At 61.4% G+C, this 68429-nt stretch overlaps 2 protein-coding genes across 5 annotated transcripts in view; one reads left to right on the forward strand and one right to left on the reverse strand.

Moving 5' to 3' along the window:
• Positions 1-21130: 21130 nt before the first annotated feature.
• Positions 21131-57874, forward strand: SLC9A3 (solute carrier family 9 member A3). 2 transcript variants are annotated; one of them, XM_060007122.1, is made up of 16 exons: positions 21131-21344; positions 45807-46109; positions 48094-48254; positions 49645-49723; positions 50360-50537; positions 51144-51364; positions 52199-52401; positions 52853-52942; positions 53041-53111; positions 54074-54203; positions 55365-55480; positions 55972-56101; positions 56339-56515; positions 56647-56719; positions 57222-57335; positions 57630-57874. In XM_060007122.1, exons 1-16 carry the CDS (start codon positions 21131-21133, stop codon positions 57872-57874), a joined length of 2505 nt encoding a protein of 834 aa, XP_059863105.1. The 2 variants fall into 2 exon arrangements, with proteins under 2 accessions (XP_059863105.1, XP_059863106.1); XM_060007123.1 differs by having other exon boundaries at positions 52880-52942.
• A 4615-nt stretch (positions 57875-62489) lies between these two features.
• Positions 62490-68429, reverse strand: part of EXOC3 (exocyst complex component 3) — a 23229-nt gene continuing 17289 nt past the window's right edge. For all 3 annotated transcript variants that reach the window (XM_060009714.1, XM_060009715.1, XM_060009716.1), the window contains exons 8-12: positions 67719-67829; positions 67459-67609; positions 66235-66357; positions 63960-64249; positions 62490-63474 (exon numbers count right to left, since the gene is read on the reverse strand). In XM_060009714.1, the coding sequence (XP_059865697.1) occupies positions 63303-63474; positions 63960-64249; positions 66235-66357; positions 67459-67609; positions 67719-67829 (847 nt within the window). In that variant the 3' untranslated portion in view covers positions 62490-63302. The remainder of the gene's footprint in view (positions 63475-63959; positions 64250-66234; positions 66358-67458; positions 67610-67718; positions 67830-68429) is intronic.

Genomic DNA, 68429 nt, shown 5'->3' on the forward strand with positions numbered 1-68429 from the left:
CTGCCGGGGTCAGGGTGGCAGGAGGGAGACCCCGGTCTGACGAGGCGCTCCTGGTCCCTCAGAGCCCCCGGAGCACACCCTCTGCCTCCTGGGCCCCCGGCTGGGCCTCCCTTCTGCCGGGGGTCCTGGGTGCCTTCCTGCTGGGTGTGAGCGGGCAGGAGATAGCAGCGGGGGGGACCCACGTTTCTGACCATCTAGAGGTTCCAGGCCCCCGGGGTGAGCTGTGGAGACAGCGCTCCTGCCTTGGCTCCCTAGCAGCAGGCCTAGCGCAGGAATAATGGGGTATCACGAGGTCCACGCCTGTAACTCTGGGGACTTTACTGGCAGGAGGGGCCATCTCCCAGGCCCACTCACCTGTCTTCTAACAGTACCAGGTACGTGGTGCCCCAGCGCAGAGCAAGGCCACAGTGAGGTGAAGGGCAGAGGACGGTCCAAGGCCCCCCAGAGACCTGCAGGCCGGCTCCAGGGCAGGGCACTGGCAGGGTCTCAGCCTGGGCAGGCGCTGCCATGAGGTCCGGCAGCCACCGTCGTGGAAAAGCCGCGCGTGGGTTCCCCGGGGTCAGGGTCACGGTCACGTCATGGCGGGCAGGACCGCAGGGCCGCCTTTCCCGATAAGCTGCGAACCTGGAGGGACAAAGTCACTTTCCTGCACGGCCTTCCCGGCACCTGCCCGGTACCTGCCCGAAGCTGCCAGAGGCCACAGAGGCCGAGCCTGCCGGGAACCCAGGAATCCACCGTGGGGTTGTGGGGACGTCCCCACCCTGCGCCCCTTGGGGTCCAGGGCCGATTCTCTGGGCTCTGTGGTGGGTGGCCCTCATGGCCTTGAGGTGGTGGGGAGGCGGGCCTTCAACCGGTTGGGGGCCGCACGGGCCCGGGGGCAGGAAGGAGGCCCGCTCATGTCCGGGGGCTGCCACGCCTTCCCGAGGAAGGGCCAGGCCTGCTCTTCATCAGCTAAGATAAGCGGCTTACCCTTGGGGAGTGGCCGGCATGGCCGTGCCAGCCTCTGCCTCCTGGAAGCCCCGTATCTGATGGCTGAGCTGCAGGCGTCACCACCCTCCCGCTGCTCGCACAGTTATGAAGCATCGAAGTCACACGGGGTGAAGACGTCCCGGGCGCCGGCCCCTCCCGCCGCAGCCGCTGAGCCTCGAGCCTGCGCGTGGCGGAGCGAGCTTGGCTAGAGGTGACTTGATCATAAAACGATTGGCAGATCCTCAGCCCGAGCGTCCAGGCAGGAGCCCCACCCGCTATCGGGAGCCCTCGGGGCGGTGGGGGCAGGCCTCTGCTCTGAGCTCCCTTCTCCTTTACTGCTGAGGGCGTCGTAAACCACCACGAGAGGCTAACAGCTGGGCGTGGGCAGGGCAGAGACTCCGGGGGGGGGGGGCCCCGAGTGGGCGTGCGGCCCGGCTCCCAGCCCTCGGGAACAGCCTCCACCCCACGAGCGCGGCCCTGACCACACTCGCTCTCTCATCCAGTGGTGACGTGGCCCCAGGGAGTGTCCCCAGAGGAGGCCTTGAGGCCTGCGGAGCAAAGCCTCCCGGGACCCAGAGCCGGTGGGTGTCCAGCTGCGGCTCCCTAAAGCCCCGGCCGCCCCACTGCCGTCCAGTGCCCCATCCAGGGTGCGTGTGCAGAAACCCCAGAGGCATTACCGCCTGGGCGAGCTGAACTTGGGCACCGGTGCCTTCCTAGTAAACAACACGTGAAACAACCCTAGATGATCTCTCTTCACAACTTTAAGGTAAAAGACACCTGCTTCTGACTGAAGCAGCTCTGCTGGCTCTGCTTCAGAGCCTGCTTCTGACACGCGCTGTTCACACAGATTGCACAGACGGGGGCTGCCGGCGGGGCTGCAGCTGCAGGCTGGGGCTGCGTCTTCCCTGCGCGGCCTTTCCCGACCACCCCCGCCCTCATCCCTCATTCGCAGGTTCATCCTGCACACGCGGGCACCAGGGGACCAGCACTGACTCGGGCAGAGAAACCCCGGCACCCAGCTCTGCGTCAGGGGGGACAGACGCTACAGAAACAGAAGGGGTGCGCTGGGGGTCGCGGTCTTCAAGGCTGGAGGTCAGGGGAGGGGGCGGTGCTGCTCAGCACGGTGTGAGGACGGGCCTGCAGGGGGGCGGGCAGCACAGGCTTTGAGGGGAGGCCAGAGGCGGGGGAGAGGTCAAGAAGAGGTGTGGGCGCAGGGGCCAGGTCTCAGGCGGGCTTTGATTTCTCCAGGGGGCATCAGCAGGAGGCTGACGGCCCGCCCACCTTTTAAAAGGACGGCCTCACCTCCTACAGGTCAAGGGCCTGGACCAGACCAGGGAGCTGTCACCAGCCAGGTGTCACGACCCCGCACGGCCTGTGGCCATCGCCACGTTCTGCTCAGCCTGGGGAACTGACTGAACGCACTGTCCTGTCCAGACACACTCTGTTTTCTTTTCCTACTTTTTAAGACTTAATTTTCCTAGAGCAGTTTTAGGTTCAGAGCAAAACGGAATGGAAGGTACAGAGAGTTCCCACATACCCGCTCCCTGCCCCCCACACAGCCTCCCCCATCATCGACGTCCCCCCCAGAAGGGACATTCGTTCCGACTGATGAACCTACACCGGCTCCTCGTCTTCACCCGAAGTCCAGCTTACACTGGGGCTCACTCTGGGTACTGTACGTTCTATGTACAGTACGTGTGTCTGCCTTTACGGCATCACACAGAGTAGCTTCCCCGCCCTAAAACCTGCCTGTGCTCCCCCTGTTCTGCCCTCCCACCAAACCCCTGGCAACCACTGATCCTTTTAACGCCTCCACAGTCTTGCCTTTTCCAGAATGTTCTAGAGTTGGAATCCTACAGGATGCAGCCTTTTCAGATCAGCTTCTCTCACTCAGTCACATGCATCTAAGTTTCCTCCACGGCGTTTCATGACTCTGATGCCTCGTTTATTTTAAGAGCTGAAAAATATTCCAGGGTCTGAAGGACACCTTGGTTGCGTCCGAGTTTTGGCAATGATGGATACAGCTGCTATAAACATCTGTGTGCAGGGTTTTGTGTGGACATAAGTTTGCTACTCCTCTGGATAAATCCCGAGTAGTGGCGTGATAATGGATCAGATGCTGAGAGAATGTTTAGTTTTGTAAGAAACCACCAAACTGTTTTCCAAAGTGGCTGCACCAGTTTGCATTGCCACCAGCAACGAGTGGGAATTCCTGTTGCTCATCGCCTGTGTCCCAGATTGTGGCTATTCTGATTGGTGTGTAGTGGTCTCTCGTGGTTCTAATTTACACTTCCCTGATGACATATGAGCGGAGCATCTTTACATAGGCTTACGTGCAGTGTGTTTCTCTTCTTTAGTGAGAGGTCTATTAACGTCTTTGGCCCATTTTCTAATTGGGTTGTTTGTTTTCTAAATGTTGAGTTTTTAAGAACTCTTTGTATAATTTGGATAATAGGCCTTTATCAGATGTGTCTTTTTTTTTTTTTTTTTTTTGGCTGCGTTGGGTCTTCGTCGCTGCACACAGGCTTTTCTCTAGTTTTGGCGAGCGGGGGCTACTCTTCGTTGTGGTGCCCGGGCTTCTCGTTGCAACGGCTCCTCTTGTTGCGAAGCACGGGCTCCAGGCTCTCAGGCTTCATAGTTGTGGCGCAAGGGCTTAGTGGCTCCGTGGCATGTGGGATCATCCGGGACCAGGGCTCGAACCCGTGTCCCCTGCATTGGCAGGTGGATCCTTAACCACTGTGCCACCAGGGAAGCCCTATCAGATGTGTCTTTTGCAAGCATTTCCTCCAGTCTGTGGCTTATCTTCTCATTTTCTTGAAACTATCTTTTGCACAGCAGAAGTTTTTAATTTTAATGAAGGCCAGCTTATCAATTATTTCTTTCACGGGTCATATCTCACTGTTGCATCTAAAAACTCATCTCCAAACCTGAGGTCATCTAGGTCTCTCCCATCTTGTTTCTGGGAGCTTCAGAGTTTTGAGTTTTCCACTTAGATCCCTGATTCATTTTGAGGTGCTTTTTGTGAAGGGTGTGAGATCTGTGTCTCAATTCATCTCCTCTGTGGACATCCGTTTTTCCAGCACCATTTGCACCCTGGCTGATATAATGCCCCTGAGGCTGCCACCTCCCGGAGCCACTCTCCCTCAGAGTACGAGCTGGAAAAAGCGAATCTATCTGAATATTTCCTTGAGCACATCAGTGACTGGCAGGGATTTCTTAGGGAATGAATACAAATTTTGCTTTGAAGCCAAATATGACTGTTGGATTGTCTGCTGCCCCAGGCCCCGTTTCCCGAGGGTGGGTCGCTGGGCGAGTGTAGAAGCAGGTCTCAGGACTGGAGCCCAGGGCCACAGGGCACAGGTCCTGCTCCGAGGGGCTCTTGCCTGGAACCAGCGCCTGCCGCCACGGAGGCACCTCTGCAGCGGCATCGCAGGCCGCGCTTTGGGGCTTAGCTGCTCCCTCCTCCTGCTCTGGGTCCTGGAGCCTCAGTCTGAGGAGACGAATGTGACTTCAGGGCTCTAGGGGATGCTCCACCCTTAGGCCTGAGGGTCCAGCAAAGTTTCTCATTTCCTTGCTGAAATTCTCCCCAGGGAAGACGAAGTGGGTGACGTGGTGCAGCTCAAAACTGCAGCGGGACCCCGGGCTGGAACCCACACTGGCCTCGGTCCACCCGCAGGGCATTCCACCACCCCCAAGAGCGCCTGCGGCAGCACTCGGGGGACGCCTGCTCTCGGGTGGGCAGGGCCAAGAGGCAGGGCCCCAAACTGTCCTTGGTGAGACTCGTGCTGGGCATTTCAAGAAAAGCTTCCGTGGTCATGGTGAGAAAGCCACAGAATTGTGGGTGCCGGCCTTACCCTCTGCATGGCCAGGTGGGACCTCCCTTGGAGACACGGCCTGAGCACCTGGCCTGGCCACAGTGGGTGTGCAGATCTGGAGCTCCCAGGCGCCACCTGAGCTAACAACTGCCTCCTCTTAGAAGGGGGCTCGGCCAGCTGGCACCCCCTGCAACGCAAAAGAGGGGAACGGGGCTAGCGCCTGGTCCTCTCCTGGGACGTGGGGAGCCAGGGCGGTGTGATGGGCCCAGCACACTGCTTTTTCGCTTGAACCCCAAATAAGACGTGGCGGCGACTCCACCAATGCAGTCAAATTGTAACAACGCACCATGATTCCCCACAACTCACCCACAATTTCAGTCTGCCTACAGGCCAGAGGGATGGCCTTCAGGGAGACCCGGTATCAGCTCGGCTCAGCCCCGGCCCGGCCCCCGCCCCAAGCCCCGCCCCCAAGGCCCTTCCCGGCCCCGCCCTCTCCTGCGGCTCTAAGGGGGAGGGGAGCTGAGAGCAGCCAGACCGAAGGACGAGGGCACAGAGGGTCAAACGGCCTGCACAGCAGCGCGGTGGGCAGATTGAGGGCACCGTGCAGCCCCGTGCCTGGCCTTGACACTCACCCTGCTTGTGAGGACGGCCTGCTTGTGACGGGGCTGGTCCAGATGCCGCCGCTGCCCCTTCTCCAGTCCCAGACCCTGCGGTCTCGCTGACCCACTGATTCTCAGGCGGGGACGCCCCACCTCCACGCCTCCGCTCCCCCAGCTCCCACTGTCCCCACCCCAGCTGGCCCTCCCTCCACTGCTGGGCTGGCTGGAGCCCGCCTCCTCGTCTGACCCCACTGCCAGGGGGCCCGCCCCCCCCCCCCCGCCCCCCGGGGCCGCAGGACAGACCCCCAGGTGGGGCTGGTCCACTCGTGCCTGCCGCCGGTGGGCACATTCTCAGGCTGGGGGCCAGAGCCCTCCTCTGGGCAGACTGTCTCCAGGCCTGAGGCCTTTGCCGGAGCCGCTCGTGGACACCGTCGTCGTGGTCACTGTGGATGGGCCCTGTCTGGACTGGCTTCCCGACAGGCAGTGGGAGGGGCAGGGGGAGGTAACCCGGGCTGAGCCCGCTCAGGACAAGGAGAAAATGGACGGTGTGCAGGTCGAGCCTGGCCTCTGGAGATCCCCGTGAGGAGGCACGAGGGAGGGGGTCTGCAGCTGGCCTGGGGGCGACAGGGGAGGGCCCGAGGCAGGAAAGAAGGCTCCGGGGCTCGAGGGAGGAGCCAGAGCCCAGGGGAGCCTCAGAGAGAGGCAGGGGCGGCTTCTCCAGCCACCAGGCAGAAGAGACAGGCCTGGGGGCTCAGAGCGGGCGTCCTCCCCGCACTCCTGTTGCCGTAGAGGCCCGGGGGTGGCCAGGACAGCTCCCTGCATCCAGGGAGGGGGCTCTGATGGGGCCTTCGGGGAGGCTCTTTCGCCTGAGGCTGGACCAGGGGCCACCTCTCCTTGGAAGCCGCTGTCCTGAGGCACCCTCTGCCGTCAGCGTGAATTAGCAGGAGTTAATATGTAATTCTGCAGCCCGTGGGTATCTTGCCAGAACCAGGCTATTGTCTGATAAGGATTGAATGAGAAGAAGGAGGGAAAACACCTGATAAGAGCCTTCTCCCATTGTGAGGCGCACCAAGGTCAGGAGGGGGTCCGGGGGAGGGCACAGACCTGCCCCTCCACCACCCAGGTGGGGCCGCACCTCCGGGACCCCTGGTGTTCCACCGATGTCTGCACCGCCCTTGGGGGACTTTGCGGTGACAGCTCAGCGCTGGTCTATACTGAAAGTTCCGAGTTATTCTGTTCTCACTACTTTGTGCTAACGGCTACGCCGGGCCACAGCCTTGATGAGGGGCTGGTCACTCAGGTCACCCTGGGAGCCCCGGCCTTTCCATCTCCATGGGCTTTTCCCTCCTGGCTCACAGACAGCAACCCTGAGAGGCAGGGTCAGGGCGAGTGGCTGTAAGGTCACCCATCGCACGTACAGGCAGTTCCCTTCCTGCTGGCAGGTTCCAGTGGCAGGTCGGGCAGAGCACAAGCTCTTGGGGTTAAAGTAAGAACGTGGTGCGTCATAAACTGGGCTCATGTCCCACCCAGCCCGAGCCCAGGGCCCTCACGCCACCTGTTTATGGGCCCGGCTGCCAGCGGAAGTAGGGCTGGTGGCTAAGGGCCCGTGCCTTCTGCTCCCCAGAACGATTCTGCCAGGGCGGGGTACTGGCCTCTGGGCCACCTCCGGCTCTGCTCAATGCCCCCGCGTGCAGGTCACACCGCCACCCTCCTTCCTGGGGTGATGGGCACCCTTGGGCACGGCCCCCTCTCAGACGAGCAAACCTGGGAAGGAAAGGGGGGCACCGTGCATGTTAGAGAAGAGCTCCCGTGGACTATGACTGGGAGGCGCCCCCCACAAGCTGCTCAGAGGTGTGGACTCACAGGAATCACCATCCGCAGTCTCAGGACACACGCGCTCACACACGGCTTTGCTGTCGGCGTCCGGTCCTGGTCGAGGACAGCCTTCCTGCCCTTGGTCTCCCGTGCTGCCAGCAGGTGGAGGGTGTCTGCCTGGGAGACGCCATGGGGCCGGGCGCGGGATGCTGCTGCGGTGCTGGCAGCCTCGCCTCCGCCAGCTGATGGGGCCAGGCCCACGGCTGGCAGAGCTGGGCCCCCCCGAGAAAGCCTGTGGGCGCGTGCAACCTCCCCCAGCCGCCTGCACCGCGACCATCACGCACGCGACACAAGGGCCACGCTCTGCGGCTTTGTGGTGTCAATGAAAACACTGCTGTGTTGGTCAGCAAATGTCTGGTGGTCACCTGGCCGGCCCGCTGGAGACGCCATCTCCCCCGGTGAAGCCGTCCTCTTGCCCGAGCACACGTGTGCAGACACACTCTGGGGCGGCCGCGGCCACACTGTCCGCAGGTGGACAAGGCTGAGAGGCGGTCCAGCCGAGGTTCTCGGCATGTCTCCTGAAACCTGCTGGCCAGGGACTCATCAGGGTTCCCGGTCACCCCAGGCCAGCTGCTCCCCACCGCCAGGCCTCCCCCTCAGCCCTCATGCTTCTCCCACCGTGGACTCTGGGACGGCGGTGCTGGGAGGTGAGTGGCGGGGGGCTTCAGGCCGAGGTGTGTGGGTGCGCACCAGGGAGGGGCGACTGCCACAGTCGGCGGCAGGCAGCCCGTGAGCAGAGTGCCTGTTGCCCAGGGCCGTCTGGGCAAGTTCATAGACCAGCTGCTGTTGTCACCGTCACTCTCCTTCAGGCGAGCCAGCCCAGCTCAGCGGGGCACATTCACTGTGGCTAAGCTCTGTGCCGGCCCCATGCCCAGGCAGTGGCTTCACTGGGACCATCACAAGTGGCCTTGGGTGCCTGCAGAGAGCCCCTTCCTCCTGCACGGGTGGACAGTCGCCCACTCCTCTCACTCACTGAGCCCAGACACTGGACCCTCACGTGGAGCCCTCGGGCTGGGCGCTGTTGCCATCACCCCATCTGACAGATGAGGTATTAAGTCACTCCCCAAAGGCAATACAGCCAGCCAGAGCAGGGGCAGGATTCCCCCAGGCCCTGGGGCCGGCGCAGGCCCACCCTCCACACTGCTGCCCCTCAGGGAGAACGTCCACGGCCAGGGCAGCCGTGGAGGCTCTGGGGGCCTGGCTCCAGGGCCACGTGATGCGTGGTGGTTCACCAAAGCCTTCAGCTTCCTCGCTTTATGGTGGGATTAGGAGGCGTGGACGGGGCTCATGGGGCTCACTGTGCATGGGGTTCCCATGGGTATCGAGTGAGATCAGGCACGCAGTGGGGCTTAGCGGCTGCTTTTATTTCTCTGTGTATGTAACTCCCGATCTCTAAATAGGGAAGTCCGAGGCAGAACGATGAGCATATTCATTTGCAGGCAAGCACGAAGGCCCATCCGTGTCCTGAGCCAGGAGCCCAGGGGGCAGGCAGCAGTATGGCCGGGGAACCGTGTGGCTGGCTCACAGACATGCACACGTGTGAGCAGGCCACAGATTCTTCCTGGTACCTTTTCTTAAATGCCAAAGGTGTGTTAAATAAAGGACACCTTGGCCCCAACACAAAGGAAAACTCCACAGACTCAGGAATTCCCCACCACAGTCTGCGCCGTGAGCTGGTTGTGGGCAGACGATATGCATTTGATAAGGTGTCAGAGTTGCAGAATTACTGAGAAAATATTTTCACGTGAGGGAAGTGGTGAGCAAGCATCCACTTGCCTCTTGCTCTTCAGTCGGTTTCGGCCGACTGCGGCCCGGCGAGCCAGCCGGGAGGGGGCCCAGCCTGGCTGCTCTGCGGGGGGACCCCGAGCAAGCGTCCAAGAAAAACACCCTTGTTTTCACACGCTGAAATGCAGGAGCAGGGGGGATTGATTTTTGAAAATATTATTCCTGAAATCTAAACCTGCCGCTGGTATTTCCCGGCAGCCTGGCTCTTTGGGCATCTCCCATTCGGGATGACAGCATTCACCCTGGGCTTCGCTGGAGCCGCTCAAGGAAGCACATTTGAACTGGGGAGGAAAAACTTGAATTTCCATATTGTCTCCCCCGCCTCGCCCCACATCTCCACAGTGACCTTTGCTCCTGGCTGGCCTGGCCGGGGGTGGCGGGGGGGTGGGGTGGGGGGGGTGACTGCTGCAGGAGGGGTAGGGAGCGGCCCTTCCACACCCTTTCTGGGGCCACTAAACGGTGACTCAGATGGTGTTTCTTTCCCAATTCTTCCTCAGAATTACACTCAATAAACCTGGCGACTCTATTTCTGGAAAGAAGTCCAGTTTATGTCCCACACGGCCGTGTCTCCTTTACAACCCCCAATTGACCTCGGTCCAGCCAGGGCCAGCCCAGGACAGCCTGTCCTCACCGGTGCCTTTGCTGCCTGGCCCGGGCGGTGCTCGGGCCAAGCTCCAGCTCAGGAGTGGCAAGTGAGGATGGACTGCATCCAGGATGGGGCAAGTCCTCCCCGGCGGTGGGGTGGGAACGGAGGCCAGAGGGCATGCAGCTGGACTCGGGAGGGGTCCCCTGGGCTGAGTCTGAGCCACCAGAAGCTGGTAGGGGCCAGAAGCTCCACAGCCCAACACCCGAGCTGCGGATGGGAGGCCCGCTCAGGCCACTCCTCAGGGAGACGGGCTCAGCGTCCCTTCCCTCTCCAGACTGGACCTTGGCCCGTGAGACTCTCAGCCTAGGGGTGTTGGCTCCTGCCCACGGGGTCCCCCCAGACAGGCCACCCTCACGCGCAGCCTAGGGCTGTCTCTCTGCGCAGGTTTCCCAGTCCCTCAGCCTCCCTCGATCTGCTTTCACCCTCATTTTACAGATGGGAAAACCGAGGCACAGAAAGGCCATGTACCCAACAGTGCTCCACAATCCCCATGAAAGCACCAGTGTCCTGGGAGCCTGGTGTGCAGTGGCGCCTGGCAAACCTCATGCCACGAGCAGGTTGCCGGACATAGGCAGGATGCACTGGGGACGGGGCAGCAACCTGCAGAACGCTTCCAACAGGCCTGTGATGATGTCCACTGCGGGACCGGGAGACAGACTCGCCCCCCTCGGGGACAAGAGCTGGTCTCGACAAAGCATGGCTCAAGGCCCAGTCCTGGAGTCCCCGGCCGTGGGGCCGGCGAGAGGCGTCCCTGGAGAGGTCCTGGTGGGGGTGCGGGAGTGGCAAGGGTCAGCGGTCTCAGCCGTCTCAGGCCCCAGGGGGTGGAGCAGGGGAGCGCTCGGCCGACGCGGAGTGTCCCCGCACGCAGTACAGTCCTGTGGGAAGTGCGCTGAGGACAAGAGCAGGTGCGCTGAGCCCGGCTGACCGCGGGGCCTGGTGGCCTCCCGTCTTGGCTTCTGCGTCCCCGGGAATCCAGCACACACCCTGAGAGGGCAAGTCCCTGCTGGGGCCAAGGCCGGGGCATCTGGGAGCCTGGGGACAAGCATGTGGGGTCGCCCTGTCCTCTGGCTCCACCCCGTCACCAAGGAGGCCAGCAGCCCCGCTCCCCCGGCCGCTCCTGGCCCCGTGGCCCCGTGGCCCCTGTGCCCTACAGGGGAATGCCAGGGTCTTCAGGGACCAGGCGGCCCTACCTTGGGTCCCCTTCCTCCAGTGGGGACGGGCTCCTCCAGAGCCCTTATTTCTGTTTGGGGGTGTTTCTCAGGGGAGTCTGAACAAACAGCTGGGCCCAGGCAAGTCTGGGCCAGCAGGGGCGGCCCCTCATCGGCATGCTGCCCATGTCAGCAGGGCAGGCGGAAGGGACCCCCAGACCCTGGGACAGGGGACACGCCCGTGCCCTGCAGCGTCCAGGCAGAGGGCCTCCCACGGCTGGGAGGAACGGCCTGGGTGCACAGTGGGTGCCTGGGCTGGGGTCGGCCTCCTGCCCGGACACCGATGGGTGCCCTGCACCGAGCCGGCCCCGCCTGCAGCCAGGCCGAGGACTCCGCGAGGGCCACTCGGGACGGTGCAGGGACAGTGTGTCTGGGACCCTCGCTGGCAGGGAGCGGTGCCGTTTTCACAAAAGCACCAGCAGAGGCGTCAGGCCAGAGGGAGCAGGGCCGTCCTGACCGACCTCGCAGACAGAGCCCTTTGTCCTCCCTGTGGCCCTTCTGACGAAGGCAGGCAGCCCTCGCCTGGGGGCCTTGAGGGAAGAGGCTGTTGGGGGCGGGCGGACCTTGGCTGTGCCCTGGACGCCGAGTCCCCCAGAAGCCGCCCTGTGCCAGGCAGTCTTGCATGAGCGGCGTCGCCATCTGAAAGGCTAATGTGTGCAAATGAGTGTCCTGCTCACCGCAGCCCTGCCTAGGAATGTGCCTCCCGCCACACATCCCACACGCTCCTCCCGTGAAAACTTTCCATCGTCAGCTGGTCCCGCCGCGCGCTGTCCTCGGGGAAGCCTCCAGCTTCAGGCAACACCGGAGCTGGTCAGAGAGCTTGAAGGGAGGCTGGGGGCAGCTGCTCCGAGGCTCAGGGGGACAGGGGTCGGCGGCTGCGCGCTCACCGTCGGCTGGTTTCAGGACTGAGACTCTGGTCGTCGATTCCGCCCGTGAGTCCCCATGGGTACCCCGGCCCGAGCCAGTGTGAAGCTCCCCAAACAGGAGCCTGTGGCATTCGTGGTGCTTCCTAAATGGGGACAGTCCTGCTGGTGACAATGACAGGCCCCCAGAGGCAGCCAGAGCGCCAGCCTGAGTCACGACAGAGGCAGCCGGGGGTCCAGCCCCGCGGCCTCCCGCCACCCCAGGGCCCCGCCTCTCCAGGTTCTGCAGCTGCCCAGGCCTCCCGGCCCCTCTAGGGTGTGTGAGCCCAGGGCTCCCAGAAGGCTCCTGGCTCTCTGAATCCGCAGCCGGCCAACCAGACACGGCTCACACTTAAGAATGAGGGTAAAAGGACAGACGCATGAATCTGCTCACGGCCAATTTCATACATGTTAGTAGGAGTTCTAAAGTCACTCCTGGAGAAATCTCTCTGGATTCTTTTGGGGGGGGGGAAGGGGCGTGGTCGGGGGAGCCATGCTGCACGGCTTGCGGGATCTTAGTTCCCCGACCAGGCACCGAACCCAGGCTGCCGCGGTGAAAGCACCAAGTCCTAACCACTGGACCGCCAGGGAATTCCCACTGTGGATTCGTGTAAAAGAACTGCTGTCAGGGGTGAATGTGTTAAGAAAGCTGGCGCGTCCCCGGCGAGTGGGGCTCGTCCCGGAGGACAGCAGCCCCTGCGGGAACACAGTGTTCGCTGGGCGGCACCCAGCTCCGAGGTCCGGAGCCTCCTAAGCCCTCTGCACACACCGTGCTGGCCCCAGACAAAGCCCAGCTGCCCTGCTCTCCCTGTCTGGCTATTGTCACCTGGCCTTTTAGGCGAGTGTTTGCTCTGGGCCTGGCCTGATACTATCGATCGTCAGGTGAAGTGGGGCTGCGGGTGAGGCGGCAGAGGTTTTCAGTCCCAAGGGGACCCACCATGGTGCACATCGTGGGGTGCAGATGAGGCCACCGAGCCGTCCACATCTGTGCTCCGTGGTGGGCGGCCACCCGGGAGAACTCGGGCTCGTCAACATAGAGGAGACCTGGCCCGAAGCAGGTGGGCGTCTGGGAGCGGGTGTGGGCCCATCGGCTTCCCGTGTCGGCGGCTCCAGGCCCTTCTGGTTTCAGGGGAAGCACAGAAAGTAAAGGCATCGGAGAGTCTGAATGCCCCCCTGGAGGGAGGATGCGTGTGGGGAGAGTGTTAGGGCTGGGACGCAGCTGCCCGACGAGTCAATTCCTTTCTTCTTCAGTAACGTCCAGCAGCCGGAGCGACGTGGCGCTGGAGGGCAGACCCGACGGCGACTGGGGCCCCCCCAGCCCCTTCTGAATGCCCCTTCGCTCATGTGGGTACAGCCCTGCGGCCCCAGGACTCAGCGCCCCACCCTTCCTGGGCGGGCACTGCGAGTCCCCAGCCAGCACGCAGCCTGGGGGTCTGTCTGCATGGGCTGCAGCCTTTACTTTGGGAGTGAACGGGCCCTCCCAGAGGGTGGGCCTGGTAGGACTGGGCCGGGCCCAGGACAAATCCAGCGATGAGGCTGACCCAAAGGCTCAGCCCAGCAAGACCACTGCATCTGGCGGGACACACCCCAGAGTCCGCGGGGGCTACTGGGCCTGGGAGGAGGCCAGAGGACGTGGCCCGGATGACCACTCACCTGTGAGAAGCCCCAGGAACTCCAACGACAGCCAAATTCTGTGTGAACGGTGACTTGGAACGCCGCAGGGCAGAGGCAAGCAAGACGGGACCACAGGAACTTGGGGTGGTGGTGAAGTGGTCCCCATGTGGCCGCTGCCACTTGGACTGGCCCTGCTCTGTGTCTCCAGGGCTCATTCGTGCCGTTCTGACATTTAGGCACGAGGGTCCACTTCCCATGGGTCGGCTGGGCAGCCGGGGCGTCGTTGCTACATGCAGAGCCTAGTGGGCCAAGCAAATCTCTGCTGAAGGGAAGTGAATATAAAAGGGGAACTCCTGGGGAAATTAACTGGGCCCAACAAGCCGAAGAAAACATTCGCGCACATGGAGACACTGGAGCTAAGTCTGAGCAAGTGATAGAGCAGAGGGGAGCTGTGGCCCCGGCGGGGTGTTGTGGGTGACAGGAAAGACAGACACGGCAAGAAGCCCACGGCAACGCCCAGGTCCTGAACCCGGCGATCGCCATGCGCACGTGACTAGTTACGAGCAGATGCGTGAACGTAAACCTTGTCAGACTTGATGAGAAAACAAAAAATGCACTTTAAATATAAAGACGGACGGAAAGCAAAATGCACTTTTAATATAAAGATGGCTGGAAAGCAAAACAAAGGACAATGGTTCTCCATACACACATTAACCAGAAGAAAACTGGTGTGGCTGCACGAGCATCAGAGGAGACTTCAGGCAAGAAGTATTAGGAGAGAGGAAGAAGGACCGTCCATGATGACACAGAGCCAATTCAACCTGAAGACACAGCAGTCCTCAAACACAGCTTAAACCATGGAAAGCAAAAGCTAATAGAACTAAAACGAGACAAAGCCATCGCCAGAGAGGAAGGTTTTAACGTATCTCTCTCAGTTACTGAAATTAGTAACAATATAGATTTGAACAACACAATTAACCAATTTGACTAAACAGACTAATATCAATAATAGAACCCTACGTCCTTCAACTGCAGAATGTACACTCTTGTCAAGGGTGCATGGAATATTTACCAAAATAGCCCAGGTTCTAAATCACAAAGCAAGTTTTAACAAATGTAGAAGGATTGAAATCACACAGTGTACGTTCTCTGGTCATGGTGGAATTCTATTAGATCTCAACTACAGAAAGATAACAGGAAACACGCCCAAATATTTGGAAATTAAGCAACTGTCATAAGCGAAACACTTATAAGTAACTTTTGTCAAAGAAGAAATTACAATGGAAATCGGAAAATATTTTGAACTGATAAGAAAATGCACCATATTAAATCCACCAGAATATCAGAGGGGGCTTTATAGTTTTTTTTTTTAATTGAAAAAGTCACATACTAAAAAAAAAAAAAAAAAAAAAAAAAAGGGAGAGGGCTTCCCTGGAGGCGCAGTGGTTGAGTCCGCCTGCCAATGCAGGGGACGCGGGTTCGTGCCCCGGTCCGGGAAGATCCCGCATGCCGTGGAGCGGCTGGGCCCGTGAGCCATGGCCGCTGAGCCTGCGCGTCTGGAGACTGTGCTCCTCAACGGGAGAGGTCACAGCAGTGAGAGGCCCACATACCGCAAAAAAAAAAAAAAAAAAAAGGAGAAACACTGAAAATCAAAGACCTAAGCTTCCAGTTCAAAAAACTAGAAATAGAATATCAAATAAAAGCAAAGAAAGAAGGAAAGAGACAATGATGACTATGAAACAGAAGATGGAACTACAATAAAGTCAGCAGGACCAGAATCCAGTTCCATGAGAAGATTCATGATGTTGAGAAACCTCCGGTAGGACAGATCCCTAACAAGGAAGAAAACAAGAATGACCAACATGAGGAACGGAAAGCGAAACATCACAGCAGAGTCTTGCAGACACAAAAAGGATCTTAAAACACTATGAGGAACTTTGTGTCAATAAACATGATATTTTTGATGAAAAGGGCAAAAATCCTTGAAAATTCAATTTACCAAAATGGACACAAACAGAAACAAAAAGTCTGAATAGTCTGAGATTTATTAAAGAAATTAAATCTATAATTTAAAGCTTTTCCACCTAGAAAAGTCCAGGCCCGGATGCTCCCCTGGAGAATTCTCCAACAGCATCTTGCACATTTCGTGATAGATTTTTTCCTAGGTATTTCGTATTTTTGATGTTGTGTAAATAGTCTTTTTTTTTTTTTCTTTGCAGTATGCGGGCCTCTCACCGCTGCGGCCTCTCCCGTTGCGGAGCAGAGGCTCCGGACGCGCAGGCTCAGCGGCCATGGCTCACGGGCCCAGCCGCTCCGCGGCATGTGGGATCTTCCCAGACCGGGGCACGAACCCGTGTCCCCTGCATCGGCAGGCGGACTCTCAACCACTGCGCCACCAGGGAAGCCCCTAAATAGTACTTTTAAATTAACGTTTGGACTTCCCTGGTGGTGCAGTGGTTAAGAATCTGCCTTCCAACGCAGGGCACAAGGGTTCGAGCCCCGGTCCGGGAAGATCCCACATGCCGTGGAGCAGCTAAGCCCATGCGCCACAACTGCTGAGCCTGCGCTCTAGAGCCTGAGAGCCACAACTACTGAGCTTGTGCTCTAGAGTCCGTGAGCCACAACAAGAGAAGCCACCACAATGAGAAGCCTGCGCACCACAACGAAGAGTAGCCCCAGCTTGCCGCAACTAGAGAAAAGCCCGTGTGCAGCAACAAAGACCCAATGCAGCCAAAAATAAAGAAATAAATGAATTTTAAAATAATAATAATAAAGTAACTTTCATTCTCTAAAGAGTTTGTTGCTGCATGTAGAACTGGAGCTGGTTCTGTAGCCAGCAGCCTTGCTTGCCCACTTCTCCTTAATTCTAATAATTTGTCCAAGTCCTTCTGGGCATTGCTAAGAGTTCTCCTTCTTGTCTCTCTTGTCCTGAGTGGATTTTCAATTTCACCAAAGTCCCTTTCTGCCTCTGTTGATGGTCACCCACTTTCTCCCCAGTCTGTCAAATGATGGTCACAGGCTGGTTCTGGGGGCCGAGGGCTTAGGAGGGTCCAGCTGCGTCCTGCAGGCAGGGTTTCCTGGCCGCTGGGCTGGCCTGGAGGCCGGGAGGGCAAGTCACCAGGCACGGGGTCCAAGCATGCCCCCACCCGAAGGGTTTTCGTGGGGTCTCAGTGCCAGGAGCACGGTCTGCGGTTTGGGGTCCCAGGGTCATTTTCGGGGAGCCGGTGCCTGGTCCCTAAGGAGTCCCAGCTGGGGGAGGGCATGGGATGTCAGGGGCATCTGTGGTAGGGGTCCCTCCCATAATGGGGGTCTTACTTCCAGAAAAGGGGTCACTGAGACCCTGCAGGGAGGGGTCAGGCCCGGAGAGTGGGGGTCCCGCCAAGAGTCCCCAGCGTCAGGGCTGCAAGGACCAGCTGGGAGGGGAGTGGCATCAGTGAGAGAGGGGGTTGGGGGTCTTTCAGGTCACTGGAGTCAGGGAGGGTCTCCGGTGTCCTCGAGGGTGGGGAGGGGAGGACAGGCGTGGCCCCTGGTCAGGGTCGGGGTCTGCAGCCGGCCCAGCCCCCAAAGTCCAGAATGTGCATCGCCCTGGGGGCCCATGGGGGCCTAGACCCTGTGGCGCAGCCCACAGTTCCCAGGACCTCGACCCCACCTTGGACCCTGGCCTGGCCATCCTGGCGGTGGGACAGTGCTAGGGGTGTGAGTCCAACCCCAAGGGGGGCATCCTGGGGGCACTTGGGACAATATAGCGCCTGCTTGAATGTCCAAAGGCTCCTTCCCTGCAAGCTCGGCCTTAGGCCAAAGGCTCCAGGCTCACCTGAGGCCTCAAAGCCTGACAGGCAGACCACAGAGGAGCTGGACTCACAGTTTGTTCGAGAAATGCAATTTTATTCCAGCAATCAAACAAGAGAACATAAATATTCAATGATGGTGATTTTGGACAGCTCCCAGAGGGGCTGTCACCTGGACAGTCCCTGGCACACAGTAGGTGCTCAGCAGAGGGAATAAGGCAGTGCAGGAGCTCCTGGGTAATAAAACCTTCAGAGGAGCTGGAGTGACCACTGGGTAGCGGTGAGGAAGTCCTGTGTGCAGCCTCCCACATAAAACATAAAAACGTGACTCTCATCCCTGTGTGTCGTCAGCAAAAGCAGTAAGTCTCTGCCTCTTTATTCACAAGATATTTTTCACCAACGACATGAATGAGATTCATAACCAAAATTACCATGATGGACTAGATGTGATGTTTTCCATTTTTATTTTCTTAATTTTGCAGACCGGTTACTTGCATTTTTTTAACTTTTTAGGTTATGTTGTATGGTTGTGGCTTTTCCATGGGTGTTATGGACTGAACTGTGTCCCCCTGAAATTCCTATGTTGAAGCCCTGACCGTCCACTGTGATGGTATTTGGAGGCAATTAGGGGTAAATGAGGTCATAAGGGTGGGGCCATAATCCAATAGGATCAGTGGCCTTAGAAGAAGAGAAAGAGAGAGAGCTCCCTCCCCGCTCCCGCCTGCACTCTGAGGAAAGGCCACAGAGGACACAGTAGCTGACAGCCAGGAAGGGGCTCTCACCAGAACCAGAACTCTGTCAAGCCTTGGCCTTGGGCTTGCAGCCTCCAGTTCTGTGACAAAATAGATTTCTGTTGTTTAAGCTCCCCGTCTGTGGTGCTGTGCTCTGGCAGCACAAGCATCTGTGTGCAGGCAAACCTACAGGTGATCCAGGCCAAGGGGGAGGGGAGGGGAGTGGGGGCAGGGGGCAGAGAGGGGAGGCTCATGGCTGCCTGATGGCCACTGTGAGTAGCGAGTTATCAGGGTCCTGAGGACGCTTCCCAACACGCCCTGCCAACCCTCCTCCCCAGACGCAAACTGCCCTCTGGGTACCTTTGGCCTTGCAGGTGTGTCCTGGTGTGGATGGCAGCCTTGGAGTGGAGTCACTGCAGCCCTGCCTAAAATCACCCCCCAGTTAGAAGCAAGGGGGTCGTGGAGGCTGCACACCCACCCACAGCCCCAGTCCCCGGGGTGACACTGGAGAAGTGGTCGAGGGGAGGTGCCAGCAGCTGGGCGTGGGTGTCAGAAGGGAAGGAACAGTGCACACTCCATGCCCCTACGCTGACTAGGCTCACAGGCAGGCTGGCCTCCGCACCGTCCTTGACCATCTGCCCCGGAGATGCTGTCATCCTACAGGTGCCCACAAATCCAGCCAAACGGCCACGCTTCTCACCCGAGCTCTGCTTCCCGTGTGAGGCGCTCCAGCCTCTGCAGGGGCTTTGGGCTTCCCGTCCCCTTGTCCTTGGGCATCTGTGGTCACCTCTGCAGCACCCCGTCCAATGGCCAACGATGGCATCACATTCCTTCGGAATCCGTGAGTCCACAGGGTAACGCTCTGCTGCCCCTTGAACGGCTTCTTGGGTCTCAGAAGCAGTCCCACTCAGGAGAGATGCCCTGAGTTCTTAGGACAGGCTCTTGGTGAAAACCCCAGAGGGCGGCATGAGCGGAGGGCCACTGGGCAGGCCGCGCAGCACACACTGTTCTGGTGGAGATGTGGCTGTCCTGTGCGATGTGAGGGCGCTGTCTCCACAGAGGCCACGCTTCTGAAAGGCTTTGCTCAGGAGCCCTGACAAAGGGACAGGGGCGTGTGCTGGGCCAGAGGTACCCCGAGCTGGTCTGATGGCTCTGTCTCCGGGACAGGGGGCTGCGGATGGGGCTGAGGATGCAGCTGCGGACAGAAACATGGACACGGCTGAGCCCACCACAGCCCACTGCGCCGGGCCACACCCCTGGTGCTGGGCGCCGTGCGCCAGACCCTGTGCTCGGCCCAGTCTAGCCCCGACAGCAACCCTGAGGCTGGCCTTCCTCCCCCTACTGAGCACCCCGGGCTACCTCACAGCAGGAAGTCCTCGAAGGGCACCCAGTGAGGACTGAACCCCCGGCAGCACCTGCCCAAATGGTCTCCCAGTTCCCCCCACACACACTCAGAGCTCAGCCGCCCACTGAAGCAGGATGCGAACCCGCTCTCTCTCCACTGCGCCACTGGTGGCCGCTTCCCATCAGCAAGAAACCGGGGAGAAAACCCGAGGGACAGGCATACTGCTCAGGTCTCCTGGGACTCCGACATAGACTCAGATACTAGAAGATGCACCCGCCCGCGTCCCCACCCACCTGCCCACCAACCCATCTGTCTTCTGTCCATCCAACCAGTGTGTCCTGGGTGCTCTGTGGGTCAGGCAGTGTGTCAGGAACTGGAGAGGCAGCCAGGAGTCTCACGCGCTTTATGGAGCCCCTCATTCAGGGAACCATCTCCCCACGGGGAGGGCAGGCCTGGCTGGAAGCCTGGAGGAGGGAGCCCGCGTGTCACAACTGTGAGATGCGATCAGCTGTGGTGGGAGGAGAAGGCAACACCTCAGGGAAGGAGACCCAGAAAGGGTCTCCAAGGAGGTCAGGGAGGGAGCGAGTCCTTTCCTCTAAATAGGAGGGTCCCCAGACGGCCGACAGGGCAGGTGAAGGGGGCGGGAGGGAGGCTCTGAGCAGCTGCGTGATGGGCACAGGTGCTGAGAAGAGGCCAGGTTTCTTCTGGGTTCTGAAGGTGCGGCGGACAGGTACGCCGGGGGATCGGAGCAGGGCGCCTGCCTCCTAGGCCTGGGGCAGAAACCCTGGGAGAGGGTATGCCCGGTAGGTACTGAGGCTGCAGGGCGGGCCTGGGAGGAAATGAGGGCTGTGCTGGCCTCATCCAGGGCCCAGGTGAGCCATCCAGCTGACAGCACCAGCCAGAGCAGGTGGAGGGCTGGACGGGGAGCCGGGGTCAAGCCCCGGGGAGGAAGGGCCGGGGGTCCCCCTGCTGGAGGTCTTGGGGGGTGCGGGGGGGGGCTGGGCTCCCGGGTCGGAGGGGAGGGGCCCCTCATGCAACGCACAGGGGCAGCCCTGGATGGGGGAGGGCAGAGGGACTTGGTTTCTCCCTCACCAAGGTGCAGTGGGGAGGCCCTGGTTTCTGACAAGTTGTTGACCCTGTCAGGAACTGCAGGCTCCAGGCGGAGACACAGCAGGGGCCTTAAGGCCTGGCCCCTTCTGACCGCAGGCCTCTAGTGGGTTCGGTGCAGCCCCAGGACCCCGCCTTTAGGGACGAGGAGCGCCTCCGGGTGAATGTGCCCACAGCGGCCCCAGGCAACTCAGGACTGGAGCCAAGGGGCGCCCGAGGCACCGACGCCCACACCCGGCAGCTGAGACCGGCAGCTGAGACCGCAGGGACCCCGGCGCTGCCCTCCGCCCCCAAGGGAGGCGGTCGCCCGGGCCTGCGCCCTCCAGCCCCGGGCTCCAGAGAGGGCGGGACGCAGAGCGCGCGGGGCGGGGAGGGGGCAGGCCGGCGTGGGTAGAAAATGAGGCTCCCGGGGCGCGGGGGTGGGAGGCGAGGTCTGGCGGCCTGGCGGGCGTGCGCCGCACGCCGGCGGGCGGGCCGAGAGCAGGCGACTCCGGCTGCGCTCTCGTGTGCGCGGCGAGGGCGGGAAGGCTCCGCCCCGGGGAGGGAGGGGGCGCCGGATTAAAGGCCACCCAGGCGGGCGGGGACCAGGACAGCAGCCCTCACCCAGAGCGCACTCAGCTCCGCGCCGCCCAGCGCGAGTCCCGCCGGCCCCGCTGGTCCGGCGGCCCCGGCGCGGCACGTCCCGCAGAGCGCAGCAGGGCTCTCGCGACCGGAGCATCTGGACAGGGCGCTGAGCGGTGGCGGCGATGTCAGGGAGCGGGGCCCCGGGCCCCGGATGGGGGCTGCTGCTGGCGCTGCTGGCGCTGGGCGAGCTGCCGCGGGCGCAGGGCGTCGAGGAGATGCCTGGCGGCGCGCACGGGGAGAGCCAGGGCTTCCAGGTGGTCACCTTCAAATGGCACCACGTCCAGGACCCGTACATCATCGCGCTCTGGATCCTCGTGGCCAGTTTGGCCAAGATCGGTAAGCCGGCCCGGGCTCCGTCGGCGCGCCGCGGCTTCCCCCCCCCCCCACCCGCTGGGTCTGCGGGTCCCTTCCTGCGCCCCCGGCGGACAGAGCCGGCTGCCTGCGCCGCCTTCTTCACGCGCTCCGCCGGGTCCGCGGTCTTCCCTGTGGAAGGGGCGCGTCCAAGGTCGGTTGCCCGGCGGTCCCGTCGGGGAGCGTCGCGGCCAGCCCCGGGGATTCGGCCCTTGGGTCGCTCAGGGCGAGGCTCGGGGACTGCGAGCCTGGCCGGGCCCGGAGTGGCAGTGCTCGTGGCCGAGGGCTACCCGGTCCCGGCCGGGCGGGCGCAGCCTCCTGAGTCCCCGCGTCCCCGGGTCTCCGCGGTCGGGACTCCCTCTGCCCCATCCAGGCCAGCAGACGTCGCGGACTGCTCCGCGCTGGGGCTCCCGCAGCCAGGTTTTCTGTCCGTCGGGCTTGTCGGGGCTGTTAGTGCAGGAGAGAGGGAATGTCCTTGCCTTCAAGCGCCGGAGCACTCCGTCCCCAGTGCAGAAAGAAAAATGGTGTCACCAAGATGAAAGCCGGTACCGTCCTATTTATAGGAGCAAGTTTTCCACTGACGGTGTTTCTCTCTTCAAAATCCTGGTCTGTCAGATTTCTCTCCTCCTGACTGGCTCCACTGAGCCAGCAAAGTGGGAACTGCAGGTAACTCCCGGGCAAGGTGACAGGAAGGTCAGCTTTCTTAAGAGCCTCTGAGGACCAAAGTTTCAGCGTGTTGATCAACACCAGGAAGGGTCTTCCGTGAGGTGGCGGAGATGTGAGGGCAGGTGTAATTAGTAGGTGGAGCAGGGGAAACCCTGTGAGGGGGTCTGAGGACTCCCCCCTCACCACAGAGCAGCCGGACGGGGATGGGTCCGCAGAGGTTTTGGAATGGGGAGGGGCCGGGGGTGCTGGCCTCCTCAGCGGGGCCAGGAGGGGCAGGCTCTGGGGAGAGGCGGTCAGAGGACTTTGGACCTGGCTTTGGGGGTTCCTGGTGTTCCTTGGCGGCTGGTTACGGCTCGTTTCTCCTTCAGCCCTGCCTGCCCTGTGTCCTGCTGTGCCAGCGACCTCCCTTTAAGTCTCTCGTTTTGTTCTGTTTCTTTCAAAGCTCTCCGGCCCCTCTGCCTCCCCCTTTTTCCTCCGGTGTGTGTTTAGTTCCTCGGCCCTGCCTGCCCGGTCCCTGTGCCCAAGCCGCCCTCCACTCCTTGGCTTTTTTGTGGGGGATTGTGATGTCAGGAGTGAAATGTCGGCTCCGAGAGGCGGTCTCACGTGCTGTGTCTCCTCTGGGTGTCTCTGCCGCAGGGGACTTGCCGACACTGGCCACTTTCTACTGGCCACTTACGGGGCAGGTCCAGCCTCACCCTGGGGCTCTAGGAGCAGCACCCCGTCCTGAGGCTCCCCTGGGAGCTGACCGGTTTCTGGGGCAGAGCGGGGGTCTCCTCCTCAGCCCCCTTCTCTCTTCTGTGAAACCACAGATATGTGCAGGGTGGACCCATGACACTCCGGGGGTCCCCACCTGGGACCTGGAGCCCCCCTGTCGTGTAGAGCGAACGTGTGCTTCCTTTGCAAGCCCAGCCCCAGGTCCTGCACCTGGAGGTCCAGTGTCTGTCACTCACCCAGGAAGAGCCTGCCCCGAGGTCTCCTGAGCGCTCAGCTCCTCCAGGGGACCTTCGGGGGGGGCGGGGCCCCCTGCTCCCACCAGCTCCGCCTCTCGTGGGCGGGGCGGGCCCAGAATGTGTTTGTCTGTGGTCACTTTAGTAGCTCCGCCTCCCCTGGGGCTGCTGGCCCCATCCGAGGGGTAGGGGGGCCAGCTTGGGTAGAGGCTCGGTGGGGGGCTGTAAGGGAACACGAACAGGACCCCGGAGAGAAGACCCATGGGGCCGGCCTAGCTGCCCTGGGCCAGGCCTGGCCCCGACGCTGCCCACGCTGTCCTGCACTTGGAGGGTCCTGCTGTGACGGCAGAGGGTCTCGCCCGTGAACAGGCTGCACAGAGGGACTCCGTTCTCCCATCTTAGAAAGCAAGCTGGGACCCTCCCCAGGCCCAGCCCCCTCCCAGCCATGCCCCTGTCCTCTGGAACCCACTGCACTGACCCTGCCCAGGTCCCCAAGGCTCTCCGGGTGGCTCAGCATGGGCTTCACGTGACCCTGCCTCTAGCCCAGCAGGTGTCTCTGCACAGACATCTCCCCCACCCCACCCCCCCCCGCACCTGCCGGAGAAGAGGAACAGGGGTGGCTGCGGAGCTCACAGACACCGAGGCCCCAGGTCCCTATTCGCAGACGCATTGGGCCTGCCGGGTCCCTACCTGCTGTCGCATCTTTAGGAAATGCAGAAGGGGATGAAGCCAGGGAGGGAGCTGGCCCACAGCTCCCGGCTGGGCCCGCAGGGCCGAGGCTGAGGACCCTCCTGCACTGGGGAGCGTCTGCCCCTGGGTGTGTGGGAAAGCCCGGGCCGCGGGTGGGACGCGTGCCCCCCAGGGGGCCTCGAGTCTGCAGCCACTCACACCAGGGTCAGTCTGGGCCTTGGACCAGGTTGGACTCCCTCTCCCTCAGCCTGTCCCACCTCCTCTGGCCTCCTCTGGGACCAACGTCTAGTGGGCTGGGTGGGCGCGTTTCGGGCGTGCGGGATGGCGAAGCTGTGGCAGCGGTGGGCGGGGCCCACCTGGGGGTGGGGTCCAGGCGGCTTCGGGGGACAGCCTGGAGGTGGCGGGTGACCGGGATAGGTGCTCCTGGAGGCCGCCAGGGAGACCCCGTGTGTCGTGGTCTGGCGCCGAGCCGGTGGGTTGAGGGCTCCGCTCGCTCCTGGCCGGAGCTGCTGGGAGCGGTGATTCGGCTTCTGAGCTGCGGAGCCAGAGGGGCAGGCGGAACTCGCCGTCTCTGCTGTTTCTCCTCTCCCTCTCCGTCTCCTCTCTCTCTAAGTTGCCCCCCCCAGAGCCCACCCCCAAGGAGGCAGGGGGCTGCCCCCACACCCCGGCAGGAACACTTCGGGAAGAGCCCGGAGCCCGTGGGTCCCCCCGGACCCAGAGAAGGAAGCAGCTGGGGTGGGTGGCGCTGGCCCAGGCGTGCCCAGCGGCCGTGGTCCTCTGAGATCCTCGGCCTCTCCCCCATGGCCCCCGGGGTTTTGTGAGTGCTTCTGTTCCGTGCTTGGTCACCCCCTCCCTCTTCACCCAGTCTTGGAGGAAGAGACCCCGGCGGGGGGCGGGGTGTGTCTTTCCTGACCAGCAGAAGCCGGACGTGGTCCCCCGGGCACCCTGGGGAGTAGCCAGGGCCTTTAGGGTCACACGTGCGACCCTGTCTGCACGCTTTACCCGCTCTGCCCCTCGAGACTGCAGCACCTTGGCTCCTGGAGACGCAGGTCCCTCTTCCCACCTGTGCTCCAGCTGGAGCTCAGCCTTGGGGCCACGCTCTGTTCGGCTGCACGTGTCAGCAGCTGCCTTATCAGGTCAGACTCTGCTCTCCAGGCCCCTAGACCCCGATGCCCGTCACTTGCAAAGCGCCTTCACTGTGGCTTCTCCTCTGGTCCAGCCCCAGCCCTTGCCAGGGGAGGGGCACAGCCCCCGGGTGCTGGGACACCCATGGCTTCTGTCCAGAGCACCTGCCACGTCGGTGGATTTCTCTGAAGTTCAGCCTTCGGGCGCTGGGTGTCTGCCCTGGGTTGTGCTCCCAGGCTGTCGGGGAGTGGTGGACAATATTTACCTCCTTGGGTTGACACCAGAAGCTTGTGGTTTTCGCTCCACGTGCTCTGGTCCTAAGACCAGAACCCCCATCGCTGCACCCAACCCCTGTCCCTCTTTCCTGTGGGCTCCCCGGCGCCCTCCACCATGCTCTCCTCCCTGTTCCCACCAAATTTCCCTTACACCGCAGCGTGAGCAGCAGGAGTCTTCGGTGGACCCCATCCTCCCAGGAGTAGACGAATCAGTGGGCCCTAGTGGACCCCAAGCCTGGCAGGACAGATGGAGTCAAGACCCATCATCCAAGGTCTTGGAACCAAGACCTCTCCCAAGACTGTCTATGGGAGGGACATTCTGTGCTGAAAGTGTAAAGTCTCATTTGTCAGGAACTGCCCGTGGGAGAATTAGCCACGGGCTGTCAAACAGTCCCCTGCATTTGGAGCTAAGGTACCTTTGTGGAGTATCCTGAGGAAGAGGGGCAAAGGTTGGGAAGTGCTGATAGCCCCAGTCCTGCTTGCTTGGCAGAAGGAACTCTCCAGGGATTTTCCCATCCAGCCCACTCCCGCGGTCCAGGAGAATCACAGCAGTGTTCCCAAGACTGCAAGTCCCAAAGGTCGCTGACACCTGCCGCTGGGCTCTCCCAGTCCGGTGCCTCATCGGCCTCACGTTTATTTCTTCCCAGCGTCTGAGTCCCTTTTGACAGCAAGTTTTCCCAGGAGCGCGTGGCAGAGTGGGGCAGGGGGCTCAGTGTGCGGTGGGCCAGGTCAGGGCTGGTGGTCCCGGGCTCCCTCCACGCCTCCTGCCTTCCCTCTGAGAAGGGACTCCTCCAGCCCTCTCTGTGCTGGAGCCCAGAGTGGGTGGTGACCTCCCTGGGCGGAGGTGGGCACAGTGGGGCCCCGTCCCCTGCACCAGGAAACCTTGGAGGCGCCTGGGCGCTTTCCTGGCGTGAGGTCCGCTCCACTGGGGTGGCCTTGTGCCCAACCCCCGCCTGCACCTTCGCTCCCAGCCAGCCCCCGGCCTCCTTCCTGACCTTGCTCGGTGTCTCCTGCCCCTTCACCATCCCTTCTTCATACTGTGAAGTCTGTCTCCTCCATCTGCCCAGGGCAGGGGGAAGAGGGGTGTTGGCGGAACCCACCACCTTGCCTGCAGAGGCTGTCCCCACCCAGCCCTGCCTACAGAGCCCATCAGACTGGGGGAGTTGAGCTCCAGGGGCCTGTGGGCCGGGTGGGGATGGGGAGGCACAGTATTAGTGGGGGGGGGGATGGGTAGGGGACTGGCGGGGTGGCAGAGGCCCAGGGAGCGCCGGGCACGGGAGCAGCAAGTCCCCGTGGGTGCGAGGCTGTGGCCCTGCCGGCTTCCCTGGGTTCTAGCTGAAGCCCGGCCGCTACCCCCGTCCCCCCTGCGGCCAGGCCAGGAGCCCCCCCCACCAGCATCTCTCCCCCCTCCTCTTCTGAGCTCAGAACCCTCCAGCCCACTGGGGTCTTGAGGTCGCCCCCTCAACACTGGGGTCTGGGCTCAACCAGGTCAGCTCTGCAGAGGCGGGGGCTGCGTCTGTTCGTTCCCGCGTGTCCCCAGCGCCTGAAGGCCGGCCTGCCCCGGCAGCGCTCCTGCAGGTGTGTGTGCAGACGCGTGTGCTCGGCCGGACGCGCGCTGGACGGGTGGCTGGACAGGCGTGTGAGTGGGTGAGGGAGCGGACACTCCACGGTGGTGTGAGCTTCGTCCAGACCCTCGAGACGCTAAGCTCCTTAGCCAGATTCTCGACCGGAATTGCCACCCAGGCACACCCGGTGACCGCCGCAGGCCGAGGGCAAGGCCGCATCAGCTTGGAGCACCGTGGGCTGTAGGTCTGAGGCGGGGAGCGCTCGCCCGCGCGAGGCCCGGCCTGAAGCAGCTCCCTGACGAGCTGAGTCGGTCAGTTCACACCCAGTCCTGCCTCCTGGAGCAAGACAGGGCAGAACAGGCCCGCGGGTCCGCTCGCAGGCCGCAGACAGACGCCCGCACGCCCTCTGGGCGGAGCCTGGACTCGGGCCCCAGCCGCGCGGTGTCCCCGGCCCGGGACGACATCTGGGCTCGAACGTGTGATTTGTTCTATTAGTGCGGCCGCAAGGCTTGATTTTTAGCGGCCACGGCTCTGAGCGCTGGTTTAACATTCATCTTACAAACCTTAATGCTGCCACGTGTCAGGCACTGCTGCAGGCCACGAGGACACGGCTTCCCACGAAACAGACCCAGACCTCCCTCGGGGTGTGTCACACCCCCCGGAGCAGGCGAGTTCAGCCGCAGGGTGCATGCGTCGAGTCCTGGCGGAACAGGGAAAGAAGGGAATAGCGCAGGTGGGGAGGAACGAGCCCTGAGGGTTAGGGGGACGTTTCCAGGGTCCAGACGGCCCTGCAGAGGCCCTGAGGTGGCCGTATGGGGGCATGTTTGCGGGGCAGCTGAGGAAGCCCCCCAGGAGAGGGGTGGCAGGTGAGGGGCCAGCGGGTCCACCAGCCACACGCGTCCCAGCGAAGTGGGGCCTTGGAGGCTTCTGGGCCGAGCACCCTTGACCCCTCTGGGAGGGACAGGACCCCAAGGGAGAGATGAGGGTGGGTCGGACCCATCACCCCCTGAGCTGAGCTGCCCCGCCCCGTGGTGGTGTGTAATGTTTGCACAATCCCTCTGATTTTGTAAGATTCTCCCCGTAAGCATGTTCAGGACAGGCAAGCCGGAAAAATGGTGCGTACCTGCTCGAGGATTGGAAGGGAGAGCCAGGTCTGCCTTCCGGAGACTCTGAACGAGGTGCCTGAGCACTAAGGGCCCAGCCAGGCCGCGCTGCTCCAGCCTCTGCGCCCCCAGCGTCCCAGGACAGGGAGGGGCCTGGTGCTGCCTCGCCTCTGCCAGGCCTGACCCGCCCGTAGGGCCAGGGCTGAGGTCCCACTGCAAGGCACTGGGCAGCACCTTGAGGTCAGGGGGTCTTTCCTTGGCGCTGGCCGCACCTCAGGTCCACATCTGTGAGCTGAGCGTTCGCTCATCGGTTCTAGAATGAATGGAGAGGCCCCAGGGTTTGCTGGACACCGGGGTTCAGAGTCCAGGCTGAGGGCTCAGGTGGTGGCCAGGGTGCGGGCTTCCCCTCTGCGGGGCAGTCGATCGAGATGGGCTGCAAAGGGAGGGGCCGGCAGAGCAAGAAGGGCTGGCGGAGGCAGGGCCGGGCGGAGACGCCAGCCCCGGGGCCCCAGCGCTGGCGGGTGGGAAGGTGTCAGGGCCGCTCCAGCTGCGGTGGGGGGTGGTCAGGGCCGGACGGTGGAGAGGTGGGACAGGCTGGAGGCTGTGGACGCGGGGGGGTGTTGAGCTGAGTCATCCCAGGCCCCCGGTTGAACCCTCTGCTTCCTGCACAGACGTGGCCCTGGCGGGGTGGCCAGCTGTCGGCTCTGCAGGGTGTCCTGTGAGCCTGGACCTCCAGCCTCCAGGGCCGGGGGCAGACCAGGGTCCTCTAGGGCCCACCCTGTGCTCGCGGAGGAGGCCGCGGGCTGGAGGGCGAGGGCCAGGCTCCGTTTCCTCCTGGGTATATCAGGAAGCCTCCGATGAGTTCACCACCTGCTTAGCTCTCTTGCCAAAGTCCAACTGGTTTTGAGTTCTCAGCTGGGAAAGGCCCAACATAAAAGCTGGAAGCGGCTGCTTCTCACAGCTCTTGGAACCACACAGAGGGTGGGAACCAGCAGCTCACGGGGCTCTGTTTCTGCTCAGGTGTAGCGGGCCCTAGACGCGGGGGCACAGCGAACACGGGCCTGCAGCCTCCCAGCCTGCTTTCCTCGGAACGTGGCCCGCACGCGCTGGGTGCTCGCTGTGGACCCATCGAGGCAGGGCCGCCCAGAGGCCTTCGCACCTGCATGTGTGTGCTGGTGCCCGTGGGTTGAGGGTGTCACCTGTGGCACTAAGATCTAGTCCCCAGATGCTGGGGGCCTGAGGACCTGAGGTCCCCTCACGTGCCTCTGGGTCACCCTCTCCCTAGCAGGGTCTGTGAGGAGTGGGTGAGACAGGCCTGGGGCTCTGGTCGTGCTCACGTTGTCCTCACCCCACACAGCCAGCGGGAGCACACGGGGCCGTGAGGAGACCCCCGGGCCCCACTCCAGCAGGAGAAGCTGGGCTCCCAGGGGCGTGCTGGGAAGAGCCTGCCGGTGGGGGAGGAGGCTTGGCCCCCCGAGAGCTGTATCCTGGGGTCACAGAGGCCTTTCCGCTGCAGAAGCTGCCAGGCACCCCCAGGGCAGGGCCCCAGAGCAGGCCTGGGGGCGGCGGTGGGAGGGGTACGGCCTCCCTCCTGCTACTTTGCACAGGCCATTTCGGAGGCCAGGCTCTCCGGGAGGCAGTGTCACCCCCACGCAGCACCTGCAGTAACTCAGTAACCGAGCAGAACGTGCGAGGGTACCTCCACGTGTCATTGCTAACCCTAACCCTAACCCTTCCACATCCTGAGGCAGCAAAACCTTCATCCTCCTCCTTCAGCTGCCAATCCGGACGGAGACCCGCTGCCCTGTAGCCTGGGGTGGGCGTGTCGCCGGCCTCAGACTCTCATCAGCTTCTGGGAAGCCTGGCGAGACCCCCGGTCCTCAGTCCGGTTCAGTCTCCTGGGGGTCGTCGGCCCAAACATCTCGAATCAGAGCTTCTGGGGTGAGGCAGGGACCAGGCCCAAGCTTGTGGGTCTCCAGGGCGGGCAGCAGGCGGAAGCAGATGGTCGCTGTCCTGAGCAGACGCCACCCGGCTAGGCTCCTGGAGGCCGCCTGCAACCTCACAGAATTTGAGGACTCCCCAGGGCCCCCCACACTCTTGCACCTGCCTGGTCTGCTACTGCATCTAAGAGGACTTGTGATGGCCTTGCTAAGGGCAAGCTGCTGTCCCCTCTGACACCTCAGCCTCCTCAGCAGGGACACGGCCAGGTTCAGCATCTCCCTCAGGCGCAGACTTAAACAGGTGCTGGCGGACATTCTGTGAACACTGTGCCTGCACAGCTCCCGGCCTTAATAAGAGGTCAACGAACAATAGTTGAATGAAAACGAAAATGCCAAGACACTCACACAATAACTACAGACACTAAGTCGGAGGTGGACGGTGGGAGCCAGGACCTCGTGGCACCAGCAAGGGCAGGGGCCAGTGTCCTTTAATGCCGGGGAAGGAGGGGACTGGGCAGTCCCGCCCCACACACACCTGTTGCCTGCAGCCTCCCGGTTCCCACCTGTCCTGGGATGGGAATGATTTTGTGGACTCGGCAAGGTGCTGGCTTCTACCCAGTGAGTTCCCAGCTGGAGAGGGTGTCGCATGGAGCTGGCCAGGAGTGACCTCTCTGTGACCTGGTGTCGGCCCCAGGCAGGTGCACCTCAAACCCCGGCTGTTAGGTGACCCTTTCGGTGCTGGGGTCTCCAGTACAGTGTCGCTAGGATTTGGGGGGGGGGCATGTGACCGCCATTTAGCAATATAATTAGCGAACAGAGCAGGGCTCAGGGGTGAGTGTGTGAGGTGGGGCCTGTGGGCACACACCCACGTGCAGGCTGTGAGGGTCCAGCCGTCCCCCGCTCATTCCCCCCAACCCCATACAGCCTACCTTCCTGGGGACAGACTACAAAAGGAGGGCAGTATTAAGCTTCTGAGAAGGCCCTGGATGGAGAATGCGGCGTCTGTTGTCAAAATCCTTTACTCATTAACTTGCTAGGACCAAGAACGTTCCAATGTCAAGGGCGCCCTCAGCCCCAAGCCCTGTGCACGGCCTGCCTCGGGGGTCTGAGGGGAGCACATCCTGGCCCAGCACCCCCTCTGCCTTCCGCCAGGGCGCCCCAGGGAGGCCTGGCAGATGCAGGGTGAGCACACGTGGCCGGCTGCCCAGGGGCGAGGACAGGCTCCTTTCGCCAGACCGGGGGGACAGTCCAACCCGACTGCCCCCCTGGGCCCATGCTCTGGGACCCTCTTCCCAACACGCCCATCCCCCCGGCCTCTTCCAGCTGGTGCGGGGGGCAGAGACCAGGGGAATTTGTCTCTGCAGCCCCCGCAGACCCCCACCTGGCCCTCAAGGGCACCCAGGGAACTGGCACGCGAGCAGCAGCTCCGGCGGGCTTTCCATTTACAATCCTGGTTTGCTCACGATCTGGAGAGATTCCTTTCAGTGTTAATGAGCTGAACATGTCTGGAAGGCAGGTGGAGTGAGCGCCCTCCCGAGCCACCAGCTGCAAGTCACTGCCGTCCTGAGCCGAGCTCGTGGCCCGTGGCCACGGGATCTCGGGGGAGGGGGGCCCGAGGCGGCCAGGAGAGGAGCGGGAAGGAGGCCGGCTGCCCGGACGGCCTGTCCTCAGAGAAGGCCTGGCCCCAGCCCCGCGCCCGCGGTGGCCGCCTCTGAGCGCGTGGGACCACCGCATCCCCGCCCACCCCCGCCTGCAGGAGCCCCGGGGCCCGCACTTAGCTCTTCTCAGCCTAATCCACGCAGGCCCCACGGCCTGACTGCGGGAAGTTAAAGTTAAACGAGACAGATCGTCCGCTGTCCGGGAGCAAGGTCCTCCGCTTCGCAGCCGTGCACTCACCTGCACCTCTTCCCGGCAGCCTGGCCTGGGCCTACCCACCGGGGGGCCCCCGGGGTGTGCGCAGGGGCGGGTCGCAGGGCTCGCAGCCTCGGCTCTCGCCTCCCGTGGAGCCCCCGGGCTCCGAGGACCCTACGTCGGGTGGTCGTCGGGGCCCCTCCTTCGGAGCAGGGAGAGGCCCGCAGTGGGGAGGAGAGGACGCTGGTCCTGGCGGCGAGGCCGCGGCGCCCCGGGCGGGAATTTCCCCCCCCCCCCGGGGAGGTCCTCTCACCCCGAGTCGCGCGTGAACGGAGCTCCCGGATCTCGGCGAAGCGCCTTGCGCCGCAGACTCGAAGGTCTGAGACTGCCACGCACCAGGGCTGACCGGCGCTGGACCGCGGGTCCGGCACGTTGCTGGCTTTGCCGTCGTCGCCGGGGCCGCCAGAGCTGGTGTCTGAAGCTGGTGCCGTCCCTGCTCGCGCACACCCACGCTCGCGCACGCCTACCTCACCCCCTGCCCTCCTTGGCGCCCCGCCGCACACCCCTCAGTGGGCAGGCCCCCTCCCGGGCTGGCGTCCCGGGTTCCGGACCTCACTCTGCTCGTCCGTGGGACCCCTCCCTGTGGATGGCAACAACACCCTTTGCAGTAAAAAGTGGGGCTTTTGTTTGTAAAAGTTCTGGGGGAGCCTTCCCGTCGTGTTGGCGCAGTAGAATCAGGACGGATGGTTGACGCTGGCGGGAAGATGCAGGCTGACGGCACCGGGTTCTCCCTCTGGGTGACAAGCAGGCGTGTTGCCCAGCCCGCCCGGCCCGCCTTCTTGTACTCAGTGTGTCACCTCCATCCCTGGCCTGGCCTCCTGAGGCCACATCCCAGCGCTAGGCCCACCTGCCAGAGGAGCACCCACCATGGCTGCAGAGATGCTGGCTTTTAAAAATTAGTACACGGAATATTTTTAGTTGTAAATTTACAGGATCATTGAGCAGAGAGTCCAGAGAGTTCCCTGCACTCCCATCCCTATTCCCCTCGCCCCACGCACACAGGTTCCCTATTGTCAACACTTTGCACTGACACGGATCATTGGTTACAATAGATGAACCAATATCAATACGTTATTGTTCACTGAAGTCCAAGGTTTACATTAAATTTCCATCAGTGTCACACAGTCTATGAGTGTGGACAACTGTCTAATGACGTGTATCTACTTTTTTATTTATTTCTATTTTGTGGAATCTTAGTTCCCCAGCCAGGGGTCGAACCTGGGCCCCTTGCATTGGAAGCGCGGAGTCTTAACCACCTGACTGCCAGGGAAGTCCCAGCCACTGAGGCTTTTACTGTCTGCATGGTCTTGCCTTTTCCCAGGAATATCCTAGAGTTGGAATCCTACAGGATGCAGCCTTTCAGATGGGTTCCTTCACTCAGTCACATGCGTCTCATGTCCCCCCACGTCTTTTCATGGCCTGATGGCTCTCTTCTTTTTGGTGCAGAATATTCCACTGTCTGGACGGACCACAGTTTATCCATTTCCCTGCTGAAGGACACCTTAGCTGCTTCCAGGTTTTGACAATGATGAATACAGTTGCTGTAACCATCTGTGTGCAGGGCTTTGTGTGGACATAAGGTTTTAGCTCATTTGTGTAAATACCAAGGAGCACAATTGCTGGATCACGTGGTAAGAGTGTGTTGAGTTTGTAAGAAACTATTACGCTGTCCTCCAGAGCGGCGACGCCCTTCTGCATCCCCACTGGGGTTCCTGGAGCTCCACGTCGTCACCAGCAGTCGGTGTGGTCAGTGCCTGGACTTTAATGATTGTGGAGGATGAGCAGTGGTGCTGTTTCCGTGTGTGTTTCCAACAGCGCGTGGTGTGAGTGCCTCTTCGCGTCCTAACTTCCATCTGCACTTCCTCTTTGGTAAGGTATCGTTTAGACTTGGGGCCCATTTTTCAGTTGGGTTGTTTTCTGATTGAGTTTTAAGAGTTGTTTGTATATTTTGGATACAAATCCTTTATCAGATGTGTGTTTTGCAAATACTTCATGCCTGTCTATGACTTTTCTCATTCCCTTAGCTTTCACAGACACTTCATTAATTTTAAGGAACCCCAACTTATCAGTTCTTTCTTTCATAGATCATACTTTTGGTGTTGGGTCTAAAAACTCATCTCCAGACCTGAGGTCATCTAGGTTTCTCCCGTCTTATCCTCTGGGAGTTTCAGAGTTTTGTAGTTTCATTTTAGGTCCCTGATCCATTTTGAGTTGATTTTTGTGAAGGGTGTGAGGTCTCGATTCATCTTCTGTGTGGACATCACTTGTCCCAGCACCATCTGTCGAAGAGACTGTCTCTGCTCCGTTGCGTTGTGTTTGCTCCCTTGTCAAAGATCAGTGACCACATTTATAGCGTCTGTTTCTGGGCTCTGTTCTGTCCGTTGATCTATACGTCTTTTCCATCCCCGACACCGCAGTCTCGGTTACTGTAGCTTCACAGTAAGTCCTGGAGTCGGGTGGCGTCCGTCCTCCAACTCGGTCCTTCTCCTTCAATGTTGCCTTGGCTGTTCTGGGTCTTTTCCCTCCTCTCCATGTTAATTTGAGAATCAATTTCTTGATATTCACTTACAATAACTTGCTGGGATTTTTTATTGGGGCTGCATTGTATCTGTGGATTACGTTGGGAACTGATATCTTGACCATATTGAGTCTTCCTCTCCATGAATGTAGACTCTCTCTCCATTTCTTTAAATCTTCTTCAGTTTCTTTCATCCAAGTTTAGAAGTTCTCCTCATACAGGCCCAGCACATATTTTGTTAGATTTATACCTAAGCGTGGGTTCTTTTGGTGCTGATGTAAACGGTATTGTGTACTGAATTTCAAATTCCATACATTCAGTGCTAGTTTATAGGAAGCAATTGACAATCTATATCCTTCAGGCTTGCTATCATCACTTACTAGTTCCAGGAGTTTCCTCTGGATTCTTTGGGGTTTTCTACTCAGATAATCATGTCACCTGGGAACACAGCATCTGCCCTGCGGCCCCGCCCCCAGCAAGGCCAGTGTGCTCGCCCTGTGGCTCCTGGCTTTGCTGCCATGTGTTGGGCATTTCAAGCTATCTTGGCCGGGACCAGACATGAGGTGGGCGAGGCGGGAAGGAGCTGTGATGTGAGCTTCCCAGATGTGGGGAACCTGCCCCCACCCACGTGTTGCTCCCTGAGTTCTGACGTTCCCACCAAGGTTTCAGTGTCATACACTGCTATGACGACACGAGACGTAGCCTGGAATAGCACGGATCACTGTTCCATTTCCTGCACAACCGTTGGCTTTACCTAAAGTTAATTATTGTCTGGGGTCGGTGGTGCTATTTTCTATGTACTTAGTGACTCCCTGCCCCAGACCCCTGCGGGCTGCTGCCCCCGACACCAGGTCCCTGGGCTTCCCTCTGCCAGACACAGCGCCGGCCCTCCCGTCACTCTGCCCTCCACGGGGCACCCCGCCTGGCATCCCATGCCTTCTGTCTTGGGGAGCCCCTCTTTGGTGGACTCATTCTCCATCAAATGTGACTTTCCCCCCTTCCTCTGGGGACTGGCTGTGCAGGGGAGGGTGACATCGACCGTCCTGAGCAGACTGATGACCTACTGGATTCATGCTGGGGACCCCCGCCCCTCTCCCCTCCCTCCTCCCCCCTCCTCTCCCCAGTAATGATGTGCTTTGAGGCAGATCTCATTTCATCTGTCGAGCTTGGTCCCTGGAAGCACAAGCCTTTCATCTGGAGACGTTTGTGGCTGCTTCGTCCATGTCTCTCCCTCTGTCCCTCTTCTAGCTCCTTCTGAGAGAACCTGTGTCGTCCTCTTTCTACTCTTGAATGTCCTCTCCTGCGTTGGTGTCTCTATCTTTTTCCTCTGTCTTCTGAGAGATCCTTTAACTTCAGCTTCCAACACCTCTGTTGAGTTTTGTTGGGTTTTTTAATTTTTTTTTTTTCTTGGCTGTCAGGTCTTAGTTGCGGACGCGGGATCTTCGTTGCGCCACGCAGGCTCTTCGTTGCAGCCCGCAGGCTTCTCTGTAGTTGTGACGCGCAGGCTCCAGAGTGCGTGGGCTCCGTAGTTTGCAGCACGTGGGCTCTAGTTGAGGCGCACAGGCTCATTAGTTATGGCACACGGGCTTAGCTGCCCCGTGGCATGTGGGATCTCAGTTCCCCGACCAGGGATAGAACTCGCGTCCCCTGCCTTGGAAGGCGGATTCTTTACCGCTGGACCAGCAGGGAGGTCCGTCCATTGAGTTTTTAGTTTCTGCTCCCGTATTTTCTCATATAAACAGGAGTTCGTAAATCACTGACTGCACCCTTTGGCCTAGGATGCAACTCCTTTTCCTGGTGTGGACCTGCCTCTCCCGGCAGTGTTTCCTCACTTGCCCTGCTTTACATAACTCGGCCGCTGGTTTTCAAGCCCAAGACCTCCCACGCCCCACCCCCAGGGGGGCTGATCAGGCTGGGTCCGCGCACATGGGGGCCGACCTCACGGTGCCCAGCAGGGAGCGCAGGGGCTGCAGGGGTGGGGAGGCCAGGATGCCAGCGTCTTCAGACCGCCCCCCTTCCTGCTGGCCTGGCCAAAAATCTAAAAATGAAGAAAATAAATGACACCACTGCCCTTTTGTTTCCACCGGGCTTGCAGGAATCTGATTTTCATCTTTACGACAGCCCAGAAAGGTCTAGACTGTCATCTTATGATAAGGGAACCAAGTCTGAAAGGAATAAAATAATAACTTGCTGGTGACCAGCAACACAGGTCCCTCAGAACGGAAGGCCCTCGAATGTGCAGAAACCCTGTCTCTTGACCCCCCGACAGGTGCTGTTCCTCTGGGTGGCCCCAGCATGGGGTGGGGGGCAGCTCCTGCCCTTGGTCCTGACCCCCCTGCACGCCTTTGGGCCAAACGATGGGAACCTGGGGGTGCAAAGCAGTCCCAGTGAGGGTGTTGGCTGTGCCGCTCGCCCCCAGGGACAGTTTACATAGCTCAGTCCAGCTTTTCTCAAGACCCGGTGCCCGTGCAGGGTCCCCTGATGGTCTCCCCGCCTCGGGAGCCCTTTGCCCCCTGCAGCACGGTGTCCATATCAGAAGTCAATAGTCCCATCACTTCCTGCTGCTCTGGGTCTGGGCAGTGGCCTGTGACAAAGTCCTGGCTTCGGGGCCAGTGCTGGGAGCGCCCTGATAGCAGGGGCTGCGGTGATCCGGCAGCCACGTGAATGGCAGACGTGGTTTATGACACCTTGGGACATTGCCCACACACTTTATCTGCACAAAAGACATCCTCAGAGAAAATTTTTCACACGAAGGTATAAAGGTCAGCGAGATGTAACGTTGCTCCTCTGCAGGAAATCTGTTCCCAGATTCCCCGAAGCCACGCCAGAGTGGGGCATCCTGCATCCTGGCCCCGGTGGACTTCAGTGAATTGGATCACTGCAGTCAGCCTCCAAACCTCCAGCCAGCCAGCAGCTCCACCGAGGTCAAGACTTTTCTCGCCCACCATGGCTCCCTGTGATGTAACTAACTTTACGTTCTTAAATCCTAGAACTTTGAAGAATGCCTTTTCTGGTTTGTTTAGCCTCCAGGGCCAGCAGCCTCCAGCTTCCTCCTTCTGTGAAAGCAGAGTCACCGAGCACATGCCATCCTGGGGCCCTTCTTACACCTCCCGCAGAGAAAGGGAGTTTGTGTGGTCCCCGCGCCGGGATCTGTGTGATTCTGCTTTGGAAACCTTACCTCTACCTGCCTTTGCTGTTTTCGCTGCTGTGCCTGTCGCAGCTCAAGTTCAATGACTTCTTCTGTGCAGTCAGGTCTCAGGGACCTGATTAGCAGCTACCTGCAGCAGTCACGCCCTGTGTGTCATTACACTGACGCCGTCAGCGTGAACCATCTGCCTTGGCTCTGCCGTGGTGATCTGCTTGGGCCCGGCTCTCCTCTTCTGAGAGCCTGGCCCCAGACCCCACCCAGCTCACCCCGAAGTCCAGGCGCCCACTTCACCTCTGACCTGCAGCTTTTAGGCCCTTCCCGCACCCAAACGTACCTGCCCTGGACCCTCAGCTTCACTTGAAGACAGAGAAATAGAAATCATCTAATCTGAAGTAGTTCTCAAGTCTATAAATTGATACCTTTCATCAAATTGGGGACGTTTTTGGTCATTACTTCTTCAGATTGTTTTCTACTCCATTGCCCTCTCCTCTCCTTCTAGGACTCCAATTTCTTCTGATATTGTCCCACAGGCCACGGAGGCTCTGTTTACTTTTTATCTTTCTTTGTTCTTCAGATTGGATCATTTCTACTGCCACCTCTATCTGCTGTGAAGCCTATCCACTGACTTTTTTATTTCGGTGATTGAATTCTTCAGTTCTAGAATTCCAGCTTGGTTCTTTTAGATATCTTCTATTTCAAGGGCCAGCAGACCACGCCCAGGGCTGGCTACCAGTTTTTGTAAATAAAGTTTTATTGGAACCCAGTGGTGTTCATCTGTTTATGTATGTTATGACTGTTCTGTGCTATAGTGGCAGAGCTGAGTAACTGAAAAACAGCATGTGTAGCCCACAAGCCTAAACAATTTACTATGTGGCTCTTTTAGAAGAAAATTGCCAAATCCTGCTGTATTCCACTGCTGAGATTTACTGCTGTTAATTCATTACAAGCATATTCTCCTTTACATTCTCGAGCATGGTTCTAATAGCGGTTTTTACGTCCTTGTCTGCTAATTCCAACATCTGGATCATCTTGAGGTCTCCACTGATTTATGGATCCCATTTTCCCGTTTCTTCATATGTCTAGTAATTTTGGTTTGTTTCCAGGACACTATGACTGATACATTGTAGAGACTCTGTATTCTGTTACGTTCCTCCGGAGAGCATTGATTTTTGTGGTGGGTGTTGTTGCCGCACTGTGGTTTTGCCAGGACTGGACCGAAACTCCAGATGTGTCTCCCTGTGGTGACAGCAGCTGAAACCTCTGAATTTTTAGCTTCTGCTGGCAGCTCAGGACCTGCCTCTCTTGTGTGTAATTCAAGGACCAGCCAGAGATTTCAAGAGTTCGTGCACAGAATTTGGGGTTTGGCCTCTCAGGCTCTTTCCTTTCTGGGATTTCCCCCCTCTGTTTTCAGCTCCTGTGGTTGCCCTGACCTCTAGCCTCTGATTTTTCAATCCAGTCAGACTGTAGGTTTCTATTTGAGTTTTAGCTGCTCTGCATGGCCCCAGCTGGGACCTGCCCTCTGAGAAAAAGCCATAAAAAAACAAGGAAAAGTGTAGAGCCCATCTGGCGTCTGCTTCATTTACTCTCTCTTCAGTGTTGTGTTTGTTGTGGGTATTTTTTCCAGAGCTCATGGTCATTACCCAGAGGACAGTTGGCTGGACAACTATGGACAGTGGGTCCATTGCTGGGACAATGGGAGCTACTCCACTGGTGCCCACCCATGAGGTGTGATTGTCATGAATTCTTCTCCCAAGTCTTTAAGTCAGAGCCAATCATGAAATCATAAGAAAGAAAAGCTTAAAATGTGTGCTTCCTCGTATGTGGAGCACTTAGGAGCGGGCTGACACAGAAGAAGGATGGAAAAGCCCCTTGGGGAGAAGGGCACCGTGGGTGGAGCGGGGCTGGCGGCTGCAGACCCGGCTGGCGCTGGGGCCAGGCCACTCACTCATGGCTTCACTTGACAGCACTCGTTAATTATTATCGTTAATGTATATAATTATATGTGACATCACCAGTCACACCTGCTGTGTGGTTGCTGCCTGCCCTGCAGGGGATGGCATCTGGGTGGATGTCTCTGAGCACAGGACGGGGGTCCTCGGGCCAGTGCCTGCCCTGGGAGGGGCTTCGGGGACTCCACGGCGTGACTGTAGAGCGTGCTGGAGAGTCAGCGCTGGGAACTGCGTGTGTGTCTGTGTCCCTGTGTGTGTCTGTGTGTCTCTGTGTCCCTGTGTCTTGTGTCCCTGTGTGTGTCACTGCGTGGGTGTGTCTGTGTGTCTTTGCCCCTGAGCGTGTGACATTTCAGGTCCCACCCGGACCGCTCGTCCCCCCGAGCGGGGGGCTCCCCTGTGCGTCCCAGTGACTTCCCATCCTTCTGCTGGAAGCGTCTCACCGTTCATCTCGTTACTTTGAAGCAGAGCTGGACTGACCGAGGCTCGTATGTGTTAAAGTAAAACCAAGGGATTTACTGCGCCGCTGCATCGCGTGGACTCAGCTGAATCCGGCCGAGCAGTCCCTGGGGGCGGTGGCCACAGAGGGCCTGACCCTGGGCCCCGGGCTCCCGGCCGCGTTCTCAGGGGCGTGAGGGCCATTGGCAGCGACCTTCCGGTGCCCGCCCTGCCCAGGGCCCCCTCCAGAATGGCGGGCTGGTCGCAGGGCCTCCGGACCTTTACCGTCAGTCCGAGGGTTTGTAATTAGAAGTAAACACACGTGTCTCTGCTCTTACCGTCCTGCAGCCGTGCTTAATTAGCTGTGACTCCCCAGGCCTTGGCGATCAGAGACCCGTGGGCTCGCAAGTCCCTGTTGGGAGGTCCGGCGGGCGGGCGGCTCCGGCCCGGCCTCATGCGGCTCCTCAGGGCCCTGCCGACACGGCGCCCCTGGATCTGCGCTCCACAGAGACTGTGTCCTGTCTCCTGCGGTCGTTGGCGCTCTGCGGGGTCCCGGGTGTGTGTCACGTGCTCTCCCTGCATCAGCACCCGTAACACTTGTGGGGTCCCAGCCGCCCGCGAAGCTGCTGCCCGTGGGTCCCGGCCTGGCTCTGGCCCCGCGGCGGACGTGCACTTGGGCCCCGCGTGGGCCCTTTACACATAGGGCGCGGGAGTCCCTCGAGGCCTCAGGCGGCCTCCACCCTCCCAGCCTAAGGGTTGGCTTCCCAGCAAATGCGGGCCCCATGGGGAGGGCCGCCCCCGCCACTCGCTTCCCAGGGGTGCGGCCCCAGGACACAGGCCCTCGATGTCCGTGGCCCAGGCTCTGGGTTGGCCGGACGTGGAGGCCCCGGAGCTGCAGGGCCCAAGGTACCGAGGTGGCTGCTCTGAACTGCTTCGCGGGCCCTTCTGTCTTTGGAGGCAAAGGAGGCGAAGGTTGGGCGGGGCATCAGGACCCGCGCTGCCGTTGGGGTCTCTTGGCGAGCAGGCCCCCGGCAGGTGTCCCCAGCAGGGGCCGGGGTGCCAAGGGGTGGCGGCGATGAGCCCCTCCACTGTCCTCACAGCTTCCCCAGAAGACCCGGCCGTCCGGGGCCACGGATGCTGGAAGGAGGGGCCCAGCACGTGCTCTGGCCGCCGTCTCCACCCCGTCATCCCCGCCGTCTCGCAGAAGCTGCGACGTGCGTGACTGTCTGTCCTAACCATGCACAGTCCGCGGCCGAAGGAAGGGTCCGGCCCCCAGGGACCTGCCCCACCGGGAGCGGCCTCCCTCCCGGCTGGCGGACAGCGTCCTCAGGCACACATGGGCGCCCAGGCACCTGGAGCTTGGCCCACCAACTCCTAAAACGCCCATTATGGGCTTAATGGCTGAGCCACTAACAGATTGCCATTTAAGATCAATCCAGTCTTCAGTTTAATTAGCTCATTACAATGCGGACTGCCGTCTGATGGTGGTCACGGGAGAGCCGCCTGCGGGCCTGACCGGGCCCAGCTGGCAGGACGGCTCGTGAAGAATTCCCATGAAGCAGAGACCCCGGAGCTCTGGGCGAGGACGGAGAATGGGGCCCCCTGCACACTGCTGTTCCCCCTCCCCCCAGACCAGAAAGACAGACCAGGAGCCAGGGGCCAACCTGATGCCAGCGACCTCGGACCACAGGGGAGGGGCAGCGCCGTCCGCCCCGATCGCTCGCTCGAGGGAAGGCGCGTGGACCCACACAGGCCGCAAGTGCGCGTCAGGCCGTTCCCCCCACGCCTGAGAGGCAGAGGATGCGGATGGAGCTGCGTGACACGGGGCGGCAGGGACTGACGCGGAAGCAGGAGGGGGGGGAGCGAGGGAGGGAGGAACCCCCTGGAATAAAACGTCACCCAAGAAACAGAAGGAAAGTCTCCGTGGAGCTTTACATCACAGACAAGGGTCAGAATACAGATTCAGTAAGACAGGAGCTCAAATTGAGACAATAAAATGGTGCTGGAAATGTCAAGAGCATTTTCCCAGCTGGGAAAACTGGAAAAGAACTAACACGGGGAGAGCTGAGCAATAAGCCCGGGACAGCAGGAACCAGACGAAGGCTTGGAGGCAAAGCACCGGCCGGACGAAAGGTCTGAGAGATTGTGGGTGGCAGGCAGGTGGAGGCAGCCGCTGACTCCCTCCTCCCGGCACGCTCGCTGGACCCCACGGGCCTCCGCAGTCTGCCCGGAACCGACTGCGAGCAGTGAGCGCGCGGCACACACGTAGTTAGCGCGATGCCCTCGAGGAGCCGGCCCGGCTGCCGCGGGGATGGGGATGCCTCCTCGAAATGCAGGCTGAGCCAACGTCCCCCGTATCAGAGGAAGGAGGAGAATCAGCGCTAAGATATACCCTTGCTACGAGGATGCTCTCAAAGACAAAACATCTTCTGACAACCAGACAGAAAAAGCAAGCAAACTGGCGACCGCATGGGAAGAGTAAAGTAAAAACCGGGCTGGTCCAGCCCGTCCCCCGGGTCTGCGGGAGGCTAGGGGCGCAGCCGGGCAGATACCCACAGACGTGAGAAGGTGGTGCCGACCTCTGGCCCCCAAGGGAGACGGGTGCTGAGACTGTCTGGGCGAGGGCCTTGCGGCGGAGGGAACGGTGGGGTCCTGACACCCACAGGGGCTGGAGGGGCCACGCTCACTCGCGGGGTTTCGGGAGCCTTTCTCTCCGGAGTTGGGCAGGTCCTTCTGTTTCAGGACTATTTTTAAATATTTTCTTTGTGAAATTCAAGTAAAGTTAAATTGAACATCAAACCTTCAGTAGAAAACATAGGAGAAAGGAGGGCTTTTTAAAGCATAACACAAAACTCAGAAGCCACGGAGCAGAAGACCAACAGATTTACGCAAACAGGAGACATCTGCACGCAGCAAGACATGAACAAGAAGCTAAGTGACCACACCTTTGAAAGTGAAGATACACCTGCGCCGGTGCGTGACGAGCTGCCCGTCGGTAAGAAAAGTCTGATAACCCAGTGACGCGGCAGCAGGTCCACAGAAAAGGAAGAAATATCTCCCAAATGGGAAGAGACGCTCAAACCTCACTCAGGATAAGGAAGTCAGGTTAAGATGCCGTCTCCCACCTGCCTGGGATGAGGGACAGGTGACCACGCCCCCAGACCCCCGTGGGCAGGTGAGACGGGCATCTGTGCAGGGCACAGGTGAGCGCTCAGTAGGCCCCGCCGTGCACAGAGGTGTGTGTCCAACAGCGCCAGACACAGAGGTCGGAACGGCACGCCCGTCCGTCCACACTGTGTGTGTATATATTTCTTTCTCAATGGGTAAAAAGTTCAAGTCACTTTTTCTCTGGGTTTTCAGGGCTTCCTTCCAAGCAAGAGCATCTGGTGTGAAGTCAGCCTGTGTGTCATCCACCCGTTTTCCAAATTAATAAGATGTTCTGGTAACTGGCTGCTGTAGAGGAATGTGGCGGGGGGTTGGGACTCCGAGTTCCCCAGGGGCTGAGTTTTGTTGCTGTTGTTAAGGGCCACCTGGTTCCTCGGCACCTTCCTGCCCCGCTGGCCCCGCGGTTGTCAGAGGAGATTGAGATCCGAGGTCCGCTGGGAATGTCTAATCTGGGGAGACGTTCGGCTAAAGACTGAGCACGAGCCCCAGGACCGGAAGCCAGCCCTGGGCCGCCCCCCTCTGCCACCCTGGCAGGGGGTTCGCTAGGGGTCAGCGGTCACTCGTGCTCCGCACCTGGCCCTGGGCCCAATGACCCGCGGAGCTGGCCTCAGCTCCAGGGGCCCCCAGACCAGCGGGCACCGCGGGGGTGAAGGAGCAGTTGAGGGGCCGTCCCAGACGTGACCTCCGCTGGAGCCTGGCCAGGCCAGGAGGACAGCAGGAGACACACATTTCGTGGGGAGCAGCAGCTCTGGTGAACGGGGTGGGGTCCCGGGGGAGGCCCTCCGTGCAGTTTGCTCGGGGCTCGCTGGGAGTTTGGGGGACAGGAGCGGACGCCTCACAGCTGCCCAGCAGGCAGGGGACTCGGGACGCGCCTGCGGCTCTGGGCGGCTTTTCCAAACTCGGCTCCCGGCCGCCGAGCCCAACGGGAAGGAGAAGAGAGGACGAGCCCGCCGTCTGTGGACTTCAGGGAACCCCGGGGAGGTGCAGAGGAGGGGCGAGAGCCGCAGGCCTTTCTATACCAGCACAGCTCCCGAGCGGCATCAGAGCCCAGTGCGGACTCCTGGGCCCAGGGCCTGCTGATCCTGGTGGCCGGGGGGGGCCTGGGGCCTGCAGCGGTTCTCGCGCTGCCCTGTGCGCTTGGCCGTCGGGGCCAGGAGCCACGGGGCGGAGGGGGCGTGGGCACGGCCTCCCAGGTCTCCTCCCAAAGCCTAGGGCGGCCCCGACCGACCGTCACTCAGCCCGGGGTGCGGGAGTGTACCGTCAAGGGAAGACGCGTCTCTCCGGGTCCTTGCCGGGTGGCCGGGGGGGAGCAGGTGCCGCCAGAATGGGGCTCTGGGGCGCCGGCCCGTCTTCCCCACGTCAGGGCCCCTCCGACGACGCTGGGCTCAGAGAGTCCCTCCTGGGGGCCGCGAGCCTGCCAAACCCCGATGCCCCGCGCTCACGGGCAGGGCAGGGCTGGAGGACTTCCAGGGAGCTGGGGCTCGTGCTCAGGCATGGCCTCCCTTGCCGTACCCGCGGCGGCCACCGAGGCCTGGTAGCTGTGTCACGTGGAAGCGTTGAGGCATCAGCCTCCCGGCCTTTGAGTCTCCCCACGAAGGCGGGACCCCTCTGCTGGCTCCTGGGCGCCTCTACTGGGGAAGCAGCGGCCCTCACCTCCCACCTGCCATGTGTGGAAACTTCCAGAGGAAGAAGCTCGCTCCCAAATCAAAATGCGCCAGCGGGTCCTCGGGCCCTGGAGGCGGCGCCCGCTCTCCCTCCCCGGGCCCCAGGGCAGGGCCCGCACCTGCCACGCTGCATCTCAACTAGACGCGGGGAGGGCCGCCCCGGGGGACGGGGCGCAGTGGCACGGGCCCTCCTTCCTCGGGAGCCCCCTTGAGAGCCAGCGCCTAACCCCCAGATGTGCCCTGGCCACCAGCGAGGACACAGGCCAGGGACAGGGTGCAGGGCTCCTGGATCAGAACCCGCGGGACCCGGCCCAAGAAGTCTTCCCTGAGACAGCTGGGACGGGTCAGCCTCTCCCACTGGACGCCCCGCCCCTGCTGCCCTGGGGTCCTTGCATCTCAGGAGACAGCTCTCCTTAGAATACAGAAGAAGAGCTCCCCATAAACAGAGCTTGCGTGAGTGAGGCGAGAGCTACCTCAGACTGCTCGAGCTGGAGAGCCACCTCTTCTGTCAACATTCCAGCTATTTTGAAATCAGACGTAACACAGGATTCTTATCACAGTTTCCCTGAGTCTTAAAATAGAACAAAGGAGAAATGGCCCCAACTGTTGGAGTGCACGCCTCCCTCGAGGTCCTGGCAGGGTTGACAGGTGAGGGGGCCGTCGCTGGGGAGACCTCTGCGCCCCGCTGTCCCCCGAGCGCGTGACTGCGGCGGTGGGGCTGACTGCTGCTGGGGGGCCCTGAGGCCCTGGCCTTACAAGGCTCTCATCCTGGGCACTCTGACCCCAGGAGAGCCAGGTAGAGGGGACGGCCGGCATGGGGTTTCTCCACGGAAGATCAAAACACAGCTAGGCTTCAAGCAGGGTGAGGGTCCCGGTCACCAGGTACGGCACGAGGGATGATGTCGGAGGGGGTCAGTGGGGCCTGCACTCTGCCCACCAATCCGGGCCTCCGTCCCCAAGCCACCGTGCAGCCTCTCTGGCCTATCACAGGGGGCTCCCTGTGGAGGGGGGCCATCCTCTGAGCAGGAGGCAGGGGCACATCTGAGGAGGGTGTCCTTGGGGCCAGGGCGACTGGCAGGGCCTCCTCTGCGGCCACAGACCCGGACGTCGGGCCTTGTTTCCCGAGCTCATGTCTGTCCTGTGGTGCCAGGCAAGACCCCCCATTGCCCCCCCGTGGGGTCCCGGCCCCCCTGACCCCTCCCCTACCCCGCAGGCTTCCACCTGTCCCACAAGGTCACCAGCGTCGTCCCCGAGAGCGCACTGCTCATCGTGCTGGGCCTGGTGGCCAGACCCCCCATTGCCCCCCCGTGGGGTCCCGGCCCCCCTGACCCCTCCCTACCCCGCAGGCTTCCACGTGTCCCACAAGGTCACCAGCGTCGTCCCCGAGAGCGCACTGCTCATCGTGCTGGGCCTGGTGCTGGGCGGCATCGTCCTGGCGGCCGACCACATCGCCTCCTTCTCACTCACGCCCACGGTCTTCTTCTTCTACCTGCTGCCGCCCATCGTGCTGGACGCCGGCTACTTCATGCCCAACCGCCTCTTCTTCGGCAACCTGGGCACCATCCTGCTGTATGCCGTCATCGGCACCGTGTGGAACGCGGCCACCACTGGCCTGTCCCTCTACGGCGTCTTCCGCAGCGGCCTGATGGGTGAGTGGGCACCGCCCCCCGACCGGGGGGCTCATGGAGGGTCCTGGGGGGTCCTCAGGGCGGGCTCCAGGCAGCCTCGTTTAAGAAAGCCCAGGACGAAGAACACAGACCTTACGGGGGGCGGTGAGCTTAGGGGTCATCAAGAGATGTCACCGGTGGCCGCGTGCCCCTCCTGGCTTGTAAGTCGTCAGTAGCCAGCCCACGCCCGGCCCCAGGCCGAAACACGTGTCCCACTTGGGAGTAAAGTCTGGTCCTACCAGGTCAGGCAGTGGGTGGCGCAGTGGGAACAACCCAGCTGCTGTCCCGCCCCCTTGGCGGGGAGATGGGGTCCAGCCTCAGTCCCCCCAACTCCAAGAGGCCAGGGAAAGAGGAGGAGGCCCCTGTGGCAGAGGCTGGCATCCCAGTCCCACGATCGTGGAGCCCAGGTAAACCTGAACCTGAGCAGAAGGTTTGGGTGTCATTTCTACGCAAACCGGTGGGGAAGAGCCGCGCCAGCTTCTCCTCTGTCACCGTGGCGTCTGCGTCTCCTGCTCCCCCACCCCCGCTGGTGCTTCCTGCCGGCTGGTTACTAACCTCGGCCCCGGCATACCTCAGAGGTGCACCCCACCCACCTGGGAGCTGGCCATTATCCACCGGGGAAACCGGAGCAGGTGGGGCCTGGGCTCACCTGAGGCCTCGCACAGATGTGCCCGATTGCACAGCCCTAAATGCAGCCCGTCCCGGCGTGGCTACGGCCGCCCCTATTCGCCTCCGGGCTCTGCAGTTTGAGCTCCTGGCATCGGGGACCACTGGAGGTGGGTGTCGGCACCCCGGGCGCCAGTCCACACTCAGCCTTGGCCTCAGACACTTCCACCAGCTGAACCAGACCCAGGGCCAGGCCCTCTGACTGAAGGAAGGGCACCCCCGAGCCCCACGGTGGGGCTCACGACCTACCTTGAAGTCGCAGTGACAAGACTATTAAGAAACAGGGGCCGAAGGTCCCCCGTGGGGAGGAGTCACCTCGGGACTCTGTCCTCACCCCGTGGGGAGCGCGTGCTTCCGCGAGCCCTCGCTGCCGTCCGGCATCACCCCCAGGCCCGGCCGGGAAGCCCACGAAGGCTGGCGTGAGGCCGCACGCGCCCGGCCAGGCCTCCCAGGCGCCTGAGCCGCAGGGGCCGTGTGGGTGCGATTAGACTGCTTTCATCGGCGGTGCCTTAGGCAGTTGGGACAATCTAAGGCCATCGGGCCACCTCCAGCTCCCGGGCCCAAGGGTAGGTCTTGGGGTTTGGAACGGGCATTCCTGCTCCTCGAGGGCGCACAGCTGTCTGAGGCCTGTGCTCAGCCCTTGTGACACAGCTGGTCAAGGCCGGGTGTCAGCCAAGGTCATGGAGCAGAGCAGCGCCCAGGGGACACCCAGAGCCGGGGCCCTGCCGCCTGGAGAGCAGCGGTGGGTCTCTGCTGAGCGGCGGCCGGGCTCCAGGCTCGGAGGTGCGGCCCAAGGCCAGGGTGCGCCTCCGAGGAAGGGTCACCTGGGGGGCGTCTGGGCACAGCGGCCCAGCACCCAGAAACTCTGGGCCATAGACAGGCCCTGCAGGTGGGCAAGGCCGTGGCAGAAATGAGGTACTGGAACACACGGCCTGGCGGCCCTGCGCCCACGGTGCGGTCCCGGGACCTTCCTGGCAGGGCTGGTGGGTGGTGGACTGACCCGCCAGGGAGGAGGGCAGGCTGCCCCCCGCACCGGGCTCTCCTGCCTGGGACGCTGCCCCCCCCCACCAGGGCTCTCCTGCCTGTGAGGCTGGCCCGCCCCCAGGGCTCTCCTGCCTGGGAGGCTGCCCCCCGCACCGGGCTCTCCTGCCTGGGACGCTGCCCCCCCCACCAGGGCTCTCGTGCCTGTGAGGCTGGCCCGCCCCCAGGGCTCTCCTGCCTGGGAGGCTGCCCCCCCACCCCGGCTCTCCTGCCTGGGACGCTGCCCCCCGGCTCCCCCCGACGGCCCCTCGTCTTCCAGGAGACCTGAACATCGGGCTGCTGGACTTCCTCCTGTTCGGCAGTCTGATCGCCGCCGTGGACCCAGTGGCTGTCCTGGCCGTGTTTGAGGAGGTGCACGTCAACGAGGTGCTGTTCATCATCGTGTTCGGCGAGTCGCTGCTCAACGACGCCGTCACCGTGGTGAGCGCAAGCGGGAGGAAAGCACCTGCCTCTCGGGGCCTCTGCGCGCGCCCCGCCAGCGCCTCTGCCGCGCTGTCCTGCTCCAGGGCCTCCTAACTCAGAATGACCGGCGGCTTTAGTCAGATTGTCTGGTTCTTAGAGCCCACTTCACACCTTCGCAGTTAGCGACTTTGCTGCTGAAATCCCACGAGCACTGTTCCCAGCTTTGGGTCCCGGCTGGGGCCCCCATTCCTGATTGTGGAATCGGTGGACGATCACAGTCTCACGGGGACCACAGAGGGGAATCAGCTGCGCTGCTGGGAGCCCGCGACCCTGGCGGCCGGCAGGGGCCCACGTCAGCTCCGTGCGGGGTGGACAGAGGTGCAGGAAACGGGAGGCGGCTGTGACTGGACGTCGGCGTCCTCCGCGACACCGGGCCGCGGGCTCCGGGGCAGTGAGGTCCCGGGCGGGGGCAGCGCAGAGCCGCCTGCCTTCCCCGCATCGGCCGGCGGAGCGTCTGAGCGCCAGCCCGCTGGCACCTGGCCCGCGGATTCGCAGACACAGCAGACGTGCGGTCTCCCCTTTGCTCTTAAAGCCCCATGCTTTCATGTCTCGTAGAAGCGGGAACTTCTGCCCGAGCCAGGGAGCTCTTCACCTGACCCCTCTGTGAGGTTCATCTCCCCAGGACCCCCATTCCCGTAAAGAAGCGGGGCGGCTGTGGTCTGGTCCCGTGGCCTTCACGGCTGCGCCACGCCCCCCAGTCCCTGTGCGTCGGCACTGCGTGGGTTTCCTTCTGGGAGCACAGCTTTGCAACCCGCCCCTTGAGGGCCCTCTCCCCCGCTGGAGAGCACAGACTTGGGAGCACAGGGACAGGTTTCTTCCCTAGGGCCCTGCAGCCCACCCCGGGCTGCCCCTTGGGCCCCTGCCCCAGACGTGGAGCCCCCGCATCATTTAGGAGCTCAGAGAGCACGGCAGCGCCCACTCCCGAGGCCTAGGATGAGGTGTTGGGTGTTCATCTCAACGTCTTGGCGGGATAAGGTTTAAATGTCAACAGGCAAAGATGCCCCGGGTGCCACCCCACAGTCAGGGCCCAACATCGCAACAAAGTCGCTGACGATGAAACTCTGGGTTTGTCCTGGGAAATGAAGTCGAGGATTGTCACCTTGGGCTGGCTTCGTGGTCGCCCTGCTTAGCCGACGGTGGGAAAGGCCAGGTTTTCTCTGAAGGTTCTCGCTCCTTCCAGGCTGCTCTCCTGCCCCCAGACCCCACACTGCTGCCGGGACGATTTCCTCCTGGGGGTTTTCGGTTTCCGTCCACACGGCTGCCACAGTCTTCTGACTCAGCTCAAGTTCCACAGGGCCTGGGGCCCGAGGCAGGGCTGATGGTGTCCCGTCTGCCTCTGTCCCCCCAGGTCCTGTACAACGTGTTCGAATCTTTCGTGACGCTGGGTGGTGACAAGGTGACTGGCGTGGACTGCGCGAAAGGAATAGGTGGGTGACTGGCGGGGCCATGCATCAGGGGAGAGCTGGGGCCGGTCTCTTCTCCAGAACATGGGCCCCTCAGGGCGGTGTCTGTGACGGCCTGGGACCCACAGCCCGGGGAGGAAACGGCGTTTCCACTTCCAAGTCTCGGCCACAGGTCCCTCCCTCCCCCACGTGTTTCACTGGCACGATTTGATCAGGCCCCAGGCACCCTGGCCGGCAAGGGTCATCGCCCCATCAGGCCCAACAGGAGGCCGTGGATCCCGTATCCTGGGGGTCCCGGGCATTTCTCTGGGCAGGGACAGTGACAGCGGGCTGTCCCTGGGGGCCCAGGACCCAGTCCTTGCTGCCAATGCTCTGCACAAGGGCTCCTGGTCGCAGTGCTGCCTCCACGGGGGGGCAGCCGGGCCTCCCTCGGGCGCAGGGCCGTCCCCTCCCCAGCTGTCCCTGTGGAGGTTGGAGCCGACGCCCAGCCTGTCTCTGTCCTCCGAGAGAATCAGCGTCTTGTTCGCTGAGCTGCCGGTGCCTCGGGGGGTCAGCGGGAGACCTCAACGAGGAGCGGTCCGGAGGCCGGCGGCCAGCTCGCCTACGCCGCGGCCACAAAGGGCCATTCAGGGGCCAGCGGCAGCGTCCTTGCCCTTGCAGTGTCCTTCTTCGTGGTGAGCCTGGGGGGCACGCTGGTGGGGGTCGTCTTCGCCTTCCTGCTCTCGCTGGTGACGCGCTTCACCAAGCACGTGCGCATCATCGAGCCCGGCTTCGTGTTCGTCCTCTCCTACCTGTCCTACCTCACGTCAGAGATGCTGTCCCTGTCGGCCATCCTGGCGTGAGTCCTCGCTTGCTGGTGGGCCACAGCCTCGGGGTCCCGGGCCCTGGGGGGCGGGGTGACCGCCCCCACGCGCCAGGCGGACCCGCCCAGGGGAGGAGTGGCCCATCCCCCGCCAGCTCTGCTTGGCCCACTTCCCCACGCTGAGTGGGAGCTCACTGTGGGCGCCAAGAATTTGATCTATTTCGTCCTTCCAGTAAGGAGTTGGTGTTTTCACAGAACTGTCAGGGGCTGCCTCACCTGCTCTGAGCAGAGAAAGGGCCCACACGCAGCCCCTCCCGGCGGCTCTGAGTCTCAGAGCTGGCCCACTTTGGGGTGGGGACAGAAAATGAGGCAGCCCACTCCCCCGCAGCGCAGGGCCCAGGCCTCCAGAGGCCGTAAGCAGCGTCGGGGCGCGGGGGCCCACACGCCCAGTGCAGGGCACCGAGTCCTTAGGAGGAGCCCTGTGCTCACGAAGAGGAGGGCTGACCTGTGGGGCGGACGTTTACCTGCGCCGCAGAGGCCCTGAGGTGCCGCCTGCCCGGAGGCGGGCCCTTAGCCCCACGGGGGTCCGGTGGGAGCTGAGCCTCGGCCCGAGACCTCACGGTGGGCCGGCCCGTCCCGCAGCATCACCTTCTGCGGCATCTGCTGTCAGAAGTACGTGAAAGCCAACATCTCGGAGCAGTCCGCCACCACGGTGCGCTACGCCATGAAGATGCTGGCCAGCGGGGCCGAGACCATCATCTTCATGTTCCTGGGCATCTCGGCCGTGGACCCCCTCATCTGGAAGTGGAACACAGCTTTCGTGCTGCTCACGCTGGTCTTCATCTCTGTGTACCGGGCCATTGGTGAGGGGGCGGGCGGCATGGGGGCACTGGAGGGAAGATGGGGATGACGGGGGCATGGGGACCACGGGGATGGTGGCAGGATGAGGGGACACAGTCGGCCAATGGAGGGATTGGTTGCAGGGAGTCTGTGGAGCCCCGGACATGCTTTCGCCCCTAGCCCCCAGCCCCCCAGGTTCAAGAGACCCTGGGGAGCCTCAGGCTGGCCTGGCCACTGGCCCTCCTCAGTGAAGGGGCAGGCCTCCTCACGACCTTGTAGCCTCACAACAGAAATAGGACAACCTAGAGGTCAGAGTGGAAGGTTCCAGCACCCCACGTGGCTTCCCACTGACTCACTCTGGTGTGGCCACTCAGGGACAGCATCAGTCACCATGGCACGAGAGGCAGGACCCTTGCTGCCCGCACCCAGCTCAGGTCCCTGGTCCCTGGTGTGCGGCGCTGACCCAGGGCCAGGGAGGGGAGGAGACAAGAGGCGGTCCAGGTGGCCCCCACGCGCTCTGCCCACAGTCACTGAACTGCGGGCTCCAGGGAGCAGATGCTCTGCGGGCAGGTGGCATCTGGTCCTGGAGCTGCTGGGCAGTTCCACCCGTGGTCACAGTGAGGCCTGAGAACTTCCAGAGCTGCTGGGAGCAGAGCTGCGGGGTGTGCGGAGGTTGGCTGGTGGCCCAGAGGGCAGGGGCCTGGGTCCAAAGTGGACAAAGGGACTCGCGGGGAGGGGGCTGCAGGGTGGAGTTTCCTGGTCCCACGTGCAGAATGCGGCTGCAAGGAGGGCCTCGGCAGGGATGGAAGGGCTGCGTCCCCCGCCCAGAAGTGCTGAGCGCACGCTGGACCCTGCAGGTGTCGTCCTGCAGACCTGGGTTCTGAACCGGTACCGGATGGTGCAGCTGGAGATCATAGACCAGGTGGTCATGTCCTACGGCGGCCTCCGCGGGGCCGTGGCTTATGCCCTGGTGGTCCTTCTGGACGAGAACAAGGTCAAGGAGAAGAACCTGTTCGTCAGCACCACCATCATCGTCATCTTTTTCACTGTCATCTTCCAGGTACTGTGCCCTCCCCTCCCATAGTGGGCGGGACCCACTCTCACAGGCTCCAGGCCCAGCTGGGTTTGATAATTTTAGTAACTAGGAGAAGTTTTGTAGGTTTCCACGTGGCCCCACTGGGGATGCAGCGCGACTTGCCCTAAAAACGTCCTTCCTCGGTCCTTGCTGGTTAACGAAACCCCAGTTAGTATTTCATTGACCAGACACGCCCGGGAAGGGCCCCACTTCGCCTTGCTTTTGGCTAATCTGAGGAGCCGGCCAGGGGCCTCCGAGGGTGTCCGGTGACCCGCAGGTGGCAGGGGCTCCTTCCCGCCGGGAGGTGGGCACGGACCACCTGGAGCCTGGCTAAGGGGCGGCTCCTTCCTGCCCATGCGGGTGTGGGTGGGTGCTGGCTTGGTGGGCCACAGTGGGGCCTGCCCCAGCCTCAGGGTCCGGGTGCCCTGTCTTCTAGGGCCTGACCATCAAGCCCCTGGTGCAGTGGCTGAAGGTGAAGAGAAGTGAACAGCGAGACCCCAAGCTCAACGAGAAGCTGCATGGCCGGGTAGGGGGAGCGGGGAGAGGAGAGGAGAGGAGGGAGGGGGAGGGGGGAGGGACGGGTCTGTCCAGGTGATGCTGACCCACTTGCCTTTCCTCCCGAAGGCTTTTGACCACATCCTCTCAGCCATCGAGGACATATCAGGGCAAATTGGACACAATTATCTCAGAGATAAGTAAGTGGCTGGAGTGGCCCCGACCCAACTGCAACAGGAAAATTCAGAGGCACGTTGTCTCGGCTGTTAACTGATGACTCGGGACCCCCAGGCTATAGAAGGAATCTCTGGCATCACCACAACCCTAACCCCACAAAGCCCTAGTGACCTAAGAATACTGCCCTCAAAGGCGCCAGAAGCCACTTGCCCACTTGTCTGGGTCCCCCCCTCCCCCTCCTGCCCCTTCGGCTGCTGGAGCTCCCTCCTCCCCCAAAGCCCACTGCTCCTCCTAGAATCCCTCTCCTTCTTTTCCTGGGAACCCCCTTCCCTCCTTTAGATCCCCTCCTCTCCCTGGGCACCCCTGTCCCCCCATGTCCACTGTGCCCATTCAAGTCTGGCCCAGCCACCTCCTTTTCTGACCCAAATAACCCAAATATTCTATTTGTGTTCGAGTTAAAGCCTCCTTCTGGGCAGGCTAGTTCTCTAAGTGTGAGAGCTCAGGGGGCTTCTCCCAGCCTACCACTGGTGCAGGTAAAATGCACCCCGGGCACTGTAGCCAGAGCCCCGGCCCCGCCCCTGCCGGCCCACCCCGCCCTCCACCCATCTTCCTGGAGGGTTAGGCAGTCACGGGAAAACTGCTTGCAACGTGGCATTAGAGGAGAAGGTGTAATCCCACTTTTACGCACAGCACGCTAATGACCACGCTGCCGTGACAGGAAGGTAGGAGCGACGCACACGACGGGGAGGCAGGGGTCAGGTGGCAGCACGGAGGCGTTTGCGTCCTTTCTTTCAAAGCTCGCCTGTGTGGTTGTCACAGGAAATGGAAATCAAGGTGTCCCGCCCCAGCAGCCAAACACGGTCCATCCCGAGTCCGGATGGTGGGAGGGGGCCCCTGCTCCCCACAAACGCCACCAGCGCCCCTCTGTCCTGGGGCCTCACCCAGGCCCTGCCGAGCGCTGACAGCTATTGGTTTGGCCCCCCAGGTGGTCCAATTTTGATAGGAAGTTCCTCAGCAAAATCCTTATGAGAAGGTCAGCCCAGAAATCACGAGACCGGATCCTGAATGTTTTCCACGAGCTCAACCTGAAGGACGCCATCAGCTACGTGGCTGAGGTACCAGACGTCTCGTCTGCTCGTTTTGTTGCAGTCGGGGTTGAAGCAAGACAGACACACGTGTGGACAGCTGCTGGGGTCCTGCACCCCGAGGTCCCAGGGTGGGGCTGGGGCAGCTGGCGGGCGACGCACGGCCTTCTCGAGGCCTTAGCCGCGAGCTCACCTGAGCTCCCAGGTCCTCAGGCACTCCCGAGGATGGCTCATGTCACAGCCCCCAGTCTGTGGCACTGGTGGGTCTGAGATCGCAAACCCCAATGTGCACAAGCTCCAGGCTCCAGCAGGGGCGAGGCCAGGGGATGGAAGCTACTGGAAGGACTGTCGTCTGCACCTCCGACCCTGGCTGAGAACGTGCAGCGCACGAATCCCGCCCCTGTGACTGCGACGCCTCCGAGGCCTCGCAGCCTGAACGGGGCTGGGAAGGTGGGAGGTGTTCTCCTGGGGGTGTCCCCCTCTGCTGGCCGCACCCTCTCTCCCGGGGACCCTCCGCTGCCCCCAGTCCCCAGGAGGTAACACAGGCTCCCAGCAGGGCGCCAGCCTCCCCTCCACCCGCTGCTGCAACGTCGGTGCCTGTGACCCAGGCCTGTGGGCGCCTCCCTGCTCAGACCAGACGGGGTGGCATGTCCCCCCGGGCTGTGCCTGTGAGCGGCGGCCTCTGGCAGGCCCGCCCGCAGCATCCGCTCTGCCGTGGCGGGGTGGCCCCCGCCCGGCCACCCTTCCTGGCTCCACCCCCCTCTCCTAGAGCACCCCAGCACACGGCGCCGCACCCCGCTCAGCAGTGTGACTACTGTTGCCCCAGGGCTCTGCTCCGTGTGGTTTTAATCTGATTCTGGAGGCCTGGGGATTCCCTTCTGGGGTAAACGAGGGCAGCTGGTCTGGAGCCCCCAGTGGGGACAGGGCCACCTTCCCAAGCCCGGGGGGATTCGTAGTGTCTTCCCGACACTCCCCGAGGTGCACCAAGGCGCCGTGTCCTTCGCACGATCGTCTGTGAGCCGTCCAGCTCCAGCACGGTCCCCACCATGGCTTCCAGGGCCTCGGCTCTCCCGTGGCTGCAAGGTGCCTGGGGGCCAGCGCACAGCACCTCGCGGCAGCTGGGGCCCTCTGGCCGCACCCGGCTCTCTGCAGCCAGGCCGTGGGTGCTGATGAGGCCGCCACCTCCTGCAGGGAGAGCGCCGCGGGTCCCTGGCCTTCATCCGCTCCCCCAGCACGGACAACATGGTCAACGTGGACTTCAGCACCCCGCGCCCCTCGACCGTGGAGGCCTCCATCTCCTACCTGCTGTACGTGCCCCAGGGCTGCCACGGGCCAGGCTCTCCCCGGGCCCCCCGACCAAGCTGCAGGCACCAGCAGTGGGCACGCTGGGGCTCCTGGCACGGAGCGGAGGGAGCGTGGGAAGGGGGCCAGGGCCCCCGCACCAGATTCCCCCGTAGTGTCAGTCGGTGCTGGTGGTGGCACTGATGCAGAGGCAGCACGGCAGGGCCGGGCGGCAGATTTAAGGCCGGAGGCCTCACTGGGAGTGCCCCCTCCCCCGCCACGAAAGACAGGGCCACCGGTCCTGGATTTCAGGCCTCCGGCCTCTGCTCCGCCGGGGTGCTCGACTGGGGCTTGCGGCCAGCTCAGGGCTATTCTGGACATCACCCGCCGGCAGCCATGTGCCGGAGAGAAGGTCGGGGCTTTGGAGGGGCGGGTGCACTGCTAGGAGGCCGAGAAGCCCTTGGGGGGACGGCCCCCAGGGTGCGTCGCAGCGTGCACTCACCGAGGCCCCGCACAGGAGGGAGAACGCCAGCGCGGTGCGCCTGGACATGCAGTCCCTGGAGCAGAGGCGACAGAGCATCCGCGACACGGAGGACATGACCACTCACCACACGCTGCAGCAGTACCTGTACAAGCCCCGGCAGGAGGTGGGCATGCCCGGACCCCTCCCGCCAGAGCCTAGGGGCGGGGCAGCATTCTCCCTGCGCCCCCCCACCCCCACCCCGCCCCAGACAAGGCGGGTCCTTGCTTGGTGCAAGACGGCTCCAGCAGGCCGGGAGGGGGCAGGGGAGGGTCGGGGCTCAGTCCCCGGGCTCACGTCCCGGGGCAGCCCTGGCCCTGCGGACACCACCAGCTGTGACTGTCCGGCCCCCCTTTTCCCCCAGTACAAACATCTCTACAGTCGACACGAGCTAACTGTGGACGAGGACGAGACGCAGGACAAGGAGATCTTCCGCCGGACCATGCGGAGACGCCTGGAGTCCTTCAAGTCGGCCAAGCTGGGCGTCAGCCCGCACAAGAAGGCCTCGAAGCTGCTCAAGAGGGAGCGCGTCCAGAAGCGGGTGAGGGCGCCATGCTTGGGCTAGCCTCACCGAGGGGGGTGCCCCGGCGGCAGGGCCGGGGGTCTCCCGGGGGGTGGACAGGCGGATCGGGCACGACCCAGAGCTGTGAGCAGTTTCCTTCTGTTTCTCAGAGAAACAGCAGCATTCCCAACGGGAAACTGCCGATGGTGAGCCCCCTGCACGATCTCACCATCAAGGAGAAAGGTACGGCTGGGCCGCGGCAGCAACGCTGGTCAGCGGGGACTCAGGAACGCGCGAGGGGCAGGCGGGTGCAGAGCGCTGTCCTTCCAGGGAGACCCTTCCCCTCGGCACGCAGGACCCTCCTGCACAGGCTGCTGCCCTGCTCTTCCCGCTGCAGCCGCTCTGGTGCGCAGTGCCCTGGAGCTGGGCTCCGCATCCCCTTCCCCTGTGGCCACGTGGTCCCAGCCCCTCCCTTCCAGCTCGCCCCCGTCCTCAGAAAGGCCAAGTGTGGCTGGGGGGGGGGGGCAGCGGGAACCCCCGGTGTGGTTCTCTTTGCCCAGCCCCGTGCTGGTGCGACCCTGAGGGCACCGCCGTCCGTGAGCTGCCCAGAGGCTGCTGGGTGAGGTGGAGGCAACGACAGCACTCGGGCTCGGCAGGCCGGTCCGGAGCGCCGGTCAAGAGCGCGGGACGAGGTCATCTGCGCCTCCAGCCTGTTCCCCTCATGCTGCCCCTTCCCTGCCACCAGATTTGGAACTTTCAGACCCTGAGGAAGCCCCCAGCTATGATGCCGAGGAGGTGAGCAGGGGGATCGAGTTCCTGGCGAACATCACGCAGGACGCAGCGACAGACTCCCCCTCAGGTGAGGGGACGGCCCTCTGCCACCCCAGAAACGATCACTGGCGGGAGGGCCGGGCAGTGGAGCGCTGGGTCCATGTGGCCGCACGGTTGTGGGCAGCAGGCCGAGGCCTCTGCTCTGAAATAAGGGAGAGCGAGAGCCGGTGGCCCCCAAAGGCCCGTGACCCTGACCTTCCAGGTGACCTTCCAGGTTGTGGCTGCCCGCCGGAAGAGCTGGTGTCTGACGCCAGGGCAGCTCCCTCCCTCTCTGCCCTTGGGTGTGCCTGGGGAGCTGATGAGCCGCTGCCCTTTCTCCTAGGAATTGACAACCCCGTGTTCTCCCCGGACGAGGACCCCGGCATCCTCTCTGCGGTGCCACCCTGGCTGTCTCCTGGGGAGACGGTGGTGCCCTCCCAGAGGGCCCGCGTGCAGATCCCCCACTCTCCCAGCAACTTCCACCGCCTGGCATCCTTCCGCCTCAGCGGCAAGTCCGTGGACTCCTTCCTGCTGGCCGACGGCCCCGAGGAGCAGCCCCACGCCCCGCCCAACTCCACACCCATGTAACTGGTCCCTCTAACCCCGCCTCTCTCCTCTGCTCCTCTCGCAGCGCCCGCCTCCTCCCGCCTGGACCTGAGCTTCTGCACACTCTCTCCGGCAGCTGCCTGCCTCCTTCTAAGCCTGTTCTCACAAGCCTCTTGTTCCAGCGCACGTTTCTTAAAAGACCCATCTGACTTCCTGCTTCTCCAACCGAGCGGGGTGGGGGATCACTGCTGTCGAAGGACGTGACTGTTTTAGGCTGTCGGTTAGGAGAACGTGAGCTCAGAGCGGGCGGGGCACAGGGAAGGGGAAGGTGCTTTTCTCCCTGAAGGCCCGCGGCCCTGGAGAGCCCACTGCCTGACAGAAGTGAGTCCAGGAGAGACCCTCACACCGAGGGCAGTGCAGGGGGGCTCCCCGAGGGCCGGCGCCTCTGGGGCAGTCTTCTTCCCGCGGCTTCGCCTCCGGGCCTCGCACCCTCCTCGGGCCTGGGGTGTGGTCCCCGGTCCCGCCTGGGCTGGGGGCGCCGCGCTGCCGCGCGCTCACGCCGGCTTCTCCCGCAGGTGACACCGGCTCCGACGCGCCGCTGACCGGACGCTCGTCCCCGCGCGAGACCCAGCCCGCCGCCGAAAAGACCCCGCGCGTGCGCGCCCCGAGCCCGGCCCCGCCCAGCCCCGCGAACGCCCCGCCCACTGCGCCGCCCGACCCCGATACGGGAGCCGGGCCTGCTCCGGGGACGGGGCCAGAGCGCCGCGGGCTACCTGGCGCGCACGCGCGGTCGGCGGCGGCGCGCCGCGTGCATAGCCGGCGCTCTTTCCAGCGGCCCCGCGCGCGCCGCCGCCCCGCGTTGCTCAAGCTGTCTTCGCTGCAGCCGTCGTGCTACGCGCCGCCGCACGCGCTGGAGCAGGAGGAAACGCCGCTGTGATGGCCACCCACCAGGGGTCTGCACGCACGACCTCGCCCCCGGGGTGTGCCCCACGGCCGCGCCCCCCTGGGGTCTCCGCCCCCCCCACGGCCGCGCCCCCATGGGGTCTCCACCCCCCCCCATGGCCGTGCCCCTCGGGGGGTCTCCGCCCTCATCACGGCGGCTTTCCCGGGATCTGCCCCCATTACCTCGCCCCAGGCGATAACCTCAACCCTCACGACTTCGCCTTCCAGGGGTCTCTACCCCGCCATAGCCGCCCATCCGGGGATCTGCTCCCATGGCCGAGTCGCCTGGGGTCGTGCCCTCCATGGCCTCACTCCCAAGGGGTCTTCCGGTCGCCTGGAGTAGCCCTGGACACTCACCCATCCACTTGGGTGCTGGGGTGGACAGGAGCTGGACTCCCCGGGGACCAGATGTGCAGCAAGGCCTGAACCTCGGCATTGCATAGGGTTCCTGCAGAGAGGCCGCTGCGGGCCAGGAAGTGGGCCGTGAGCCTCCTCCACCTTCTGGGAGGCCTGGGCAGGTGCCCTTGCCGGGAGACTCCATTGTGGGCCCTCTGTCCCGTCCTGGATTTGAACTGAGCCGGCACTTGTGTGTTACTGTTTCCACAGTCACCCCTGACTCAGGGACAGTCTGTGCTTGAGTTCTTGCCACCGGTGTCCATTCTCATCACTGCTGGGGAAACTGAGACCCAAACCAGATGAGATTTGCCCACTGTGATACCCACCCAGGACTCCAGGCCAGGCTGGCCTCTCCCAAAGCCCCCAGGCTTCTCACCTTGGGGCAGCCCTGACTCCAGGGTGGGATGCGGGATATCTTCGTGTCCACTCACCAGGTCTTTGAACCATCTGTCACCTTAGGGACTGTAGGTACAACCGCAGAAACGTTCTCCGTTTGCTCATCCTTTTTGTGCTGAGATTCCCAGAGCCCAGCCCTCGCCCCGCAGACACCCCAGTCTCAGTATGGTGGCTTCTGGGTCTGTAGGCTGATGTGCAGATCTGCTCACCACGTGAGCCGCTCGCTCAGCCGTCACCAGGGCAGGAGTGACACACGGTTTGCAGTACTTGTCCCCACACTCGCAGCCATTTTGACCCACTCTGTGAACACAAAAGCCAGCCATTTGTCTGACGCACAGACCAAGGCACATGCTCCGTCCACTCGCTGCAGGAGTGGTTCACCCAGAGCAGGCTGGCCGGTCCAGACTCCACAGCCCAGCCAGCCCGGCATCTCCAGCTGCCTTAACAACTCCCCTGGACCGCTGGACCCAGATCTGATTCCCGGCTGCAGGGCCAGAGGCTGAGCCGGGAAGAGCAGCTCTGGACGGCCACTCGACACAGTAGACAGTAAGCCTGCAGGTGGCCAACCTCTCCTGGGCTGGCTCCGCAGCCGGTGTTTTCTGGGAATGGGAGGCAGGCTCTCTGTGACTGGCACAAGCTGAGTGCAGCATCGCGGAGTGAAGGTTCCAGGCCGGACATTTCAACCTGAAAGACTGTGTTTGGTCTGTGACACGGTGTTATAAACCCTAGTACTGCGGATACATTTCATAAATGAGAATCCTAGCTGTTCTTGTCATTGTAAAACAGAATGTAAACAGTCTTATGAATGTATTTCCTTAGGAAAACTTGTAAAATTTTTTATTAGGAAAGAATTCTTATTTATTTAATACCGAACTTTGGCCTACTTTGTGGTAGACCAGAAAGTACACAAATTTAGGAGTCACTCTCACCTCTGTAGTTACAGTGCTCGCATACTGTGTACTATTATCGATCTCTATTGTTAAAGGAGATTTAATGGAGAAATTGCACTGAAACTGGAATTGGAATGCATTTTAAGCTATGAGTGGTGACGACTGTGAATGCTAGTTTTGTGAATGTAGTCAGTCAAGCTTTGTGTGACCCGAATCACAACCCACGTGCCTTATCGAAGTCCTGCCCCACGTGCTGTCGGCAGCGTCTGGGCAGCGCCCACCACAGACCCTACGACACCTGCTTGATGAAGTCCATTAAAAATGTTTCAAGGCGTTTGGGAGAAAACTTTGTTCACAAGTGAGAGTTCATATCAAGGAGGCTTTAAGAAGCCGTCTTCGGCAGGCAGACTGTATTCTGGCCCTGAAATTAACGCGTACGCGCGTACGTGTGTGCCCACATGCGCGTTAGGCTCAGGGGTAGTGCACAGGCTGTGGCACGGCCTGGGCCCTGGGAGCCAGTCCCTCCTCAGCAGAGCCTGGACATGCACCACTCTCTGGCTTCTGCGGCAGGGGCAGCCCACCCGGCCAGAGTGGGAGGACCAAGCACCTGTCCCAGGCGTGGGCCTGGGGCTGGAAAGAGGTGGGTGGGGACAGCGGGGTCCAGAGCCTGGGGGGCAAGGAGGCGGCTCTGCAGGCTTGAGAGGAGGCTGGTGGGGGAGGCAGCCAAGTGGGCAGACCCCGTCCCCCAGGTGGAGCCGCCCGGGGCTGTGGGTCATCTCCTGCAGGTCATCCTTGGGGCCTCCCTGCCAGAGACAGCCTTTGATTTTAATAGTTAGAATTTTTAATTTTACTATAAAAAGAAAACAGCAAGTCCAAGTGCAGTCCACAGACACTGTTTCCAAGAGGAGCCTACCCAGTAAATTTACAGCCCTTTCCATGTTGGTGGAAAGCACAGACTCCAGCAAGGAGGGGGCTCTTTCCTGCGGCTCCCCTCGCTCCCTGGGATAAGAAAGTATCACAAAGCAGGTGGCTTCAAACACCACTTACTGCAGGGAATCGGCATCAGGCGAGGGCAGGGCCGCGCCACCTCGGGCCGCTTCAGCCTCTGGTGCTCCTAGGCGGGTAGCAGCTTCATGACAACCCCGTCTCCACGTGGCGTCGCCTCATCGGGACAGCCACGTCTGCTTAGGTGCCCCACCTCCACTCTTCCCACGTTGGCTGCCCACGCAGGAGGGTACACGGGGCAGCTGGAAGCCCCGTGTTGTCCCCCAGCCCCAACTGACTTCCTCGGGAAAGGAAGAAACCCCTGCTTCCGGGCTCCGTCATGGGGTGTCCTTGTTACGGCAGCGTGGACTGTACGTGGGCAGGTGCAGGGGGACAGCACGCCAGGCAGTGCGACAGACACACAGGGTCAGGCGCCCCTCTCCCCTGCTTTTTGGAAACCCGCTGAGTAAAACTGAGAGTTGGAAACTTCCCGACTTGAAAGACGCTTTTCGACTGAACGGCAGTGTATAGGGAGAACCGCCCCAAGACTCGGTGAGTCTGCCACGGCCTGACAAGGTGAAGCTGCCTTCCGGCGTGGGCCGCAGGCTGTCCGTCCTGGTGCACCCACTTCCCCCGCCGGGCACGTGGCAGCCTGATCAAGAGGCAGGCACTGGCCTTCGGTGTGGGTGCCTGCTAGCCTTTCGCCCAGTGACCTGGAGGTGACCCTCCCCTAGGTGCCGGTGTGGACGCCACCGCCCACCCACCGGGATGTGGCCCTCACCACACCTCCCAGCACATCCTGGCCCCGCTGGAGCATGGTGGCATCTGGCATTCAGCTTGGGGCCCACCATTGCACAGGTGTCCCCAGCGACCGAGGGCCCTGCCTGCCCTGTGGTGACCACTGTGTAATCAGGGCAAGGACAGCACAGGGCACTTGGGTCTGCTGTTGGGAAGAGCCACCCCGGGTATTTATTCCAGAAGTAACTCAGAGTGAAAATTCTCTCAGCCAGTGGAAAAATAAATGTAATCTGCATTATCGTAAGGGGCAATGACTAACGATTGTTAACACTCGACTTTATTGATTCAAAAACTGTGTACTGAGCACCGCTACCTACTAGACACTAAGTCTCGTCACACAGGGAACTGATTAACGTGTGTATTAACAGACAACACACTGGCAAGAAGCCTCGAGGAAGGTCACGTCTCTTCTGAGCAACACTTGTAAGAACACCCTCATGTCTCCATTTAGGTTTTGATCCTTCAAGAAAAAAGTCCCACCTGTGAATTTTTCACCCCTCGTGAGGAGGAAATAAGAGCACAGCATCCACTCTTCCGTCCTGAAAGCCTGTGAGGAAGGAACTGGGACCCTCAGAGCAGCCCAGCACCGCACACGCCACGTCCTGCACGGGAGGAGGAACGGGGCGAACGCTGGAGCCATCCCCGTGGTTCTCTCGGAGCTCGGTTGCCGAGAAACCTGTCCAGCAGGGCGGCGGCGAGGGTAGGGACCACACGGGGCTCACCGTTTACTCAGGGTGCGACTCTGCAATTCACTTGGTGGAAAAGTAAGATGGATTTGCAGGCGGTGGGGATTCACGCGCCACACCCACCCGGTGGCAGGTGTGACCCCATGGGAGGGAGGAGGGAGGGAGGGAGGGAGCAGTGCGCCCACCAGACCCCAGCGGGCTGGCTCGTCACCTGGAAGAGACCCTCACAGCGGGAAGCCCTCACGTCCCATCGGAAGTCCAGACTCGACTGAGCAGCAGTTTCAGAAGTGTGTACACAGCACAGAGGCGAGGGGGAGCTCTCCCGAGACAAGGCCGTCCCCAGACACGCAGCTGACGCCTGGTGGGGGGCCCCGCCGGCTACTTGAGGAGCTTGGCCACGTTCAGGCTAGGAACCACGATATCCTTGAAGATGGGCACGTAGTCTGGACTCGCCTGGGCCGGGCCCTGCTCCAGCGTCTCGATGATGGTCTGCTTCATGTCCCGGCTGGCGTCCCCCCGCACGGCCAGCAGCGCGCCGATGTGCTCGTCCCTGGGGGGGGGGAGGGGGCGTCAGGGTGCAGCCGCGGCCACTCAGCCTCCAAAGCCGACTCAAGCCCCCCCGACCCCCAACCGGGCGGCAGGGTTCCTGGAGGTTCACAAAGGCTGGCGGGGAGCCAGCGCCGGGGAGCCGCTCCCCTCGCTTCCTTCCCCCACACGCAGGAGGGGCCCGGCTCCGTTCCCTGGTTCCACCTACACGCGGCACAGGATCAGCCTCCAGAAACCAGTCTGCTCGGCCACCCTCCCATCGGCGCCCGAGCACCAACTGTGGCCTGGTGACGCCCGGGAACCAGGACCCGCGGTGGGGCTGGCGGGCACCGCTGTCATCTCTGAAACCCACTCTGCCCGCATCGCCGTCCGCACGGCATCTGGGGTCCTCACTGGAGCCCGGACCTGCCACACTCACCCGGGAGGCTCCCACCTAATGCCCGGGACCCTCCCTCTCCCCAGCGACCTCAGGAATGTCCCTGCCGCTACCTGATGTCTGGGTATTTGCTGACCAGAGTCGAGACCTCCAGGTAGAGCAGAGAAGGGTCCGTGAGCTTAATGACTTCAGCAATGGCGACGATGGTGTCACAGTGCCCGTCCATCTCCTCACCAAACCCGGCAGCCAGCTTGTGGAAGAGGAAGCGCAGCTGCTCGGCCTCCCGCGCCATGCGCTCGGCGCCCTCCTTGCGCTCCTCGGCGTTCCGGAACGAGATGCGCTTCTGCAGGACGGCCCGCAGGTACTCCTGCACCACGCGCCGGTGCGCCTCGGCGATCATCCGCTACGGGGCACACGGAGAACGGGGTCAGCTGGCACGCGGCCCCAAGGCGAGTCCAGGCCCACGGTGCACGGGCCAGCGCGCTCCTTCCCGTTTCTCATCGATACAAATTTTAGAGTCAACAAAGTAAGCACACCTGAGTCTTTATTACAAATTCTATCTTAGAAAACTGTAGCAGGTTCACCGTGTTTCACGTCTGGGACGCGGGCAGACGCACCAGCCGCACGGCAGCAGCCGGAAGTCGGTACTGCCTGGACACCTCGGATGCTCACGTCCATTCTAGAGAGCCCACAGAATAAAGTACGCCGCGGGGACGCCTGCCTGCAGCCCCGCCAGACACGTCGTTCTGGGCGCGGACCCACTGCAGAGCAGCTTCCCGTCGGGGGCGAAGGGGCAGGTGCCAGGGCGGCACCCGCTTTACTGAGACCCGTCTGGTGACTCACGGGCCCCCCCTGGGGGATCCGGGTCTATTTTCCTCGCCCTGCCCATCCTGCACGCGTCTCTCAGCTTCTCAGCCCAGGAGTGTAGGCTGTGGGTTCAGTGGGAGGGCTGGGGACTCTGGGCCAGGCCCTGCTCTGCCCCTCACAGGCTGAAGGGCTCCACACACACCACACCTCGTGCACAGAGGCTAGTCAACGACCAGTCTCTGGGGGTGGTGTGACGAGCTTCTGGGAAAAGAGGAGCCCCAAGTCCACACGTTTGGGGAAGTTTTGGAGAAGGCCGTGGTTTTCTCCGGAGCCCACCCACAGGTAGATGGACACCTGGCCGTCACCCACGAACACGCGAGCACGACTCTGCTGACACAAGGCGCAGCCTCAGAGTCCCAAGAACAGACATCAGAAGCTCCGTGTACCAGGGAGGCCGGGCAGTGAGGGGGACCCCAAGGGCCCCAAACAAGACAAAGCGAGACGACACCCGGTAGCTGCAGGGACTCAGGCGGAGGCCAGGCTCTTGGCAGAGCAAGTGAGACCGCGGGCTCCCGGCCGCTCCAGGAGGCGAGCCATCTGGACCAGGAGTGGCTGAGACACAAGCCCCAAGGACTTCACACACCCGGTTAGATCAAAGGACAGATGCTGAGAAACATAAAAGGTGGAACCAAAAACTACAAAAACCAAGAAATTCAAAATTGAACAGAGCTGGTCCCACCGACCTCTAACCACCAGAGGCTCCTGACAGCTGTGAAGCGACCAACCAGGTGGATTTAAAACACCTGGGTCTCCCTGCAAGCATCACTTTTAATGGCAGGGTTAGGAGAATTTAAGCTTACGAATGAGACAAAGATGCCCCCGTGCTGGGGGGTCCCAGCCAGGGCAGCGAGACAAGGAGAAGACACGAAGGTACAAGAACCAGAAATGAAATGACACAGTGACGCTGCTCACAAATGAGACAAGCGTCTACAGGGATGCCCAGAGGACCTGGAGACACGTCCTGAAGTGTCCGCACCCAAGCTCTGTGTGTCAAACCACTCACACTTCCATAAACCACAAACAGAAAGGCTGATTTTAAAGCAAAACCCACCCAAGGCCCTGAGAATTCCCCCGCAGAAAGCTGCCTGAGCCCCAGACGGGAACAGGGGCATTTCACGGGGCCTGGAGGGGACCCCAACGGCCGGGGACCCTGGAGTCTCCTGTGGGCCCTGTGCTGAGAGCCGCCCGCTGGCCCCCAAGCGTGGACGTGAAGGGGGAACTGCGGTTCCTGCCCAGCCTCTCATCAGAGCCATGGCCACAGCCCCACCCGCCCTTTGAGGGGTCCCTGCTGAGGAAGTCCCCACTACCCATGGGGTTCTGGGTCTGCGGCCGTGTCAGCGTGGCCTTGGACAGCAAGGTGCACGCCCCATCACCCCCACCTCTGCCACCTTCAGACGGCAACGTCTCCGACCTGCCTGGGTTCACAAAACCACCCGTGAACTTCCGCCCAAGAACTGATGACACCAAATTCTACATAAGATGCCAGGGGACTCAGGCCACATGTGTGCCCCACACTCTTACCTTTCTATATGGCTTTTTAATTTTGGCAAAATCATTAAAATAGTCTTCCACGGTGACACAGATGATGTCTACAGCATTTGAGCCTAACAGCCACTTCTTCGTCATCAGCTCATTGAGATGTTGCTGAAAGCACAGACCACAGAAAACCCTCATGACGGCCTGTCATCGGGAGAGGCACTTGGAGCCTCCTTCCTACGCCCGCCTCATGTTCAGCGATGCTCACGCAGAAACTCTGCAAACGTGTACTTTAACTGTAAAGACTTGTATGAGACGCAAGGGCGGTATCTGTGCGGACACGTCTTCCCTTATTGACCTACTTGTTGTGTGGATGCTCTGTAATTTGTGTGCCCAATTCTGATGAACACTTAAAATGTCCCATTTTGCAATTATAAAGAATGCTGCAGTGAATCTGTATACTTTTGCAGGTGAAATTCCTAAAACTAAAAGTTATTAGTCAGAAAGTATGTAAACTACAACCTTGACGACTGTCGCCCTCCAAAACTCGTGCCAACTGCCCTCCCATAACTGTGCCGATTCACGGTTCTACACGGAACACAGGAGTCTCGTGCCCTCGACATCACGTGGTAGCAATGTTCTTAATCCCTACCGTCCTGGTAAGCAACAAAAACATTCAGTTTTAATTTGCTTTTCTTTGAAGAGCAGTTAAGACTGGGCACTCTGTTTCCTACCTAGGACACATGACTCCTTGTTCTGGGAAACAGTTATTCATGTCCCTTGTCTATTTCTCTATTATGTTGTCTTTTTAAGTACACTTTGTTTTCTAAACCATTTCTGAGAAAGTTACAGCTGTCATGAAATGATACCACCCATCACCCCAGGAGCTCCTTCCCTGCAGGACCCAAGATGACCATGATTCTATTTGTTAAATGCACTCTGGTTTCTGCCGGTTCTATATGATGCTGAGCCATTTTCATACCTTCTGAAGTAAACTTACTTGCTCAACACGCACCACGCCTTGGCTGTGACCTGAATGCACTTTGTTTATGGCTGTGCTCAGTGCCTTTGCTCAAAGCCGAGCCCGGCTGTGTGACGGGCGTGCAGCCCAGCTCGTGCCCTCAAGCAACAATCTGCTGATGGCCATAACCAAGCTCCTCTCCAATACCAGCTTCTACCCTGTGACCTGCTGAGTGCTCTGGTCTCTAACGCTTCCTGCAAGGGGCTCTCCTTGACGCCACACCAGGGGAGCCGGCCCGTGGCGCCCACCTCCAGGTCCAGGAAGACTTCCTCAAGCAGGCTGCTGCAGCCCTCCTCAGCGATGGCGTCCAGAAGCCCATCCATGCTCGGCTGGCTCAGAGACACGCTTTCGTCCGCGTCATGCTGCAGATACTTTCTTTTCAAACTGACTATGGACTCTCTGCGAGGAGACAGAGGAGGAGACAGAGGGCCGGTGAGGCCGCCGAGCACCCCCGCCCCGCGGCCGCAGCCGAGCGCCCCCGCCCCGCGGCCGCAGGGCCCCCGCTCACCTGAGGGTCCAGCAGTTGTTGATGAGCGCGATCATGTACTGCACGTAGCAGTGCGGGTGCTGCCGCTTCCGCAGGTGCTCCTCCTTGTACAGCTGCGCCTCCTCTTTGTACCTGGGGGACACACGGCCACGTCAGAGCAGCCTCGCAGCACGGCGCCAACACGCAGCCTAACAATCACATTCTGCATCGCTAGCATCTGGCCAGACGAGTCTTCAAAAATAAAGGATTCTAGAGGGGGTGACCTATGCTAATAGAAGTTGATCATCTAAAAAAGATTATTAAAAATTAATTTCGTTATTAGGCTTTGAAATATGGCTCAGTGTTCTGATTTTACAAATATTCTGAAACATTTGTAATTGGGAGAGTATTATTTCGTCTGACGTATGATTCAGCTAGAAACTCATACAATAGTGTTTGGGACACAATCAAATGTTAGATAAAATGTCCTTTTCTGAGACTTTCCCTGAAAAAATCAAACTAAAAATAAATTAGACTCTTTAAGATGTCAAGAAAACAACTGAGACGGCTACATACTTCCTTTTTGAATTTATCATGGAGATTCTCAAACATATATGGGAGTACAAGAAAAGCACAACACACCGTATAAATTTGTATGCGTTTTCAATAGATGTGAAGGAAGGAGCAAACTGAAAACTGGCAATTAAAGGGAAGTAATCAAGCATTTATTCTACCCTTCTGTCCAAAGCATGA

Source organism: Delphinus delphis, chromosome 3 (assembly GCF_949987515.2).
Source record: "Delphinus delphis chromosome 3, mDelDel1.2, whole genome shotgun sequence".
Taxonomy (NCBI): domain Eukaryota; kingdom Metazoa; phylum Chordata; class Mammalia; order Artiodactyla; family Delphinidae; genus Delphinus; species Delphinus delphis.

Excerpts from the sequence above, each read along its gene's own strand:
- SLC9A3 (XM_060007122.1), top strand. The coding sequence starts at position 21,131 with ATGTCAGGGAGCGGGGCCCCGGGCCCCGGATGGGGGCTGCTGCTGGCG. Across the intron at positions 48,255-49,644 it reads TCAACGACGCCGTCACCGTG|GTCCTGTACAACGTGTTCGA; the intron begins GTGAGCGCAAGC and ends CTGTCCCCCCAG. Across the intron at positions 57,336-57,629 it reads AGCGACAGACTCCCCCTCAG|GAATTGACAACCCCGTGTTC; the intron begins GTGAGGGGACGG and ends CCTTTCTCCTAG.